The 72,089-nt window shown below is 36.1% G+C and overlaps 5 protein-coding genes and 1 long non-coding RNA gene across 13 annotated transcripts; 2 read left to right on the forward strand and 4 right to left on the reverse strand.

Moving 5' to 3' along the window:
• Window positions 1-281: 281 nt before the first annotated feature.
• On the reverse strand, window positions 282-4,017 carry LOC127503861 (uncharacterized). The gene is made up of 2 exons (XR_007927234.1): window positions 921-4,017; window positions 282-815 (listed from the first exon to the last, which is right to left on the reverse strand). It is a non-coding gene; the product is annotated as an uncharacterized LOC127503861 (long non-coding RNA).
• Window positions 4,018-6,635: 2,618 nt separating this feature from the next.
• On the reverse strand, window positions 6,636-22,137 carry LOC127503926 (GTPase IMAP family member 4-like). 4 transcript variants are annotated; one of them, XM_051878155.1, is made up of 12 exons: window positions 21,840-22,137; window positions 21,682-21,705; window positions 21,125-21,151; window positions 20,825-20,923; window positions 17,302-18,165; window positions 16,785-16,935; window positions 14,921-15,052; window positions 14,640-14,687; window positions 11,471-13,369; window positions 10,039-11,254; window positions 7,228-7,368; window positions 6,636-7,074 (listed from the first exon to the last, which is right to left on the reverse strand). In XM_051878155.1, exons 1-6 carry the CDS (start codon window positions 21,862-21,864, stop codon window positions 16,793-16,795), a joined length of 1,182 nt encoding a protein of 393 aa, XP_051734115.1. In that variant the 5' UTR covers window positions 21,865-22,137; the 3' UTR covers window positions 6,636-7,074; window positions 7,228-7,368; window positions 10,039-11,254; window positions 11,471-13,369; window positions 14,640-14,687; window positions 14,921-15,052; window positions 16,785-16,792. The 4 variants fall into 4 exon arrangements, with proteins under 4 accessions (XP_051734115.1, XP_051734113.1, XP_051734114.1 ...); XM_051878153.1 differs by having other exon boundaries at window positions 16,810-16,935; window positions 21,840-22,130; XM_051878154.1 differs by having other exon boundaries at window positions 6,636-7,127; window positions 16,810-16,935; window positions 21,840-22,130.
• Window positions 22,138-28,219: 6,082 nt separating this feature from the next.
• Window positions 28,220-43,818, reverse strand: LOC127503925 (putative leucine-rich repeat-containing protein DDB_G0290503). Of its 5 annotated transcripts, none has more exons than XR_007927255.1 (5): window positions 30,178-36,131; window positions 29,972-30,059; window positions 29,828-29,872; window positions 28,762-28,836; window positions 28,220-28,483 (listed from the first exon to the last, which is right to left on the reverse strand). XR_007927255.1 is itself a non-coding variant. In XM_051878152.1 (5 exons), coding segments are annotated over exons 1-4 (2,712 nt in total). In that variant the 5' UTR covers window positions 43,713-43,818; the 3' UTR covers window positions 28,220-29,420; window positions 29,828-29,871. The 5 variants fall into 5 exon arrangements, 3 of the variants coding, with proteins under 3 accessions (XP_051734112.1, XP_051734111.1, XP_051734110.1); XR_007927254.1 differs by having other exon boundaries at window positions 28,762-29,420; XM_051878152.1 differs by adding an exon at window positions 43,694-43,818 and having other exon boundaries at window positions 28,220-29,420; window positions 30,178-32,781.
• A 10,056-nt stretch (window positions 43,819-53,874) lies between these two features.
• On the forward strand, window positions 53,875-54,819 carry LOC127504292 (olfactory receptor 14A16-like). Its single transcript, XM_051878851.1, has one exon. It carries the CDS (start codon window positions 53,875-53,877, stop codon window positions 54,817-54,819), a length of 945 nt encoding a protein of 314 aa, XP_051734811.1.
• Window positions 54,820-58,059: 3,240 nt separating this feature from the next.
• On the forward strand, window positions 58,060-59,004 carry LOC127504293 (olfactory receptor 1509-like). Its single transcript, XM_051878852.1, has one exon. It carries the CDS (start codon window positions 58,060-58,062, stop codon window positions 59,002-59,004), a length of 945 nt encoding a protein of 314 aa, XP_051734812.1.
• A 459-nt stretch (window positions 59,005-59,463) lies between these two features.
• On the reverse strand, window positions 59,464-65,051 carry LOC127503928 (rootletin). The gene is made up of 4 exons (XM_051878157.1): window positions 64,838-65,051; window positions 63,355-64,620; window positions 62,954-63,033; window positions 59,464-60,287 (listed from the first exon to the last, which is right to left on the reverse strand). Exons 1-3 carry the CDS (start codon window positions 64,860-64,862, stop codon window positions 62,996-62,998), a joined length of 1,329 nt encoding a protein of 442 aa, XP_051734117.1. The 5' UTR covers window positions 64,863-65,051; the 3' UTR covers window positions 59,464-60,287; window positions 62,954-62,995.
• Between the last annotated feature and the right edge of the window lie 7,038 nt (window positions 65,052-72,089).

Genomic DNA, 72,089 nt, shown 5'->3' on the forward strand with positions numbered 1-72,089 from the left:
CATAACATTGAGTGGAACATCTTGCTAGACTGAAGCTGACAGAATTAGAGGACATGCGATAGTAAAGGGCTGAACAGTGCTTTGCTGTCACTGCCGCTTAATTGTGTATTGAATCAGTATGGCTAATGTTTTGAATATTTTCATTGAATGTAAGTGAGCTATGCTTCTGATTGTAATTTTGGCTGCCCCAGTAATGGTTCATACCAATGACAATACATGTGCAGCTAGTAAACCGGCTCATTCAGAGGCATGCATTCATTGCATGGATGGAGCAAGAAATGAGAGAAAATATTATTTTATTAGTATTCTATATTGTGATAGGCTATGTCAATTAGTATTGCATTATAAACACACTCAAATTATAAAAAAACCCAAGACAGCTTGAAAAACACATACATTGTCACAATCATGCAAGGTAAAAACATGCAAGATAAAACATTTAAACCGTGGGCATGATTTACTACTTTGTTCCCTCGATTTACTAAAACGTGCGCGCAATCTACTATTTCGAGCCGCACGGCTCCAAATCCGTTCTGCACAGTAGAGAGGAGAATGGTCATGCAGGCAGGGGTCAGAGTCCAGGGCAATCAAATCCGAATCGTGAGACGAGAATCAATGTCAGACAGACAGGATGGTCAGGCGAGGGGCAAACAGAGCCAACAGGGAAATCCCAACTCATGATCAGAATCAGGCAGGCGTTCATGGCAACAATGCAGTCCAGAGAGGCGAACGGTAACCCAGGGAAATCCAAACTCCAGCCACAGGTAACAGTTTAAATGGTCAGCAGCAACAGTATAGTCTTCGACCAGTGGGATCTGGAGAGGAACAGGGAATTGCAACACAAACAGAGAAATTAATGAGATTATGAAATTATATGAACTTCTGTCATCATATGCATCAATCAAAATGTGAATCAATACCATCATTCTTCGTCTGTTCTTGGCTGTTGTGTTGCAAAGAACTCACTGCTCCAGCCTTCGTTGCCCTTTTGTCCAGTTCCTCCACTCTTTTATCCAGTTCCTGCTCCCTTTTGTCCAGTTCCTCCACTCTTTTATCCAGTTCCTGCTCCCTTTTGTCCAGTTCCTCCGCTCTTTTATCCAGGTCCTTCTCCCTTTTGTTCCATTCCACCGATCTATTATCCAGTTCCTTCTCTCTTTTGTCCTGTTCCACCGATCTTTTATCCAGTTCATTCTCCCTTTTGTTCCGTTCCACCGATCTTTTATCCAGTGCCTTCTCCCTTTTGTCCCGTTCCACCAATCTTTTATCCAGTGCCTTCTCCCTTTTGTCCAGTTCCTCCGCTCTTTTATCCAGTTCCTTCTCCCTTTTGTCCAGTTCCTCCGCTCTTTTATCCAGGTCCTTCTCCCTTTGGTCCTGTTTCGCTTTTCCTGACTGTATGATGTGACATTAAGATTGTATTTTTACAAGCTTTTTTTTTTTAAAAACTTGGCTTCTCATGGATTCTTTTACATTTTCATTAATTAGAGTGGTGGAACTATAACGTCACTTTGTAGGCCAATTGGCAGTTAGCATCTCACTGGTTCCCTCAATAAAAACCCAATAGGATTTTCCTATAGGCTTTTGGATTATCGCAAAAAATAAGCTCTGTGATCAACAAAAGTTTATAGTTATGCTGGGTACACACCACAAGATAATCGGGCTGATTTTGGGTCGATTTCTCCCCTTCCGACAATCTTAGGTAATGTCCCGATTATCTTGATGGTTCTACAGATTATCTTATCAGATTTTCCTGTGGTGTGAGGTGTGTTAAGAGTGAATCCGCTCTGAAGAACTTCGGAGGTGCCCTGATCGTGAATCGTAAATATCCAACATGTTGAATATTTACGATCAGAAATCCTGATGTGTGGGGGGAACCCTGAGGACAAACGCACAATTTCTTCCTGCAACGTCCGTCATGTTTATTCTGAAGTCTCGAGAGATTATGCGAGATTTCCCGTGTTCACAGTCGGGACTCTGGTTGAAAATCTTTTGGTGTGTGGTGTGCTGTCTTTGTCACATCATGGCACACCACACACTATAGGAGCAAAACGGTTAAATCTAGGATTTTTTTGGTCCTCATGTTTGTGGTCTCTCACATTTTGAAAATCTTCTAAGATTTTAAAAATCTGTTAGTGTGTACCCAGCATTACACGTTTTGTCAATCAAGAACACAACTTTTAAGACTTTTGAAGCCTAAATGCAGTCACCAGACGCAAAAAGGTAAAGGTAGGCTATAAACTAACTACACCACGGTACCATGATTTCAACTTCACCACCACTAAGCCTCTGCCAACTCTTTTATACTTTATCTAAAAACATTTTACCAATAAAGTTTAAACTAGAATTGTTTGTAAGAGCGCAATAAGCATAACTAGGCTATAAAAGCGGACTGAGGTTACCTGTTCAGCGTGATGATGTTTAATGTCCCCGAATGCCTCTGTAGTCCCTTTTAGCCACTTGTTAGCAACCGTCTTTTTCAAGACATGTAACAGCATAAAGAAATCTCATAGAATAAAATGCGAAAGTATCTTGAGTTTGTGTTAACCACGGACCTTATTTCAGCCATTTAACCAAAACCCCATTAAAAAAACACTAGACATGGTACTCACGTCTAGTTTAATTTCGGTTTCGTGTCGGGATTTGTGAGCGCCTGCCTGGTTGGTTGTTATTGGCCAGGTGCTCTTGTGCGTGAACACGCAGTCTGTGAGTTCTCATAGTTGCTTGTTCATGTCTTGTTTTGTATAAGCACATGGCTGGTGATTTGTTTTCACTGGCCATGTGCGTGTGTTTTTGTCATGTTTGGTGTGAGCACATGGCTTGTCATGTGTTTCTTTGTGCCATATGCTCTCATGTCTATTGTCTTGACCCCGTCCATCTTGCTACCTGATTATTGGTTTATTTGCCCCACCTGTCCTCCCTTCTTACCTGCCTTGTTTGCTCTCCTATTTATTCTCCTTGTGTTTGCAGTCCTGTGCTGGATCGTTCGTTGAATGTTACCTTGTGTGTTGCTTCCCAGTCAAGTCTAGTGCCTCGGGGTAGTTTTGTTTGTTTTTGTTTTATTTTTATATATTAAATAAAACCCATCCTTACTGCAATTGAGTCCTCACTCCATTCATCATCACCAAACCTTAGCAGCCTATTACACAACATTTGTATGAATTGAAAACATGCTATTATTTGATTAATATGGTATGATTCATGTAATTCATAACGGAATATGACGAGACAAGAAACATTTAGCATTTTTGACATATTAGACATAATAAATAAGTAGGCTATAATAAATAAAAATATCAGTATTCTTTAAAAAATAAGTTGAAATTATGCAAACTGATGACTTTTACGATCCGCTCACAGCTTATCTGCCCATCAAATCCTCCATAGGCCAGCAAACCAATGATTACGTTCCATAACAAAAGCGCGAAGGCGCAAAAGCTGCTGTAGACCAGCTTACCTGGAAGTCTCCATAACTGGCAGATTTTATGAAAATGACCGTTGTTTAGCAAATGAATAAATTACGCACCATGAACAGCTTGGGAATGCAGAGCATTCGCAGCTTATATGGACCGCACGCCACTGTTCTTTCTTGTCATATTGCACTTTTAACATCAAGCACGTGCCGCTCTTTATTACTCATTCATCCATGTTCCTAATCGCTCTAACGTGTCAATAACTCCTGCCTACTAAAAGCTTCACGGGTATATTTGCATATCGTGATATATAAAGGATATGTTTTAAAGGTTAAATCGATTCTCACTTTATATCATTACCACGGTATAGCCATCATATCACCCAGTCCTAGATAGCAGATTTGCAAAACACATTTGACTAGCTAGGTTGACAAAACCAACAACCTATTAACTATAAAGATTGACTGGCTAATGCTTTATTCCTTCATGTTAATTGAAGGCAAATCTGAACGATGTTCTGTTTTTACCTTAATAAACCCTGCTGAAAAAACAGCATATGCTGGTAAGGTAGGTATTGAAGCTGGTTTGAGCTGGTTTATGCTGGTCAACTGCTTGTCCTATGCTGGTCCTGGATCAGCATTGGACCAGCATAGGACCAGCATAAACCAGCTCAAACCAACATACCAGCTTCAAAACCTACCTTACCAGCATATGCTGGTTTTTTTCAACAGGGAACAAGTAGAATCAACCGTGGCATCCTCACTTTAACTTATTCCACAAAATTCGCTCACCCAATGCAGATAAAATTGGTTGTAAATTCACTCTTTAGTGCTTAATCCAGTTCTGTACACACACAGTCCAGTAATTACTGAACCTTTGATGTTATTTCTATTGTAATGAACCAGTTAAGCTAACAGGTATGCTCCTCATTGTCATCCTGTCACTCCAGCTTTGGAAACACAGCTTCAAATTCTGTCAGACGTTTAAATTCTGTTCTGTTGTTTTTTTGTTTGTTTGTTTGTTTGTTTGTTTTTACTCTATTCCTCACTTGGCATCATGTTTTAACTGTTCTGAAACACTCCAATTATGTTGTCAAAGTGTTTTGCCTTTATGCATTTTCATTGTGTAAGTTTTTAAAATAATTTGTCATGATGATCTCTGACATTTTTTTTTTTACACAGATAGAGCATCTGCTAAATGAACAAATGTAAATATGTAAATGCAAAGAACCAAATTGAAAGAAGTAGAATTAGGCTATATCAAAAAAACAATTGCATTATAATGTCAATTACTTATTAAGATCATAAGCTACATAATTATGTTAGCTGTCAAACGTTTAAAATAAAAATATATATGACTTACTCTTCCCCCCATTTTCTTCTGGGCGTTGTTTCCGCCAAATCTGTAACAAACCGCATTTGAAGAAAGCATGAATGAGACGTCGAGAATCACGATATGAATATGCAACAACAAAGGACACTTGGGCATTTGGAGATTTTCTATCCTGTAAAATAAAAGCTCTGATCATTAGAGAAGTCTGTCAAACATAAATGACAATTTACAGACTAAATCAACTAACACAACACATTCACTTTCATAAAGAAACAAATAATTCCGCTTACCTGCTTAATTGTGCTGTGAACAAAACCGGGATAAGAAGAACAAAATGGTTATTTTGAAAGATTAATCCAAGCCGAAACAAACGTCAGCATCTGTTTTCATCTTTTAAAGTGTAAGTTAGGAATGCTGTTTCTGACTCACCAGGATTGCGAGAAATTGCCTGGATATATGGTTATCCTATGAAAACTATACGCTTAAGTTAATTTAATTGATGTTAATTCAGTGCAAACGCTCTCAGTGCGGTCGGCTGAAGCAGATATACGGTGAACGACGCGAGGCGTTGGTAAAGACGGTCGAATCACAGATCGTTTGTGATGATTAGGGATGGAGTGGTCATCGGAAACGGGAGTACCGGTACTTTCTCGGTGGGCCTCCCCCTCCCTCCTCCTGCTTCCTATGGCCAGTCAGTCCTTCCCTGAAATAGGGAGACCATATACTTTTCAAAAAAAGAGGACGGGGGGTGGGTTGTTAGTGCCTAAATACTTGACAAATGCGTTCACAACCATGCAACTACGTTATTGAATTTTAATACATAAAGTAATACATCCTTTCCATTCAACTTTTGGCCCTCAACGGTAGAATAATAACAAATAATAACTATTTCAGTCAAAAATAATTTCAGTACTCCTTGCACATTCCCTAAGATCAGATCTTTCCCAGCAGTCCTTGATTACCAATCAAGTAGGCATGAAAGTCTTTGCAAGACGTGTTTAAAGTTGTTTTGTGTACACAGAAGACCCTGCTATGTTTCCATTGCTGCGACCTTGTTAAATAATGCCATACTCGAAATTAATTGACCCTTCGCCGGGAGTTTGATTGACAAGCGATCTAACCAATCATAACGCCGAATCCGCCATTTTGTCCGACAAAGCAGTCAGGAGTTAGAAGATTAACCTCGGTGGACTTGAACTTGAAAAATGGTGTGTACTGACATCAAAAGCGTTTGAAACAACATTACTTCTCATGTTCATTCATGTTTATTTGATGCTATGAATTAACTAGTAGGAAGAGATGGTCGGTTTGCGAGCCGCTTTACCTGAGGCGCTACAGCGATCTGTCATGACACAAAACGATTTTTATTGTTCAAATTTCTTTCAAAAATTACACAATTTGAAAGCTGGGACTTTGTTTAATATCATAACTAACCTCTGTCTTGTCAGTGTCCTCTTTGCGCCGCGATTTACTTTACTGCATCATAATTAACCATGCTGTACTGTCAATTGGCAACTGTGTCAAAATTATCCCACGCATTCCGGAGGGTAAAATACGCGTTTTTTGGCAGGGCTTCCCTGGTAAAATTTGCATTCCAGAAGCTAAACATCACGTTATTTGGGGTCGATTCAACCCGTGCACATGAAAAACAACCTGCGGCAACAGTGTAAAAGAAGCCCAATTCTGCGGAAAACCATGGACTTGGCAACACTGGAACTGGAGCCTCTAACGGCAGCTGCAGTGACGCAATGACTTTATCAATCAGCGACTGGCTCTTTTACTTAGGAGGCGGGACTTATTCCGCCATATTCCGCATTGCAGTTTCTCCCATTCATAACTAATAGGAGTGAACCGTCTTTCTATATCTATAGTCTTTGCTAAAGCACAACACACAAGTGGCTTCTTAATGAAAAGGTTTATTAATATAATCAAAATGGCTTCAGGAAGGGAACATGCTCAAAATAAAAAACAAAACCAAACTAACTTAGATGCTAATTCTTACATAGAAAAGAAAATAGAAATGAACAACACAGTCTTACCTCCCTCACTGCTCATACAGGAGAAAAAGAAGTGCAAAAGAAAGAGCATCTGTCCCTACAATGATTCCTGTTATCAACAAACTTTGGAAATACAGCTGTCTGTTATCATCGCGTTCTAGAGATTCTTTCAGGAGATACACAACAGTTTCAGATTTTCATACAATTCAGTCACTATCATCTGAGTCAGGAGTAGAGAGATCCAGAAAAGTGCTGCTCCTCGGAAACTTCTTTCCTTATGTAAATGTGGAATATATTGGAATATAGTAGCAACCAGTGGAAAAAGAAGGAGAAACGGTCTGGAAAACAGGGACAGGTCCATTTCATTGTCATGGATAAAGTACATGCTATCCTGTCATGAGAATATTTAAACAATAATTACTGTTTAGAATGTAACAGTAAAGAGAAAAAAATCATACTTTTGCATCACCACAACTTATAGTAATACTTACTGTTGGGTGGATCTTGCATGCTGTTCTGTCTCACAGGATTCAGTGCTTCACGTTTAAGTGATCTGCTGGACTGTGAATCTATTGGTTTGCTTTCCACCTCACATTCTCTTCCACTCAGAGTTTTGACTTTGTTTTCAGAAACTAGATAAAAACACAATCACATCTGAGTTAACATACAGAATTTACAGGTCACCTGGTGTATGTAAAAGTCGATCATTCTTTAAAGATGGCGTGGTATGTTTGGACAGAAGATGAGACAGAGTTCTGTATTAAACTCATGAAAGACAAAAGAATTATGGGAATACCGGATTCTAAACAACAAAGAAATTCCATAATTTATTAAGACCTTGAAGCAGATAGGAGGGAGAAATACCCAGAAACACCGCTGCTCCCAAGTATGAGGGGCTTTCCTAGCCATTAATGCTTGGATAACATGCCTACATCTCCTTTGATTAAAAATAATGGCTGCAGTGGCTGCAATATACTTCAATTAAATTCAATTAAATTCACATTTATTTGTATAGCGCTTTTCACAATACATATCGTTTCAAAGCAGCTTTACAGAGAATGCATGTCAACATTACAATTTGGAGAATGCAGTTAGCTAATAATGTAATATACTTGAAACTACTAGCATCCAATGTCATGATTTTGGAAAGACTTATCACGAGAGAATAAATTTATGTTTTAGTCGCAACATCAAGTTAATAGAAATACTGTAGTTCATTTCGCAATTGACATCGAAAAATCTGTAATATAATTTGCACAAACCTGTAGGCCTAATGGAAACTCGGCTAATGGTTTAATTAAACTCATACCTTGTCAATGTGTTTCATTTAGTGGAATGAAAAATGGTGATACCAGAATTTAATCAGTACTTAAAATGTAGTTATGGGGAAACTTTGAATCAATTTTACAGCTTGACAACACATGCTGGTCAAGCCACAGTGCACAGCCCAAACATAATAACGCCTTTCACAAACCAATTGAAAATGTTATCACAAAATTTTAACATATGTAATCTACATATCATTAAATGCAATTACAAACCCGATTCCAAAAAAGTTGGGACACTGTACAAATTGTGAATAAAAAACAAATGCAATAATTTACAAATCTCATAAACTTATATTTTATTCACAATAGAATATAGATAACATATCAAATGTTGAAAGTGAGACATTTTGAAATTTCATGCCAAATATTGGCTCATTTTGGATTTCATGAGAGCTACACATTCCAAAAAAGTTGGGAGCAATAAGAGGCCGGAAAAGTTAAATGTACATATAAGGAACAGCTGGAGGACCAATTTGCAACTTATTAGGTCAATTGGCAACATGATTGGGTATAAAAAGAGCCTCTCAGAGTGGCAGTGTCTCTCAGAAGTCAAGATGGGCAGAGGATCACCAATTCCCCCAATGCTGCGGCGAAAAATAGTGGAGCAATATCAGAAAGGAGTTTCTCAGAGAAAAATTGCAAAGAGTTTGAAGTTTTCATCATCTACAGTGCATAATATCATCCAAAGATTCAGAGAATCTGGAACAATCTCTGTGCGTAAGGGTCAAGGCCAGAAAACCATACTGGATGTCCGTGATCTTCGGGCCCTTAGACGGCACTGCATCACATACAGGAATGCTACTGTAATGGAAATCACAACATGGGCTTAGGAATACTTCCAGAAAACATTGTCAGTGAACACAATCCACCGTGCCATTCGCCGTTGCCGGCTAAAACTCTATAGGTCAAAAAAGAAGCCATATCTAAACATGATCCAGAAGCACAGGCGTTTTCTCTGGGCCAAGGCTCATTTAAAATGGACTGTGGCAAAGTGGAAAACTGTTCTGTGGTCAGACGAATCAAAATTTGAAGTTCTTTTTGGAAAACTGGGACGCCATGTCATCCGGACTAAAGAGGACAAGGACAACCCAAGTTGTTATCAGCGCTCAGTTCAGAAGCCTGCATCTCTGATGGTATGGGGTTGCATGAGTGCCTGTGGCATGGGCAGCTTACACATCTGGAAAGGCACCATCAATGCTGAAAGGTATATCCAAGTTCTAGAACAACATATGCTCCCATCCAGACGTCGTCTCTTTCAGGGAAGACCTTGCATTTTCCAACATGACAATGCCAGACCACATACTGCATCAATTACAACATCTTGGCTGCGTAGAAGAAGGATCCGGGTAATGAAATGGCCAGCCTGCAGTCCAGATCTTTCACCCATAGAAAACATTTGGAGCATCATAAAGAGGAAGATGCGACAAAGAAGACCTAAGACAGTTGAGCAACTAGAAGCCTGTATTAGACAACATTCCTATTCCTACACTTGAGCAACTTGTCTCCTCAGTCCCCAGACGTTTGCAGACTGTTATAAAAAGAAGAGGGGATGCCACACAGTGGTAAACATGGCCTTGTCCCAACTTTTTTTGAGATATGTTGATGCCATGAAATTTAAAATCAACTTATTTTTCCCTTAAAATGATACATTTTCTCAGTTTAAACATTTGATATGTCATCTATGTTGTATTCTGAATAAAACATTGACATTTGAAACTTCCACATCATTGCATTCCTTTTTTATTCACAATTTGTACAGTGTCCCAACTTTTTTGGAATCAGCTTTGTAGTGAAGGGCTTGTATAATTTGTCTTATTTTGACGTTTGCTGAAATCATGTGACTTGATAAGGAGCTTGGTACAACATTCGAAACACTGATTCGAAACAAAAGATTAGTAAAGGTTTTGAAGCTTCATGATGCAGTATTTCAAAAGCATCCATCACTACCAGATAACGAATGCTTTAAATACTTACCACTAGGGGGAGTAACTGCTGTTGAGATATGAATGCCATGCTGTGATTCAGCGACTGTCTGCAGCAATTTTCTCTTTCTCTCATCCAGTTCCTCTTCTTGTGCTGAGGCCTGTACTTCTTTTTGCTCCTGTAATCTGTTGTTCTCTGTGAGCAGTAATTCTTCTATGTCCTTTGATTCTCTTGGATTCTTTTTCTCGTTGCCTTTGAGTTGCTCCAGTTCTCTTTGTAGCTTCTCATAGTCAGACTTCATCTGACTCTCTCTTTCATTGGAGGCGGTCAGTTCTGCATTGACCCATCTCTTATGATCCCTAAGGTCAAACAACTCTTCTTTTAGTTCATAGTTTTTCTCTTTGAGAGCATCAATCTGTTGACTTAACTGATACTCTCTGCCTATGGAAGCATCCAAGTCTTTCCTTAACTGATCCAATTTTTCACGCAGATCTTGTAATTCTCTCATTTTCGGAATTCTGTTTTTCCATTTCTGTAATTTTAGTTCTTAGTTTTTCCTCTGCTGTTTTCATTTCTGCCAAATCTCCTCTCAGTATACTCTCCCTCTCCTCATATGTAGCATCAAATTCTTTCTTAAAATAAGCTTCGGCTTTGTCTAGCAACTCAAGATCCTTTGTAAAAAAGCTCCCTTTTCTCTGTTTCATCATTGTCCCAGTAGCATCATGGAACAGCTTTAGGACATTGTCCTCATTGTCCTTTAAAATGTGGGGCTTTGTTCTGCACTTTCTGACACAATGGTTCCTGTCTATATCGCTGTTACTGTATTCATGCATAAATAACACCATACTGTAGTCTAACACCTCCTGCCCAAACACTTCACAGAGAGCTCGTAGGAGATAATGCTCTTTACCAGAGTTATACACATCTCCAAGCACTAACAGAAATGCATGAGGCCCAGGAAAGACCAGTGTGTAACAAAACTCTATGTCACTTTTCATAGATCTGACACTATTGCTGAAGGAGAGGTACGTTTTCAAGTTTTCCAGCCAATAAGTAGGTGTTTTTACTACAGAGACATGTCGTCCGCTGACACAAGCCTCTCTAAACTCACATGTCCTATCATGTTTAGTGGTATTTAATCTATTTGTTGACCTAAGAATCGTATCACAAGCTTTATTCATCACTTTCTCATCGCTTCCAAGCACCATGAATCTAAGTCTTTTAATGAAGTCTGTGGGTTGTTTTGCTTCATCTGAAAATGTTTCATCTGTTACAAAGAGAATGAAACCAGGTAAAGTTTTAATGCATTTGCGATCTGTAAATATAATCTAAAATCTGCATCAGTGGTGAAATCTCTGATGCCTCAATAGACCGATATCCGATAATCAGTTTTCAGAAACTCAAAAATCTAAATAAAATTTAATCTTCATTTTACCTTGTCAGAAAATGCATATATGTGCACAAGCCAAAACGAAAGTGTTACCTCTCTTTTGTAGTCTTTGTGCCATGTTGAATATTGAAATGATTCTCATAAAAAGTCTGATAAGGCTATTAATAAGTTAATTTTAGTTAAATAAATTAAAAAAAAAACTGAAAGAGCAAAATGAACAGTCTTCCATCCAGCTGCTATTAAGACAAAAGTTATGAAAATTAAACCGAGCTCAGACTGCAGACTGAAACAACACTTGAGCAAAGGATGTGGTTTGGAGCAAACATACAGACTTCAAACCCAGAAGAAGCAGGAAGCATTATTGTGTGGCATCAAGAGAGTTTCATTCACTTATTACTTTTAATTTTATATTATTTCTCTGTTGCTGTTTAATCTTACATTATATACCTTGTTGTCTTAAGTAAGTTGTGAATGTCTCCTTCTCAAGGTTTTTAATGGGACAGGATGATGTTGTGATTGTAAAGCAGTAATTTTTCATTTCTTTTACTTTGGTATAATAGTGGAAATCAGGGTTGCCAAGTCTGCATTTTCCCTGCGGAACTGGGCCAATTTTATACTGTTTCCTCAGGTTGATTTTTCCCAGATTAAAGATTTGACATACAGCATAAACTATATTTGACTGAAATGCTTGTATTGAAATATTTTATATTCTACCAATGATAAAACTGCTGATCTAGCCTGGACTGAATGTTAATATTAAATATTTACAGATACAAGACTTACATTTTTATCGTGTGGACGGAGAGTGTTTTGAAATGAAAACGCCGTTTTCAAATCTATCCGGATTATTGTAGACGTAGCCTTAACTGGGCCATTGGTATGTGATTCAGCACATTAACAAATTATGGAAATTGTGGAAGCAGCAGCAGGCCACCGGGGCAGGATGTGTCTTATCGCCTCCGTCTGTTAACAGGCCTTCGGATGGGAGACCAGGGATCCACTGGGGGGATCTCTACGTACCTTGGCTGCCCCACTATCGAGGGTAGTGGGTGGAAGAGGCACCAGATCGGTTACATGGATTTTCCTAAACATGGATTTCCAACTACCGGTTAGAGATGGATTACGGTAATAAAATGTATATGAATCCCATCATCTTGGATTAGGGTTTCCACAACTCAAAAATCCCAGATTAGCCCCTAGTTCCAACCGTTGCTCTGGAAAGGCTTTTTTTTTTTTCCTGTTGTCTTGACAGAAAGAGTTATTAAGATTTTATTGTCAAAAATATTATTTATAGTGAAACTAATACTTGTGACTGTGATTTGATTATTGTGGTGTCATCACAGGTAACATCATTCAGAGAGAGAGAGAGAGAGAGAGAAGCAAGGAAAAGAGGGACGATCAGACAGACAGGCAGGATAGTGGATAGTATGTAGACAGACAGATTATGAGATCAAACACATGATCCTTAACCTTCTGTTTATACATGATATTCATCTTATTAACTGATATTATCTTCTAAAATGCCATGTACTGTTGAATTTGTTTATTTTTACATTGTAAAAATGCTCAAATATAGATTTCTAAAATGCTTTATTGTAAAGCACAATGTTATAATCCATGTCATCCTGTAAACGTCATGTTTTACGTAAAACGTAAATATGAAAGTAGAAACACTATTATAAATTAACAAGATATAAATAATTACTGTGTAGTCTATCAACAAAGAAAATACTGAATTAATGTAGCTACAAATGTCAATACTGACATTTACTGCTTAGTGTGACAGTTCTCTGTTGATTCTGTGTGAGGAGATGAACTTTAACCACAGTGTTTTCCAGAAGTTAGTGACAGAGCCAGACTGAGTACTGTTGGCATAACATTCATGGGTTTGTCGTCTAAGGCAGACGCAAACCAGCTGTCAGATGGGAACTTTCTAAACTCCTGATACTGAGATTTCATCTGTTGTGCAGTCATAATTTCTAAAGATGCAGCCTGGATAGGAAGAAAATGATCATCACATTAAATTTCAATGGATAATAAAAATGGTATTAGTTTTAACAAAGAAGAAAGGTAGGTTTATAGGGTTGGTTCACCCAAGGATGAAAATTCTGTCATTAATTACTCACCCTCATCTTGTTCCACACTCGTAAGAATTTCATTCATCTTCAGAACACAAATTAAGATATTTTTGATGAAATCCGATGGCTCAGTGAGGCCTCTGTTGAGAGCAAGACAACTTAGCTAAATACCCAGAAAGCTACTAAAGACATATTTAAAACAGTTCATGTGACTATAGTGGTTCAACCTTAATGTTATGAAATGACAAGAATACTTTTTGTGCGCCAAAAAAAACAAAGTAATGACTTTTTAAGCTTCACGAAGCTTCGAAGCTTTACGAATGTTTTGTTTCGAATCAGTGGTTCGGAGCACTGCCAAAGTCACGTGAACCATTGAAATTTCTAAACGTTCTGAACCACTTGTGACGTAATGAGCCTCATTTACTAAAATCACCTGACTTTGGCAGTTTAAGATCGTTTGATACACGCTCCGAACCACTGATTCGAAACAAAAGATTCGTTAAGCTTCGAAGCTTCATGAAGCAGTGTTTTGAAATCGCCCCTCACTAGATACTGTTGAATAAAGTCGTTATTTTGTTTTTTTGGTGCACAAAAAGTATTCTTGTTGCTTCATAACATTAAGGTTGAACCACTGCAGTCATATGAACTGTTTTAAATATATATTTTAGTACCTTTCTGGGCATCTGAAAATCTAAGTTAACTTGCTGGCAATGGAGGCCTCACTGAGCCATCGGATTTTATCAAAAATATCTTAATTTGTGTTCTGAAGATGAACGAAGGTCTTATGGGTGTGGAACAACATGAGGGTGAGGAATTAATGACATTATTTTCATTTTTGAGTGAACTAACCCTTTAACTAAACAGACTTTAAATCAACTGTTTACATTGTGTTTTCAGTAAAGTTGTTTAAAAGTTTTTTCTTTGTTTGTTTGTTTGTTTGTTTGTTTTGTCCATGGGTCCATCAGCTTGTTTTATAAAGTTTGTGGGGACAAGTTTTGAGATGGCACATAAATAATAATAATAATGCTTCATGTAACATAATTAATATTCATCACGGACAATAAAAAGGGAGTGTTTGTCTGAGAGCTTTGTGCAGAACTGTTTTCAACTTATAACCAAAACAGCTAGATTACTACAAATACTGATGAACCAAATAAAAACTTTTTTTGATCCTCAAAACTCACCTCAGTCCATTCAGAGAACAAGCCATGGTCCATCTTCACTTTTAGACACTAAAAACACAAATCTGTATTTATGTGCCAGTTCTTTTAAATTATTTCATGATTTTAATAGAGTTTAGAATTTGTACTTAAATTGTTTGCCTAATTAGATTTATTGGTGATATAGTATAAACAAACTGGTAACAGCTTTTTGAAACATAACATGTACTGTATATGTAAATAAATTACTCACATTAACATTCATCTTTAAATGAGACAAACATGGTTAATGATAGAATTCTTACTGTTGGGCGGATCAGTTTCCTTGCTGCCCCGTCTCACTGGTTTCAGACCTTTAAAATACTGTGATCCACTGGATTGTGAATCTTCCTCTCTGGTGTCAATCTCTCCTTCTCTTTCATCTTTGTGCTCTGACACTTAAAAAAAATAAGATATAAATCATAGTTTTGTGTGGTGAGTGCATAAATCCATTGAAATTAAACAGGCCCATGTTCACTATTTTAGACACTAAGAACAGAGAATTTTGTTTTCTTTTAAATATTTCAAAATTTCATTAATAATAGAAATAGGCTTAGAAGATTTTCTGCTTAAATTGTTTGCTTGATTAGCTTTATTAGTGATATAAACTGTTACACAGTTTAAACAAATTGGCAGCTTTTTGAAATAATAAAGGCCATTCTACAGAATTGGTCAGAGTTGGAAACATCTTGAAAAAATGTCTTTTTCGAAATATTTTGTATGTATGCAAATTGTATAATATCCAAGGTACACATTTCTAGTAATTGTACAGTTAATTTTCATATTGTATTTTCAGAAAGTTTTGGAATATTTTTCCTCTCCCCAGATTTGTCACTACTGTAACACAATAATAAATAATTTATTCAGAAGAGTTACACTGACCTATTAAGATTTTGTTTACATCTACCTCGTAAATATAGTTTTTGCTATTTTTTTAAAAAGGTAAATGAATAACAATTACAATTTTAACAGTATTTCAAGTGTAATTTATGAGATTTGTTGTATTTTGAATCCAATCTTTCTTTGTAAAAGGCATAACGTTAATCATACTGATTTCAACGTTATGGATTCATTAGTTTGAATAAACATTGAACCAAACACTATAATAACATCTTAGTTAATTCAATATACTTTATTTTTGACAAAACATCCATGTTTCGGTCGTGACTGCACATTCTCGGTAGTGACAGTAATGTGTCGGTAGTGATCACATCACATTACAGAATTTTAACTCACATACTAAAACACTAATAAACATATTAAAATAATAATGATTTGCATAACTGTACAAAAATTTTGTTTGTTTCCTCCAAATAAATGATTATGTGTTCCTTTTTGTCACTACCAAAACAATGATGACATGTTTCGGTCGTGACTGTTTCGGTAATGACAATTTTAGATACTTTTGAGCCTAGCTGCTAATGCTAATCAGCACATGGTTAGCTAGCACAGTTCTGAACAGTTGTACACACATATAAACTAAATTTAATGGAATAACACCCCCAAAAAGTTTGCTTAATTGCAGAAAAAAGGTGTTTGGTAGTGACGTTCCTTAAAGTTCCACACAGATTTTCAGACTTTTGAACACATTTAACTCAAAATGATGGTATCTATGTACTATGAACTTTCCTGATCAAAAATGTAGAAGTGTTTTAAATCAGTCTCAGCCAATGAACTAAAACATACACTGTTTCGGTAGTGACATATAAATACGGGACACATTTTTAAAAAAAAAAGTTTCATGATTTAAAAATAAACTATAAAATAAATGTTTTTTTTTAACTTTACTTTTAAAAAAAAAAAAAATCAAAAATATATTTTTAAAATCAACAATGGAAAAAAATGCAAAAATTATTTCAATATAATTTTCACAAGTTTTAGGCGTTAGGGTTCGGGACAGCCACCTCCCAATTGAAAGTACCCAATAAATAATGATTTATATATATTAATCTTACTGATATTTTAATATTATTGTGGGATTCAATAGATAATAGAAGAATCTTAGTAAACATCTAAAATTTGAATACTTAAATGCTTTTTAAATGTGTTTTTTTGGTTGTGGGACAGCAGTTTGCACCAATTCTGTAGAATGGCCCATATACATAATTGCACTAAAACAAGTTTACTCACATTAAAGTTTAATGACAATTCTTACTGTTGGGTGGATTAATATCCTTGCTGTCCCGTTTCACTGTTTTCAGACCTTCAAACTTTTGTAATCCACTTGCTTGTAAATCTTCCTCTCTGGCCTCAATCTCTTCTTCACTTTCATCTTTGTGCACTTAAAAAAAAAAAAAAAAAATACAAAAATAAGAATATGAACCATAGTGCTTACATGATCTGACATTTAAGGGAGGCTGCATCCAATTAGTACTAATGAGCACCACATTTTCCATGCAGATAGTGTGTCATAAATGTTACCTGACAGTCAAGAAAGACAAAGTTACCAAGCAATAACACAGAAGTCTTTGCATATTCAGTTTTGCCAACCTTGTGCCTAGACTTTTGCACAAACATTCAAATTTCTTTTAGTCCAGTGACTTTGTGTGACATATTCCATAGCACTGCACTTAAATCATGACCCACTGTTCATCAGGTGTTCTTAAACTGACTGTGTTAAAACTCTCCAGTGTGACTAGATACTTACCTTCCTGTCTTTGTGCTGTCCTTGGCTGTCGTCTTGTTAGCAGGGCTTGCTCGGCTCCTGCTTCAGTCAGTTTTTGTTCTAGTGCTTTGCGCTTGTGGCTCTCCTCTTGCAGCATTGCATCTTTCAGGCGAACTTCTGTTTTAAGGTCTCTAATTTTCTTCTGTTGATTTTGCACTGTCTTGTTCATCTCTGTCAATTTTCTCAATAGTTCACTCTCCTTTTTCTCATATTCAGTCTTTAATTCATTTTGAAGATGAACTGAACATTTTTTAAAGAACTCAAAATGATTTGTAAAAAATTCACATTTTTTACTCCGTATCATTCTCTCCACTTCTACAAATAAACCCGCTACACTTTGCCTTGTGCTGTATAATATATAGTGCCTGTTACCACATGTCTTAACACAAAGATTATCTTTTGGAGAATTATGAGGACATGCATTAATGAACAGCACCATACTGTAGTCTAAAGCCTTCTGACCAAACACTTCTCTGACTGCATCTAAAAGTAAATGCTCTTTATTGCTCTGGCCATCAATGACTAAGAGAAAGGCATGTGGCCCAGGAAAGACCAGTGATTCACTGAACTCCATTTCCTTTTTCAATTCTTTGACTGCATTTTTGAAAAACCAGAATGATTTCAAGCGTTCCAACCAGTTAACTGGAGTTATCACTACAGACACATGGCGATCCTGAACATGATCCTCTCTTAACTCACATATTCCAGGACCGCTCCTCATACATCTTTGCCCTAATATGAATTCAGGAACTTTATTCATTAGACTATTATCACTTCCAAGCACTATGAATCTCATGTTTTTAATGGAGTCAGTGGTATGTCCTGCTGCTTCTGTAAATGTTCCATCTGTTAATAAGGATAAAAGTGAGTCAGATTACAAATGGAAAAATCACACTCTCAAAATACAATTATAAAACTGAACATTTTAATCTTGAATGCTGATAAATAGGCTACAGATTAATTCAGTATTCCAACTTTAGTAAAATACACAATAACAGCTATGACAAAAACTTTTGTTCACCACATTTATCACAGAATTGTTTTTTTTCTTCTTCTAAATAATGACTTGTCCTGAGCAATGGTGTATAAGATTGCCTTTTGGGCAATCTATGTTTTCTGCATAATTATGCTTGTTTTTCATCTCTCTTTTATTTAATGTCCATGTTTATAAGCTCAGAAAAAAAGAAACTTCCTCTCACTTTCAACTGCTTTTATTTACATGTGGTTTGGCATTAGAAATGACGATCATCTGTCCTTCCTGTCTTCCTGTAGCACTGTCTTTGGAGTCTTACATTACAGACACTGCTGTTCATTGCTCTGTTCACATCTGCAGTCCTCATCCGTCCTGCAGCAGGACTATGGCATGTTCACAAAAGATGAACAGAGACCCTGGGCATCTTTCTCCTGCTGTTTTTCAGTCAGTAGAATGATCTCTTTAATGTCCTAACCAGAGGTTTCGGTGACTGAATATTTTCCGTCTGACTTAAGTTTTTTTTTAGCCATGACAGAAAAATCTGAAGGCCGTCCATCATTTTGACAGATTACACTGAGGGTGATCTATATTGTAACTTGTAACTGTAATTCCCACCCCTATCCAGTTGGTGGCACTCCAGTGTGGCAGCAGAGCATGGGTTGAAGCCCTGGGTATTCTTCGTTTTTCATGCGTACACTAGTGTACACGCACAGTTCCGGTCTGTTCTGTTTATGCCTTGGAAAGTATACTTCATTTGAGTAATCTCTCGCCATGAGTTACAACCCATGTAAATATCTTTGTATTCTTTCCTGCTAGAGTGAGGCTACTTTCTAACCTCTTCGCAATCTCTCATCTATCTAGGCCTCCATTGTCGCTGTAGCCTGCATGCGTTCCGGTCTGTTCTGTTTATGTGGTTTTTCTTTGACTACCTTGTGAATCGATGCTCCCAGGGCACGGTTGCCACCTTGTGGATAAACTAATTACTGCAAAAAAAAAAATTAAATTTGCATTTGTGACCTGCGCATACAAGTACGCATTGTTATAAAAATCTGGCGGTGTGTGTACAGTACGCGCGTACACTGTACACTGACCCCCATGTACGCATAAAAAGTGAACTATATTTTGGGCTTTAGTATACAGAACAAAATTAAAACTGCCACAAGAAGTCGTCTGTCTGAGACCAAGACGCAAAATCTAAAGATAACTGCCTCTGCATCAGTCTCTCCAATTGATGCATGTGATTATGCACAGATGAGTTTAAGTTCATGTGGACCAGGAGGAAGATTTGAGTTCAGGCAGATACAGAGCATTGATTGAGTTCAGTTCAGTTCTTTTTTACGTTTTGTTGCTTTTGTATTTTGTAATATATTGCGTTGTTCATATTTGCCTGCACAAAAGGTCATGTTTTAGTGGCCTCCACAGTCTCTGCAGGGGAAAAACAAACATTCATCTGCTTCGTGTGGTGTTGACGCACAGACTCCGTTTATCTCTTTGTAAATAAATGCATAATGTATCCTATATGATTGTCCTCTAAGTTCATGATTAAAAATGAAAATGTGAATGAAAACAAAAGCTATTAAAAGTCTTATGATTAAAATATGAAAATTAAAATAAAGGGTAGAAATAGATTATGATAGAATTTTTATGACCCTGTCCGTCTGTTGGTCCCCCTATGCTCGATCACGTTTGGGGCTCGGTACGGGTGCACCGCCCTAATATAGCAGCGCCATCTTTAACGGGAATGAAAGCGAGGCTGTGAGGGATAAACATACAACTCTTCATTGGGTTGTACTGTTATTTAATGTGTTTTTGGATTGTTCTGCTGATGAAACACTGCAAAACACTGCCGCTTATATACGTTCATGATTCTTCGAGTTTTTCCGGCGATGAGGGGGAAGGGTGTGGAATCATGCACAGAAATCAGCAACAACAAGAATATTTGTTTTTGTGATGTTGCTGTTTTCTAAATTTGCTTAATTTTAAGTAAATATGTTTTAAAATCATAAGATGTGATTTTACTAAGTATTAACTGTCCATACATTGCATTTTAAAAAGAATATGTTGAGGCTGTTGTTGGTGAATAGAATATTGTTTTGGAATATAATTTTTCTTTGTATCTGTCAAAATATTATCCTACAATACATGTGACATCAAAAAAGGATTAGCACAAAAGTAATCTAAATGTGATCCAAAAGTAGTCAGATTACGTTACCAAAAATGTGTAATCTAAGAGATTATATTACTGATTACAAATTTTGTCATGTAATTTGTAATCAGTAACTGATTACAATTCATAAGTAATCAACCCAGCTCTGACAATAGCCTACACAAGTAGGTATTAAAATGTTTATCTTTTATAACACTTAACTCATTAATTCACCATAAACCTAAAGTAACAGAAAACCAGAAAATTTGACCAAAAATTGACCACTTTAATTCACTATAGGCCAACTTTAATTAACAAAATGGGCTTCTTTTAAGTATAGCCTATAGCACAAATTATTGTTCATAATTCAATAAATAAACACATACATTGTGTTCCACAAGTTGTTGAAGGATTTTCCTGGTTGTCCGCCACTGTCGACGGCCCTGCATGTGCTGTATGTGTATTATCTGCATCATCATATTCTCCTGTGTGAGTGAAAATGCTTGCAGTTATGACATATTCATGTTGACCTGACATTTCAAGAGTTTAGAATTATGAGTTGTTCTTAATGTCCTCTTAGTCTGCTTAAAAGAGCTTTGGATGCTTAAAACATATTCGATACCAGGGGTTAAATAGAAAAAAAAAAAAAAAAAATTAAGAGAAAACGTATAAGCCAAATATCTTACCATTACTTTCATCTAAGAGAGGAGTTTCTGTAAGAAGCACAAGAGACAAAGAGTGGTATCAAAACAAGATGGATAAACTAAAATAACATCTAACGATTTTATTATATAGAGTTGAATCTAAGATTAATAATATGATTGCTTATGCTTATGTCTGAAGTGTCTTACATCTACAGTGATTCAAATACAAGGGTGTATAGTAATGAAGTAATTATACTACTTAATTACTATACTTTTATTCAGAATTTGTACTTTACTTCTGAGACTGAATACTTTTACCTTTTACATTTAGAAAGTAATGCAGGAGACAATGACTTTGAAAAGTTAATATGAAAAGCTCCAGGAATCTCGATTCCATCAGTCAATTTATAAATAAAGCTTACTTTAAAACTTATAAGCACAATTAAACGTGATTTATATTCCATTTTTACTGAAGTAGGCTATGTTTTGACTAGATATTTGACTTTGAATTTAGTCCGTTTTTGGCCCAGTAGCCTAAATCTTAACTATTGTTTATCTGTATTTTACACTACTGATTTAATAACCTTAATTTAACTTACTCGTTTCAAAATCGTCACCGCGTGCTGTAAAACACAAAATAGATAGGCTATGTTAGGTGCGTAATTAATATAAGCATTGCCAAAAGCAATTGAATTGAACTGATGAATTCACCGTCCACAAAGACATAAAGTGAGTCCAGAATGTTAAGTTTACTAACCTTTAGGGTCGCGTCTCCGAGCCATACTGCAGAGAATGAACAAAATATAAAATGAAACATCAAAAATGCCCAGTTATTAGGAAGACCGTCAACACAAACGCATATTGAGCTTGAAGCAAACTTCCGCAAAACTCTGGTTTCGAAAGTGAAAGAGGCTATGTTTTTATTCCTAACTCAGGGTGATATACACCTTCAGGCAACTCCTGAATTCATGTTTCCCTTGTATCAGGATTTTGAGTGATACATTTGGGCTACACATATAAAATCAAAGCGTATAGGTCTATGTTATTGTAGCAATAGCCTAACTGCATTGCATTTTAACATCCAAAGAGCAGCACTTACAGTATGAGTATGCGAGTACTCTGCATAAAATACTGAAATCAACAAACAGCTCTAATTATTTCCAGAAAGACTTTGCCAGAATATTTTTGGTCTGTTGTGGTCTATAGACGTGTTTTGTAAAGTGGAGGCCTGTATATTCACAAAGTGTCCTGATGGTGAATAAATAAGGGAATTTACATTTTTGACTAAAGCATCCCTTATAATAATGACATAATCTTCCAAAAAGTTACATAATTTTGCTGATAAACAGCAACTCAAACATCTATAATTACAAACCCGATTCCAAAAAAGTTGGGACACTGTACAAATTGTGAATAAAAAAGGAATGCAATAATTTACAAATCTCATAAACTTATATTTTATTCACAATAGAATATAGATAACATATCAAATGTTGAAAGTGAGACATTTTGAAATGTCATGCCAAATATTGGCTCATTTTGGATTTCATGAGAGCTACACATTCCAAAAAAGTTGGGACAGGTAGCAATAAGAGACCGGAAAAGTTAAATGTACATATAAGGAACAGCTGGAGGACCAATTTGCAACTTATTAGGTCAATTGGCAACATGATTGGGTATAAAAAGAGCCTCTCAGAGTGGCAGTGTCTCTCAGAAGTCAAGATGGGCAGAGGATCACCAATTAAAATAGTGGAGCAATATCAGAAAGGAGTTTCTCAGAGAAAAATTGCAAAGAGTTTGAAGTTATCATCATCTACAGTGCATAATATCATCCAAAGATTCAGAGAATCTGGAACAATCTCTGTGCGTAAGGGTCAAGGCCGGAAAACCATACTGGATGCCCGTGATCTTCAGGCCCTTAGACGGCACTGCATCACATACAGGAATGCTACTGTAATGGAAATCACAACATGGGCTCAGGAATACTTCCAGAAAACATTGTCGGTGAACACAATCCACCGTGCCATTCGCCGTTGCCGGCTAAAACTCTATAGGTCAAAAAAGAAGCCATATCTAAACATGATCCAGAAGCGCAGGCGTTTTCTCTGGGCCAAGGCTCATTTAAAATGGACTGTGGCAAAGTGGAAAACTGTTCTGTGGTCAGACGAATCAAAATTTGAAGTTCTTTTTGGAAAACTGGGACGCCATGTTATCCGGACTAAAGAGGACAAGGACAACCCAAGTTGTTATCAGCGCTCAGTTCAGAAGCCTGCATCTCTGATGGTATGGGGTTGCATGAGTGCCTGTGGCATGGGCAGCTTACACATCTGGAAAGGCACCATCAATGCTGAAAGGTATATCCAAGTTCTAGAACAACATATGCTCCCATCCAGACGTCGTCTCTTTCAGGGAAGACCTTGCATTTTCCAACATGACAATGCCAGACCACATACTGCATCAATTACAACATCATGGCTGCGTAGAAGAAGGATCCGGGTACTGAAATGGCCAGTCCAGATCTTTCACCCATAGAAAACATTTGGCGCATCATAAAGAGGAAGATGCGACAAAGAAGACCTAAGACAGTTGAGCAACTAGAAGCCTGTATTAGACAAGAATGGGACAACATTCCTATTCCTAAACTTGAGCAACTTGTTTCCTCAGTCCCCAGACGTTTGCAGACTGTTATAAAAAGAAGAGGGGATGCCACACAGTGGTAAACATGGCCTTGTCCCAACGTTTTTGAAATGTGTTGATGCCATGAACTTATTTTTCCCTTAAAATGATACATTTTCTCAGTTTAAACATTTGATATGTCATCTATGTTGTATTATGAATAAAATATTGAAATTTGAAACTTCCACATCATTGCATTCCTTTTTTATTCACAATTTGGACAGTGTCCCAACTTTTTTGGAATTGGGTTTGTATTAGCAATAGACTTGATGAATTCTGTGACTTTTGTGTTATCAGCTGGTTTGTGTAAAAGTACTATAGCCTATAATAAATACACATATTTGAATATATTATTTTATCTTTCAGCTTTTGATAAAAATAAATGGACAGAAAAAACAGACTACAATCAGACAGGCAATACTACAAGGCCCCATTAGAATGCCCATAGGGGAAAAAAAAAAAGAACATTACTGGTGTGCATCGGTCACCGTGATTTTGCTAAGTAAAACATGTTCCTGGATCAACATATTTTGTTGATCCTGGAACAACATTCCTATCTGAAAATTTAGTCCTAACCTTTTCCCAACCCCTAAACCGAACCCTACCCATAACTTATCCCTAAAATCAGAGGGAAATGATAGTTGAATAACACTGTTGTGGAAGCACCTAACCCAGGTTGTAAGCCTAAACTTGACATAAATGGTAAACTTCAAATCTCAATGGTCCCTCAAATCTGATTGGTTGATTGGAATGTTGTTCCAGGATCAACAAAGATGTTGTACTTGGTGAAATCACGTTCACCAGTGTGGCATCTTGAGACAAAACAAGTTTCTCAGTTTAAACAGCTCAAACATGCATTTTAGTCTGGGACTTAAAGGGATAGTTCACCCAAAAATGAAAATCATCCCATGATTTACTCATCCTCAAGCCATCCTAGGCGTATCTACTTTCAGACGAACACAATCGGAGATATATTTAAAAATATTCTTAGTCCTCCAAGGTTTCAAATGGTTGTTAAAAATTATGCACCCATCCATAAAAAAAGCAATCCATACAACTCCAGGGGATTAATAAAGGCCTTCAGAAGCAAAACGATGCGTTTTTGTAAGAAAAATATCCATATTTAAAACTTTATAAATTCAAATAATTATAGCCTCCGGTGGACGATCGTATGCAGAATGCGTCGAAAAAAGCTTTTATGTATTGGTACACTATTATTACATGAGCAAAACAGAAAAAAATGGCTGACTGCACATTGAATCCAAAAAAGACTGAAGAGGTCTAGAAAGTACAAAATTTATCTTATAAACTGCATGGTGCAATAAAGTGCAAAGTGCAGGTGAATTAAAAACAAAAGAGCATGAGCAGACATTTCAGCAGATTGCTATCCTCAGTGCTCAATAAGCAACAAACAATCACCCTTTTTCTAGAAATTAACAAGCAATTCAAAGCAATCAGCTGAATCCAATTGTCACAATCCTCAATTAACACAAATATCAATCAATAATTATGAGTGTCACTGCAAGAGATTCTAGAAATTAACAAACATGGCACAAACTGTGTAAAATATACATTCAAAGTAATAAAGGAAAAAATAAATAAATAACTACTTTTGTAAGACTATTGTTACCAGCTACTATAGGCCATCCTGGTGGATAAACAAGCTTTTATATACCTTGGGTAGAATGTAGAAAACTGGCCTACTTGGAGAACGATTGAGCAGGTATTGCATCTCTTTATCAGAAATCAATAGATGAGCATGTGCTTCCTAAAGAAACATCTCAATCTCCCTCTGAAAATGGGCAGTTGGATCTGATGGTAAAACTCGATAATAGGAGGTATTTTCTAATTGACGTTGAGCTCTCCTGATTATAGAGAGCTCGAGGCAGAATCCCCAATCTACCTCCTTTATCTGCAGGTTTAATTACAATATCTTTATTTCAGCACAGTTTGTTAAGAGCCTCTTTTTGAGAAAGTGTCAAATTTGACTTTTTGTTCTCAGATGAAGATGACTGCTCAAATAAATTAGTCACATCCCTTTCCACTAGCCTACAATATGTATCAATAGATGAATTAGATACAGATGGACAATCCACCAGGATTAACAAGTGGCTTGATACTGCACTTGAGAAAGTACGTAGTTTACAGGAACAGGAAGAAAGTAATTGATTGCAAACAAAAGTAAGAAAAGTTATTTGTGTGTTTTTAAATCTACATTTAGCCCATTGAGTAATGATATTAGGAGGATTATTAAGAGTCACTGGCACATCATTCACATCATTAAAACAACTTTAGCTCGATAATAATTTTCCTATTGTCACTGTGAAGCTGCTTTGAAACAGTATGTATTGTGAAAAGCGCTATATAAATGAAGATGACTTGACTTGATCCTCAGTTATTGAATGTATTTAATGATCCACCACTCTTTGTTTCTTCTAGGAGTTCTAGTCTGAGGGATAAGCTTGTTCATGCAGACACTCATGTCTCTTCTCCGACCACCCTAGTTGATGCCCAGGGTAATTTTCCATGCTACAGGTGTACTTCTTGCACAAAATATGTCAAATGTCAATCATTTATACGAAAAAAAACATACAAGATCAAACAACTTGTTAACTTGCAAGAGTACATATGTGATTTATATTATCATTTGTTCATGTTCTCTGTTATATGTTGGTAAAACCACACGTGCTTTAGACACTAGAATGATTGAACATACAAGTGCAATTCGTAGACGGGATGATACGTCTCCTATTTATCGTCACTTCAATCTTGCTAAACATTCTTTGTCTAACATGAAGTTCCTGGCCATCGAGAGGATTTTACCTCATAGAAGAAGCGAAGATAGAGACAAGAAATTTTTGCAAAGGGAGACCCTTTTTTTTTTTTTTTTTTTTTTCATTACTTTGAATGTATATTTTACACAGTTTGTGCCATTTCTAGACTCTCTTGCAGTGACACTTGTGATAATTGATTGATATGTGTGTTAATTGATGATTGTGACAATTGGAAATCAGCTGATGGTTTTGAATTGCTTGTCTTTCTAGAAAGAGGGTGATTGTTTGTTGTATATTGAGCACTGAGGATGGCAATCTGCTGAAATGTCTGCTCATGCTCTTTTGTTTTTAATTCACCTGCACTTTATTGCACCATGCAATTTATAAAATAAATTTTGTACTTTCTAGACCTCTTCAGTCTTTTTTGGATTCAGTGTGCAGTCAGCCATTTTTTCCTGTTTTGCTCAAGTATTTTCTTGGTTCTATGCACCTGCGGTCTGTTGCACAAAGCCGGTTTCAGTTTCTACCCAGGTAAGTTCAAGATTAGTTTGAACAAACTCTGGTTTTTCGGGCTTTCGGGCTTAGCGGGGTTCATTGCTATGGTAACTTATGCTACACGCCTAACCTGCTCCGGAGCAGGTTTTATTCTGAGTTAGAGATCGCAAACCCAAACTTGACCAATCAGCTGTGAGTAAAGTGACATGTATCTGATGCAATAAAGCCACTCCCCCTGTATCTCTCTCTCTCCAAATTAAATCAGTTTATAGTGAAAAGATTTTAGAGACAAAATTGCTGTTAATTATTCATTATATTTATATTAAATAAAATAAAATTTATGAATAATTCATGACACATTCATATAATTAGGCCTATTATATTAATTGACAATATTGAACTTTGCTTTTAAATTAAAATATAATACATGCATAATATATAAAGCTTTTAAACAGATTAAGTTTACATGTATTCTTTTGAGCTCTTTGTGAAACTATATTATTTGGTCTATTTGTTTGATTCACATGCATTGATATAGTCAGATAATTTTATATATTTTATATATATTCCTGCTTTGTAAATGTTTATTTTCATATTTTTTATAACGATCTCTTCATCTTCGGAAGAGACATGAATTGCGCGGCTCTCTTGCGAGAAGTGAATCAAACTGACGTTCTCCTTGTTCCGTGTGAATGGCTGTTTGCCGCACGTGTCAGACTTTCAGGTGCACGCGCTTTGCAAACTCTGGATTAAACCTTGACAGAGAAGGTTTATACCGAGCGTTGTGCAACAGTTGATCCTGATCTAAACCAGGTTGGATTTATCAACTCCAAACCTACTCTGAAACTTTGAGAGTTTGTTCAACTAGCTTCATGCAACAGGCCACTGAAGGAAAAGGAAGCGCAACAGTTTCCTCTGATCTACACTATTATTACAAAAAGCTATGCAGTGTATGTTCTCGCTAAATTGCTCCCAAAAGTAAGATTGTTGATCATAATAATAGAATAAGTACCCCTTAATTCTAAAATATTTACAGTATAAATAATGTTAATTTTCCTGGTTGTTGCCCCTTTATTCCCCAAACTTTACATATTGTTCCCTTATACCTACATGTACATACTAAAGGAGTTTAGGCTTTAAGGGATAGCTGGCTTGAGTCCAGCAGGTATGTTGACAAGAATACAGAGTCCAGTACAGTTCCATATGACCACTTTTATTGATCCATTGGAGCAGACAGAACAAAGATGAGCAGGGAGCACATCATATGAGGGTGTGGGTGTGGTGTCTAAACAAAAACAGAAATACAAACACTTAAATCAAAACCAGCCACACACAAATTAACAATCAAAAATACTATATATAAAACCCAAAAGAAACAAACTTACATTGCTCATGAATATGCACACACATTACAAGCATCAGGCAGCTCCAAAGACACTCAGTTTATCATGCATCACTGCAGGCATTTATAAATCAGGACTCATTAGTATATGGCTTCAGTGATTGGCTAATTAACAGAGGGCGTATACTAGTCAGTGAGCAACTAATTAGGGAGGAGCAAGGATCGAACAAGAAAGGTTGGGGCATATTAAGAAAATAAACAAAATAATTTTATGAAACAGTGACAAAAAATAAACTTCCAAATAAAGACAAAATAATCTTTAATACAATAGGTACACTGTAATTAAAGGTATAATTAAAGGAAAGGTACACTGTACATTTCTTTTTACTTACGGACTACTTTCCGGGCTGTAATCTAAAGCATTTCCCATCTTTCTACACACATGCTGTCAGACGCCACAACATCATCTACCGAGAGGAAGTGACACAAAAATTAAATTGTTATGAACATCATAGAGGTTTGTGCAGATATGAAACTTGGTCTTCATCACATCATTCCTGTTTCCAAGTGACTGAAGCACAACACACAAGTGAAAAGGTTTATTAATATAATCAAAATGGCTTCAGGAAGGGAGCATGCTCAAAATAAAAAACAAAACCAACTAACTTAGATGCTAATTCTTACCTAGAAAAGAAAATAGAAATGAACAACACAGTCTTACCTTCCTCACTGCTCATACACAGGAGAAAAAGAAATGCAAAAGAAAGAGCATCCGTCCCCTACAATGATTCCTGTTATCAACAAACTTTGGAAATACAGCTGTCTGTTATCATCACGTTCTAGAGATTCTTTCAGGAGATACACAACAGTTTCAGATTTTCATACAATTCAGTCACTATCATCTGAGTCAGGAGAAGAGAGATCCAGAAAAGTGCTGCTCCTCGGAAACTGGAATATACTGGAATATATTAACAACCAAAGGAAAAGGAAGGAGAAAAGGTCTGGAAAACGGACACATTCACGCCGTTGATCGGGTTGAGTACATGCTATCCTGTCATGAGAACATTTAAATAATAATTACTATTTAGAACGTAACAGTGAAGAGAAAAAAAAAATCATACTTTCGCATCACCACAACTTTAATAGCAGAGATCAGTTCCAGTCACTAGAGAACTGCACTGAACTTCTGTTCCACAGAAGAACGTCAGGCCACGTTCACACTGCAGCTAAATTCGGTCATCAGTTTATCTTAATCCTGTTCTGTTCACACACAGTTCAGTAAATTACAGCTGAATTCTACAATCGAATTAACTCCTGAAAAATTCAGGTATAGTGACAACCACATTTACAAGAATTATACTCAGTGTGTATGTGGCCATAAGAGGTTTGGAAAGACAAAATGTGTAAATGATGACAATTTCATTTTTAATAGAAACCCTGAAAAATCCTTAAACTCACCTCAATCACATCCCATCCAGAGATTATATAGTCATCAATGTTGACCTTATATGGAAAAATAATATTTTAAGGCCAACATCTTTTAAATATATTAGATGAAATAAAAATAGTCACAGCATTTTATATTTCAAACAGATTTCTTACTATCGGGTGTTTCGTCTCACAGGTTTCTGGATCCCAAGAGATCCACTGGTTTGTGAATCATCTCTGCTCTTCAGCTCTCCTTCACGTTCTGTGTTTGAGGACAATATTTCACTACACAAACCTCTAATGGTAATACATCTTCTTAACTCAGTAAATTGATAATAAAGACTGCCAAGTGACAGTAGAGATATGTTGATAATACTCACCAGCAGGAGGAGGATCTGCTGTGGTCTGATGATGTTCTCTGGATCTCACATCTCTCTGTGTCACTTCTCTCTCTCTGATCTCCAGCTCCTTCTGTCTTTCATCCAGTTCTCTCTCTCTTTCATTTAGCTCATTTTCTTTGGTTTGTACTTCTTCCTCTCTCTGTATTATATTACTTTCTGACTGTAACTTTGTAAGCAGAAACGCTTCCTTAACTTTTGCTTCAGTTAGATTATTTTGTAGTTGTTTTTCCTTCTCATTGAGCTGTTCCACTTTTCTTTGACATTTCTCTTTGTCTTTCTCTTTATCTTTGTAAATGATCAGCTCTTCATTCAGTTGCTTCTCATGATGAATGGAAGTGCAGAACTCTTCCCTCATCTGATTCTCTTTCCGTTTTGAATCTTTCAACTCTTTGCTTAACTGATTCTCTTTCTCTTTTGAATCATTCAACTCTTTGCTTAACTGATTCTCTTTCTCCTTTGAATCATTCAACTCTTTGCTTAACTGATTCTCTTTCTCCTTTGAATCATTCAACTCTTTGCTTAACTGATTCTCTTTCTCTTTTGAATCATTCAACTCTTTGCTTAACTGATTCTCTTTCTCTTTTGAATCATTCAACTCTTTGCTTAACTGACTCTCTTTCTCTTTTGAATCATTCAACTCTTTGCTTAACTGATTCTCTTTCTCTTTTGAATCATTCAACTCTTTGCTTAACTGATTCTCTTTCTTTTTGGAATCATTCAACTCTTTGCTTAACTGATTCTCTTTATCTTTAGAATCATTCAACTCTTTGCTTAACTGATTCTCTTTCTCTTTTGAATCATTCAACTCTTTGCTTAACTGATTCTCTTTCTCTTTTGAATCATTCAACTCTTTGCTTAACTGACTCTCTTTCTCTTTTGAATCATTCAACTCTTTGCTTAACTGATTCTCTTTCTCTTTTGAATCATTCAACTCTTTGCTTAACTGATTCTCTTTCTTTTTGGAATCATTCAACTCTTTGCTTAACTGATTCTCTTTATCTTTAGAATCATTCAACTCTTTGCTTAACTGATTCTCTCTGCCTTTTGAATCATTCAACTCTTTGCTTAACTGATTCTCTCTGTCTTTAAAATCATTCAACTCTTTTTTTAACTGATTCTCTCTGCCTTTTGAATCATTCAACTCTCTGCTTAACTGATTCTCTTTCTCTTTTGAATCATTCAACTCTTTGCTTAACAGTTCTTTAAAAACATCAAACGCTTTTTTAAACGGATTCCCTTTGATTGGGAAATCATCCAACACTTTTTTAAACGGATTCCCTTTGATTGGGAAATCATCCAACACTTTTTTAAACTGATTCTCCCTGACTTGGAAATCATTTAACTCTTTTTTAAACTGATTCTCCCTGACTTGTAAATCATCCAACTCTTCTTTAAACTTATTCTCTCTTACTTGGAAATCATCCAACTCTTTTTTAAACTGATTCTCCCTGACTTGGAAATCATTCCACACTTTTACAAACTGATTCTCCCTGAATTGGAAATCATCCAGTGCTTTTTTAAACTGATTCTCTCTGACTTGGAAATCATTCCACACTTTTTCAAACTGATTCTCCCTGAATTGGAAATCATCCAGTGCTTTTTTAAACTGATTCTCTCTGACTTGGAAATCATTCCACACTTTTTCAAACTGATTCTCCCTGAATTGGAAATCATTCAACTCTTCTTTAAACTTATTCTCTCTTACTTGGAAATCATCCAACTCTTTTTTAAACTGATTCTCCCTGACTTGGAAATCATTCCACACTTTTACAAACTGATTCTCCCTGAATTGGAAATCATCCAGTGCTTTTTTAAACTGATTCTCTCTGCCTTTTGAATCATTCAAGTCTTTGAATAACAGATTCACTTTCTTTTTTGAATCATTCAACTCAATGCTTAACTGATCCTCTCTGCCTTTAGAATCATTCAACTCTTTTCTTAGTTTATTTTCCTTTTCCTTGTACTCTTCCTGAAAATAATTGCTAGCTTTTCTGAAACACTCCAGATGTGTTGTGAAAAAACTGCTGTCTTTACTCTCTGTCATTGACTCTATTTTTACAAACAATTCATTAACACTCTCGTTGATGTTCTCTAAAATGTGGTATCTGCCTCCACACATCTTCACACATGAGTTCTGTTCTGGATCATTGTCAGGAGTATCATCTATAAATAACACCATACAGTAGTCTAAGACCTCCTTCCCGAACACATCACTGAGAGCTCGTAAAAGATAATCCTCTCTACCAGAGTTTTTCACGTCTGTCTGTACGACCAGAAATGCATGAGGCCCAGGAAACAACATAGACTCGTGTGACTCCATTTCATCTCTGATAGCTTTGACTCGCCTGCTGAAAAACAGGAATGATTTCAAGTGTTCTAGCCATGCGAATGGAGTTTTTAATACAGAAACCTTTCGTCCACAAATATGAGCCTTCCTGGGCTCCAATATTCCAAATTTAAATACATCCCTGTTCTGTCTTTCCCCAAGGATTGTGGCACATGCTTCATCCAGAAGAGCATCATCACCTCCAAGCACCATCAATCTTAACTTCTCATTGGAGCCTGTGGACGGTTCACCTTCATCTGTGAACGATCCAATTGTTAAGTGAATAAAGTCAGAGAACAAATGCATAAATGTGCAGCCAAAGAAAATCAGACACAAATGTTTTAAAAAATAATGCAAAATACCTAAAGGAAAATCAGCAATAGCTGAAGATATAACTAAAAAAATGGTGTAGAAACAATTTTCACCAAGAAATAGTAAATAGCTACTGAAAGTAGAAAACCTGAAATAGTATTTTCTTGTAAAACATACCCCAATAATCTTTGTTTTATTTATAACTCCAAAAAAATAACTTTTAAATGAACACAAAAACAAAACTGTACACAAAATAGATATCTATGCTTTTACTTGCTTGAGGTTTATTGGGCTTTTTGCACTGCCCTTATGAAAAAGAAGTTTATTCAAGTGTGCTATTAGTATACAGTATTCAGTCTACTTTTTATGTACTTCACAGAATTATAAAATGACTCTTAAAGTGCCCCTATTATGGATTTTTGTAAATGACCTTTCATGTAGTGTGTAACATAGCTCTAAGTGATTGAAAACATCCTGCAAAGTTTTAAATCTGAAAGTGCACCGTATATAAAGTTATTGTCTCTCAAAAGTAAGAGTCGACTCTTTAATTAAACGAGTTGTTTGTAGAAACGAATCCGTTTCGTTGTGACGTCACAATGAAACATTAGCATATTCCCCACCCATTTATTGCGCGCGCAGACGCCAGGGAAAATTCATTTTTTCAACAATACCACAGCAGTACAATCTTTTGTTGTGTTCCCATCATTTTACTGACGACTGCATCTCAAACCTCGAGGAGTTTAACGCAGGATTCACAAAACGGTTGGTCTTAAAATATTTGGACCAGCTTGCTCCTCTGAATCTCAACCTGTAAGTATGATTAATAATTGATGTTTATATTTTCTAGCAATCGTTTAAAATTCATAGTTTTGTATGTTATGTTGTGTAACGTACACCCTAGTCTGTATGTCTCCTGCTAACCAGCTAACTCACGTCTGTATTTCTGTTATTCAGATGTGGGTCCAATATTGTCTAAATATGTGTCGATTAATGCAGCTTGTCTTATTACTTGGAGTAATGATCAAGGATGGAGGACTTTTGTTTACAAAGTGTAATGCATTATCAGCTATTCACGTTTGTGCTCGGCTAACGTGTGAGTTTACAACATAACTGTGGGCCCAGTTCGCTTACATAACTGTAAAACAAACTGTTTTTTTCCTCTGCATTTTTATTATTACAGTAGAGTGGAGCTCTATCTGTATTGTAATAGGATGTTAAGATGCTAGTTGAAGTTTTCTCTCTGTAAACTGTAAACACTCATTGTAATGTCAAACAATGATATAGCCCATTTTTATTTTGTTAATGGTTCTGACAAAAAAGTGTGTACACACCTGGCCTAAATGTTTATCTTCTGTTAGAGGTTTTCAGCTTCGCTTGGCATTCTGATACAGTTCCCACAGGTGCACCTACATAAAGTTTAACAGTGACGCTGCTATCACGTCTTAAAATAACACAAACTAAGGTGACACTTATAGAAAATCGGATTGCGAATCAGTTTCTGGTTGATCGACTACTTCAGACATTTCATTGTCGGACTCGGGCTCGAATTGATATGGTAAAATCGATCTTTTCTGTCCATACATTGTATACAATGTCTTGCGAATTGATAGCTGTCATTCAGTCATGGCAATGGGCGTGCAGTGCACGCAGTTGACCAATCACAAAGGATTGGGCCATCTGACCAATCAGAGCAGTGTAGGCTCATGAAAAGGAGGGGTTTAGAGAGACTGATTCTTCAAACTGCTTCTAACGAATCGTTTACCAATTATTGAGAACTGAGGTGAAATTAAATGTATATTATGAGAAAACAAAAGTGTTTTTTGACCTTGCATGCATGTAAACCTGTTGTAGGAGACTCCCAAAACAATATTAGGAACATTTAAAAAGGCACATAGGGGCACTTTAAGTATACTTGCCTTGTACTAACAGACGTATTTGGCCTATACTTGAACTCAGTCTTTTGATCGAGATATACTTAAAAGTATAATTAAGCATTCTAAGTTGGCTTGAAGTTGTGTTTACTCTTTTGACATTTAATTTGTTGGAATGGAATTCCATTAGGATATTCATTATGTGTTTTCCCTGTATGTTTCCTCTGCTTCTGTAAAGTGACCTGCAGGATCTTTCTCTTCATTAACTTCCCTTCCCTTTTTCATCATTTTTGCTCTAACTGCTGTTCTGGTGATTTTATTGGATGTAAAGTCAGCTGCTGTCTAAATATGACACTTAACTCTGTTATTTTGTTAGTCTTTGACACCTCTTTAGTCACACTACAATTATATTTACTTGTGGACAGGGGAGGCTAGAAATGTTCAAACGGGTGGGCCTTTAGAAAAACTGGGTGGGCCAATCGTATAATAGCATCGAGTATGAAAACTGCATTATCAGAAATTATCCATTATCCAAATTATCAGAAAAAAACGCAGCTAAGGTTTAAGTTCAAAGTTACAAAACAGCAAATAAGAAATAACCTACATGAATGATTTAATTTATATATGACTATATTGTCACTATATTATTAACATTTTACCAAAACCAAGCTCAAATGGAGGTTTCTGACCAGCGAATTTCGGAGAATGTCAGAGTAAAATGCTTTGTCCGTCATTAACTGCCGCATCTGAGGCAGTAAGTGAGTTATGTTTTTATCAACTTACAGGTTATAAAGTAATAGCCTATTTATAAATGCAGCTTTGTGTATAGCGGTAACCATGGAAACGCTATATCACTGCTGTTCCATAAGCGCCACCTACTGTTAGAGAGTTAATTTGCATTTTCATTCAGTCCGTCTGCTGATTTTGTTTTGTGCAAGTGTCTTATGTCACATAATTTCACAAAGCTAAAGTCAGACCACGCTGTTTTTGCGTTTAATCTTGAAATTATACAATGATTTAAATTAAAAACAACTGCTCATGCTCATGTGCATAACATCTTTGTTGGGATTGTGATAAAAATGCAGTGTTTGCATCTAATACCAAAGAGCTACACATATGTTTTTGAACATATAAACAACAAATAAATTTGCTTTAAAAAAAAATCTGCAACCAGTATCAGAATCGGCCAATTTGCTTCTAAAAAATTGGAATTGGCCATGAAAAATCAAAATAGGTGCATCGCTAATAAAAAATATTAAATAAAGCATTATTTTAAAAATCAAATAGTATTTTCACTGTAGAAACAAATTGCAGTTTTAAAGAGCAGTGTACTAGTTTTCTTGCAAATTAATTTATTGTTTATATGTTTAAAGGGCTAGTTCACCCAAAAATGAAAATAATGTCATTTATTACTCACCCTCGTGCCGTTCCACACCTGTAAGACCTTCGTTAATCTTCGGAACACAAATTAAGATATTTTTGTTGAAATCCGATGGCTCCGTGAGGCCTCCATAGCCAGCAATGACGTTTCCTCTCTCAAGATCTATTAATGTACTAAAAACATATTTAAATCAGTTCATGTGAGTACAGTGGTTCAATATTAATATTATAAAGCGACGAGAATATTTTTGGTGCGCCAAAAAACAAAATAATGACTTATATAGTGATGGCCAATTTCAAAACACTGCTTCATGAAGCTTCGGAGCGTTATGAATCTTTTGTGTCGAATCATGATTCGGATCGCGTGTCAAACTGCTGAAATCACGTGACTTTGGCGCTCCGAACCGCTGATTCGACACAAAAGATTCATAATGCTCCGAAGCTTCATGAAGCAGTGTTTTGAAATCGGCCATCACTATATAAGTCGCTTTATAATATTAATATTGAACCACTGTACTCACATTAATTAGTACATTAATGGATCTTGAGAGAGGAAATGTCATCGCTGGCTATGCAGGCCTCACTGAGTCATCGGATTTCAACAAAAATATCTTGATTTGCATTCCGAAGATTAACTAAGGTCTTACGGGTGTGGAACGGCATGAGGGTGAGTAATAAATGGCATTATTTTCATTTTTGGGTGAACTAAGCCTTTAATATTAATGCAACTATCAACACACTAAGGTTTTTTTTAAAAAAGGTAATTCAGCCTGCACATGGTCAATTTTTTTCCAATCTGGCCCTCACCCTAAAATGAGTTTGACACCCCAGACTTAGAGTGATATTGGTTTAAAAAATATTATCAGTTAAGGGTAAAAAGGCCACATAGTAGGTGGTGTAAAGGTAATTTGTTAGAAAAGATTTCTATTTTGAATAAATTCTGTTATTTGTAACATTTTTAAATCAAAGATTTTAAATCAATCGACTGAAAAACACATTGAAGACTGGAATGATGATTCTGGAAATTCAGCTTTGCATCACAGAAATAAATTATATTTTAAAGTATCTTCAAATAGAAAACCATTATTTTAAATTGTAATAATATTTTTTAAATTTATATTGCTGTTTTTGATTAGATAAATGCAGGTTTGATGAGCATAAGAGACTTATTTCATAATGCCACATAAGCTAATAATTATCAAAAATGGTAATACAGGTGCTGGTCATATAATTAGAATATCATCAAAAAGTTGATTTATTTCACTAATTCCATTCAAAAAGTGAAACTTGTATATTATATTCATTTATTACACACAGACTGATATATTTCAAATGTTTCTTTTAATTTTGATGATTATAACTGACAACTAAGGAAAATCCCAAATTCAGTATCTCAGAAAATTAGAATATTACTTAAGACCAATACAAAGAAAGGATTTTTAGAAATCTTGGCCAACTGAAAAGTATGAACATGAAAAGTATGAGCATGTACAGCACTCAATACTTAGTTGGGGCTCCTTTTGCCTGAATTACTGCAGCAATGCGGCGTGGCATGGAGTCGATCAGTCTGTGGCACTGCTCAGGTGTTATAAGAGCCCAGGTTGCTCTGATAGTGGCCTTCAGCTCTTCTGCATTGTTGGGTCTGGCATATCGCATCTTCCTCTTCACAATACCCCATAGATTTTCTATGGGGTTAAGGTCAGGCGAGTTTGCTGGCCAATTAAGAACAGGGATACCATGGTCCTTAAACCAGGTACTGGTAGCTTTGGCACTGTGTGCAGGTGCCAAGTCCTGTTGGAAAATGAAATCTGCATCTCCATAAAGTTGGTCAGCAGCAGGAAGCATGAAGTGCTCTAAAATTTCCTGGTATACGGCTGCGTTGACCTTGGACCTCAGAAAACACAGTGGACCAACACCAACAGACGACATGGTACCCCAAACCATCACTGACTGTGGAAACTTTACACTGGACCTCAAGCAATGTGGATTGTGTGCCTTTCCTCTCTTCCTCCAGACTCTGGGACCCTGATTTCCAAAGGAAATGCAAAACTTACTTTCATCAGAGAACATAACTTTGGACCACTCAGCAGCAGTCCAGTCCTTTTTGTCTTTAGCCCAGGCGAGACGCTTCTGACGCTGTCTGTTGTTCAAGAGTGGCTTGACACAAGGAATGCGACAGCTGAAACCCATGTCTTGCATACGTCTGTGCGTAGTGGTTCTTGAAGCACTGACTCCAGCTGCAGTCCACTCTTTGTGAATCTCCCCCACATTTTTGAATGGGTTTTGTTTCACAATCCTCTCCAGGGTGCGGTTATCCCTATTGCTTGTACAGTTTTTTCTACCACATCTTTTCCTTCCCTTCCCCTCTATTAATGTGCTTGGACACAGAGCTCTGTGAACAGCCAGCCTCTTTTGCAATGACCTTTTGTGTCTTGCCCTCCTTGTGCAAGGTGTCAATGGTCGTCTTTTGGACAACTGTCAAGTCAGCAGTCTTCCCCATGATTGTGTAGCCTACAGAACTAGACTGAGAGACCATTAAAGGCCTTTGCAGGTGTTTTGAGTTAATTAGCTGATTAGAGTGTGGCACCAAGTGTCTTCAATATTGAATCTTTTCACAATATTCTAATTTTCTGAGATACTGAATTTGGGATTTTCCTTAGTTGTCAGTTATAATCATCAAAATTAAAAGAAATAAACATTTGAAATATATCAGTCTGTGTGTAATGAATGAATATAATATACAAGTTTCACTTTTTGAATGGAATCAGTGAAATAAATCAACTTTTTGATGATATTCTAATTATATGACCAGCACCTGTATAATAAAGTCCTTTCACGTCACCATTTCGCCAGCCTACACTTCACATAATAGGCCTGTAGGTGGCACTTTGGCTTCATTAACTAACTTCAAGAACATCCCAATCGAGTGAAGGGATTTGTGGAAACTGTGGTTCCTAATTATTGTGATCCAACATTTGCCTTTATGTTTATGAAAGTTTATGAAAGTATCACTCCACAATACAACAGCAAAATATATAAGTATAGTATTTTTATGTTACATTAATCAGTGTCTAGCACACCTTCCTAAGGAAAGGATATGGACCAGAAGACATTGCGATTACTAAATGATATTTAGACAGACTTAAAGAAGTTCCAGATCTATACTTGTGCTCTTATTATTTAAGTTATTTTGCCATTAATGTAAATAAACATGTGCAAACAATATACTTGCTCTTGTGAATTTATTTTGATGTTAATTACATTTACGAGCTGTTTCTTTAATACCGTGCGGTTTATATGCATGTTGATGCTGATTGGACTGACATTTTTGACACACCCACCAAACAAGAGAAAACGGCTGTTTCTCAATTCCAAGAACGTAGAGAATGGACTTGCGTTCTCGTGGAGTCCGGTCTTGCCAGGCGACCTTGAAAGAACGAACTCGGAAGAACGCGAGGAACACAGAACTCATCCTTGTGAGAATTGAGATGTGCTGCGATCTTGACCGTGTCAGCATATTAGAAGTAGCGGCAAATGCACAATAAATGCAACATAACATCACAAACAAATGTTATAACCTATTAAAAGGCTTCTATCATATTATTATAGACATTTTCATAAAATTTTATATATTTTTTATTTTACCGCGTGTATTTATGAAAATGAGTAGCCTTTGTGTTACCTATGATTTGTCAATGTCAAGATAATTTTTTATATGTCAATAAAAATACTGCAGGCTTTCTTCAGGTTATCACTTCATTAAAATTAAGCAAAGCAAACGGACAAATATTCACGAGCCGTCACTTTGCGAGCTTGTAGCGGGAATCTCATAAGTGAACTAGAACTTTAAAGCTTGCAGGCTTCCTTATGTCAACCGCCCGCAGCGTCTTCTGGGAATTTTAACGGTTCGATTACCTCAAGTCTGCATTCGATCAAAGAGTATAAAACCCAAGAGGCGACACTCTAACTTTTTGGGCAACAGCCACTAGATGACGCTCCGGTAGCGCGGCCGCCATTATGGGGTGAAAATATAACTGGCCCATAGAATCCTTCACATCTTACGCACCCAAAATCGGCAAATTTCACTGCCAAATCAGAAGCGCAATAGAACAGTTTTTTTTTTAAATTAAGTCACCAGTAAATTGTATGGCTCCTACAGTAAACGTTGTATTGTCTTATATATGTTTTATTTTACCAGTTGTGGAATCCAACCATTCAACCATCTGAGGTAATGTAGTTAGCCTACTTTATTGAGTATTTCCATTTTATGCAACTTTATACATTTATTAATAGTAAATTAATAATTAATAAATTTAAGATCATCATGTTTGCAGCTAACAATATATTTCAGACATAGTATCACTCCACTAGGTCTGAATTGAAATAGGCTATATTGTACGTTTTAATGGATCACGCTACAAACATAATGATCTTATAATGATATTGCTGTGTCTGTTATCGCATAATTCCCACTTTTGGACACTTTTGCTTTAACGGACATTAGACAAAACTGTAAAATCAAGCTGTTATATTCATGTATTTATTGTCCAACATTCCCAATTTTTCTGATGCATATCCTTAATTTAATTTCATATGTTGGTATTAATTCAGTGTTTATAAGCCTAATGCTAGACCTAATACTAGATCTTTTAAAGAATTTTAACCCGACTGGCTTACTTCCGGTCTGGAACGGCGTTCCTTCTCTGATGACGTCAGTTTGACGGCTTGGGTTGAAAACGCTTAAACCACTCCCCTCCAACCGTTAGTCTGCTATTATGAGGGAGAGATGGAGAGGAGGAGCGCTAAGATAAAACCCGGCCCTCTATTCAATATTCCGTTTCACTTGGAAATACGTCACAACACTGGAGAAAAGTCGTTTGCAACTTCCGGTTCATGGGGACATAAATATACAGTAATAGTCATGAAATATTTTGAATGGGACTCGAGTGGTCTCGGGAATGAGTCCGAGTCCTAATATGTTCGAGTACGAGTCAATTCCGAGTCAATATGCACACGAGTCCATGACAAGACCAAGACCGTTACAATATGGTCTCAAGACCGAGTCAGAGTCTCGAGTAGCCTACTACAACACTGTTATAAAGTTTACTGTAGCTATGCGTTCACTCAGTTTTTTCTGACATTTGGCCAGAATCTCATTTTATTATGAAGCACAGGCTATTTAAAGTCCCCGTGAACCGGAAGTTGCAAACGACTTTTCTCCAGTGTTGTGACGTATTTCCAAGCGAAACGGAATATTGAATAGAGGGCAGGGTTTTACTTTAGCGCTCATCCTCTCCATCTCTCGATCATAGCAGACTAACGGTTGGAGGGGAGCGGTTTAAGCGTTTTCAAGCGTCAAACTGACGTCATCAGAGAAGGAACGCCATTCCAGACCGGAAGTAACTTTTCAGATTTTGATGAAAGATTACCGCGACAATTTTTTTTTCTGTGTATTAACTTGCACGGATTAATTGTTCACCACAAGACTAGTAATATGCACTAACAAAGTAAATAGGGTCAATTTTGATTTCATGCCGACTTTAAGCGGCTATTTAAGACAGTGACTCGATGACAAATGCTACACCAAGACACTCTTCTCCGCTCCTCAAACACATACAACATAGTTTTTGTATATAGTGTTTCTTGAGTAAAGAAAGCACTGTACAAACAGTTCTTTATTTACCCTAATATTGTAAACAAGCAGAGACCTCTCTCCAAACAGCGTGCGGCACTTCTTTTACGACAGAGGCGTATGAGTTATGAGGTTTGACTGACAGTTTGAAGAGCCAATAGAGTTACGAGGTTTACAAGCTTTTTTAAATAATTTTCACTTTTCAAAATCCACAGAGAGACGTAATGGATGACCACTAAGATTTATGAAAAGATAATAAATAGAAATGACGAAATTTGGAGATACGATGTTTCAACGATATGAATTAATGTTTAGAATCTTTTAACTATAACGATACACTATAAATGTTTGTACTTGCCTTTGTATGGCCTTCTGTAATATTACTCTGAGACGACGGGGATTCTGGTTAAACACTGGGCTGATCTCATCATAATAGTGTTTCTTGCAGTAGTAGCTACATATCCAAATACATATCCAAATTAGGCTTTTAAAGTATCGACTGATTAATATTTGCTTCACAATTTTTAAATTTAACTCCACATTGGTTTCACAAACGCGCAAATCTACCATTACATCCTGGGCGGGACTAACAGAAACTGGCGAATCAAACTTTTCATTTTGACAAGCGTGTGAAATGCACCTATGGGGAGAGGGGAAACTACGAAACCACCTGTAATTGACCATGAAAAACTGCATTTAATGATTATTTTAACTAAATAAATAAAGTTATAGTGTGATAAGATGTTTATTATAATCATTATCGCTTATTAAATTATTTCATGCATCTTTTTGGAAAATGACCAACTATTTATTGGGTGGGCCACAATTCAAAGTGGGTGGGCCTAGGCCCACCCGGGCCCACCCGTAGCTTCGCCTCTGCTTGTGGACAAACAAACATTTTGGAATGCATCTTTTCATGTTTCAAATTATATAGAGTCAATACTATAAAAATACTATTTGGAAACAAATTAAGTTTTTAAAAAAAGAAAGAAAAAAAAAACTTTAAAAGGATCGCCAAATTAGGCTACTTATCATTGTTCAACAGAGGACCTGTAAAAAGGAAATAATATAGTGTGACAACTGCCTGCTTTCAACATTTAACCCTTGAACATTGATCGTGTGTACATGGAAACAGTGTGTTCATGCAACAATGAATCAGTAAATTAAAGTTTGTTTTAACTCACGCATTTCAGTTTCGTCTCTCTTTCCCATGAAATACAGAATGAACAAGTTTTGTTAATTAATTTCATACTTTCGTTAGTCTTTAAATAGGCCATTAATGTCCTGGAATTATTATGATCGACAAAGTTGTCTCTATGCAGGACACGTTTCGATCCAAATTAGCGTAACTTGTGCGCACATTTTGAATACTGCATAAAACATTTGCGAATAAAGCACTGTTTCCATCCAGCGAGTCAAAGAGAACCAAATCGTCCCTTCCTGATACACTGGCACTAAATATCAGTAGAGGCCACTGTATATAATAATTTTCATATATAATAAATGATTTGCAGACGAAACGCAATAAACGCTGTCATGATATCTTACATTCAGATGCCTGGTGTTTGTGAACGCAATCGTGTGAGACGCTTTGGGAGGGAATTATACCTAACTACTTTAACGACAGACTTTGGTCAGGCTTTACAGAATGACGAAAACATCATTTCAGATGCTGTGCAATGAGATCCGTCCGCTGGTTTGCCCAGTTATGCCGTTATGCACATCAAGGAATTTATTCAGTAAAACTGTTTCCATCGTAGTTTTTGCGCATGTTTTCGTGTCGCATAAAAAATTATCCTACTCATTTGAGCGCATAATTTTTTATGCACATTTTTAGAACTCATGCGCATCTTGGCGTTTTCATCCAGCATTTTTATGCGATATCACAAAATGCTCATAAAAAATAGGTGGATGGAAACATCTAAAAGCGAGATCAAAAGTGAGACAAAATATTCTAGAAGCTGAGTTACTGACCTCTGCGTCTCCACGCCATACTGTAGAGAATAAACAAAATATGAAATTAAGCAACAAAATGTCATGTGACTAGAAAAACTCAAAATGAACTCATTTCGGGTCCCAGGCGATCTATTTCAAAAGTGAAAGTGACAAAACCTTACTGGAAAAAACAGCTACACCCACTCAAGCTGTTTTCAGGGTTTTCCAAACTGGGGTTCGCGAACCTCTGGTTCAGGAGGGAATTGCAGGAGGTTCGTAAGTTATTAAATTAAATTATAATTAAATAATTAAAAATCAAATAGGTTAAATAATATTCAAATAAAAATCTAAATAAAACTTCCTAACAAAAAATTATATTTTATTTCTTTAATCTGCATGTCATGTGACCATTCAGTTACAGAACTAAACGTGTCTGCTCAATTCAGCATGGGCTGAACGAGTTGCAGCACAGATCTGCAGCAGGAGTCAAGATTTCACCTCACTTCGCCCATTTCGCCTCACCTTTGACTGACAAGATGATGGAGGGCGATTTGGTTTCAAAGCGAAATGTATTTAGGCGAGTTTGTCATTGTACTGTTTCGTTGTTGTGTTTTTCATTATAATAATGAACCCATCATTAAAATGCGTTCATGGGCGTTCATAACGGTGCGTGAGTGACTTGTACACTTTTTATTGTCACATTTTGTAATATTTGCCTTGATTTATTATTGTAATATGGATATGTAACATTATTTTCTCATTCTAATTTTGTGAGGAGGCACTGCCTCCCTTGCCTCCTCGGAGGAAACGCCCCTGAAATAACACGAGGGTTTTCAAACTTTTTTGTCAGCCGAACACCTTTGACCAAATAATTTACTTGAAGTACCCCCTGGGATTTGAAGTAGGCTATATATTTCAATAATTTAATGGCATATTTGCATGTTTACTTCAAAACATTGATTATTTATCCTTTTTAAAGATTTTATCAGTAGTATTTTACATAGCTATTGTTATTACACATAGGTGAGGACATTTTCCTACCTGTTAATCGACGTGTGACAACACCGGCGGGGGCTTTTAAATCGCTAATTCAAAAGCGAAAGTAAAATGCTCACGGCGCGCCAGTGGGATCGTTTTTCTAAAGGAACACTGTCCAACAGCGACACCCACAGGTAAAGTTACAGCGGGAGTCCGCGTCTGTCATGCCTCCCTTGAGCTCATAGAGAATGAACAGAGCCTCTAAAGCGTGCGGTGGGTTTTGTGAGGGGTAATAGAGAATGAATGGGGGAAAGTCATGTGAGAAGAGGCAGTGCCTCCATATAGGATATGAACGGTAATGATTGGATTCATTGGATTTATACGTGCGCGTTCAGTCAGAATGAAAAAAAATGATGGCGTCAATGGGAAGACTAAATTAAAAACTAAGTAAACAGATCACCCACTTAGATATTACGTCAGAATCAAACTTGAAAAGACCTGAAAACATGATGACTGCAGGGGTTTTAGTGAGCAATCAGCGTGGTGAAATTAAAGATAGGCTACATCTTCGTGTCTGTGACAGAGTGTTTACCGAGCATGACTGATGATCCGAAATAAGTTGACTATTAAAATGAACAGCTGAAAATCAATACACAAATAAAATAAATTGTTTAACCCTCTATGGTGTGTTGCCTCAAGGCAACATAGTCTATTTTAGTTTGTTTTAATAAAATGAGACTTTTAAATTAACTTTTAAAAAATAAATTAATTCAAAATTAATAAAAATGTTTATTGATATTGTTATAGTGTCCAATTTTAAGCAGGAAAAACACCACAAATAATTTGTGGCCGGACAATTTCATGTTCATGATCACCCTGGTGTGCTAAAAAAAATGTAAATATGAATGGGAATATACTTCAGAGATATTTTACTCATAAAAATTCTAGGGGTGCCAATAATTGTGGCCAACATGTTTTGGAGAAAAACATTTATTCCATAATGTGAATTCTTTTCCTTCAATGAAAGGTTAGGATTTTACTAATTTGATGAATTAAAGATCAAAAGGATAAACAATGCAGATTTATTTTTACAGTCATCTTTGATCATATTTACCAAGGGTGCCAATAATTCTGACCACAACTGTACCTGTTTTAATGCTGCCATCTAGTGGTTACAATATGAACTAACTCTTAAGATCATTTAAACTGCCTCATGGTTTCGTTATACCTTTGATAAACTATTTGGAGAAACATGAAATGAAAATTAAATGTTACAAGAATTAATTACCTGCATCATATTTTAAGATGATTTTGCTTCTATTTCAAACTGATTTCTCGATCCTCAGAATAACATTAATGTGTTTCTATAGGTTATGACAATAGTTTTGGACCTAGACGGTGCCATTTATTTTATTATTTTTTTCAGCACGTGAACTTTTTGATATTGTGTATGAGTAAATGCTGTACACGTGTAGTTTTAGTTCAATCTTAATAACTCTGATTTGCAAACTATGACTTTGTCTCTAATTTTCACACATTCACGCGTTTAATCGATGTCTGATTACAGCAATCAACCCTCATCAATATTCTGCTTCTCTCTGAACTGAATTGAAGGATTAATACAGTGTTGGAATTATAGAGCCTCATTTCTGACAATAACACTTTTGAGAAGATCATGACTAAAATACCATAAAGAAATAATTGTACTGGACAGTAGGATATTAACAGTTGACTCTTCTGTTTTGTTTTTAATTTGCCCTTTAATTGAATTATGGGAATTTAATGATTTGAGACCCAATGGAAGTGAATGAAGACAAACAGCATCCGTTTCAAAAACCTCATCATTTCTCAAATAAAGAAGGAATTTCACAGACGAAAAAAGAATTTCATGCAAAAAATGTGTAAAGAGTTTCATAAAGGAAACATTAATGTAAGAAATCACACAGACCATCTATTCTGTTTCATTTCAGAGTTCAATTCAATTCACACTGAGAATCGCTATAGCTGCCTGAATTTTGTCATGTTGTGTGAAATGTGTAGATCTTTTTTTCTTTTTAAAGGAATTCATACAATACTTACAAATAATTTCAATCCATCTTTATTGATTAAGTTAAATATGACAGGATAATCATTTGAAAAGATGCATTTCAAAGTTACATGCATTTGTCCATTTAAAATATTTAAATTACAAATTAATAATGTCCTGATTTTGAAAAGAATGCTTATTAATCCTGTAAAGCCTGCATGACATATGAAATAATAATCAGAAATATATCTGAGAATATGGAGCTCATACTCAGGGAGGAGAAAACACCCACATTTTATTCAGTATTCAGAGGCCCAAACTGATCAAAAATATGCAATTTAGTGCAGTTGTTGATATTTATATGGCCAAAAAGTAAGATGAAATTCTGACAGGCTTAAGCCTTGTCTGTGTCTCTTAAGATGATATTGCTTCATTTTATGATCGAAGCACAGGTAGTTTTTATTTTTTGAGGCAAAACATATAATATGTAATGGTGATTGAAGGATGGTACAACAAACGTTCCTCAAAAGCCTGATTTGATACTCACATTGATTGACATACAACATGATTTTTGATAATTAACATTGATTTTTGATGTATAGATTAAACCTAGAGTATCTTGTTTTATTTAGGAAACACCACAACATTCATATTTGTTTGTCCACTCATCATGTCATGGTGCATGTATAACATTCTGCTAACTTTGTTGACTTGAAGTCAACATGAAATGAAAATTCACCTATTTTCTAAATGCATGCTATAGATCTAATTGTGAACAATTCATAATGTAAAAATAATGTTGTTTTGATCACATCAGTGTTTGTATGCATTAGTTAGTATGGTCTTTCAGTGTGTTTTTATTATTTTTTTCTTTTGCGCTGTCCATTGGGCTCCGTTTGTTGACCTTGTACTTCAGACTCTTCAGTGGTTTCTTTAAATTGCCTCCCTGGGAATTTGTGTGTTTTGAGAAATAATGACCCCTAATTAACATGTTTATCAAATTCGTCTTCGTTTTCTCAAAGGCATTAAACATGATCACAGATGTTTGTGAGCAACTGTTGCTGGCCATTTTAATCAGCCATTAAGTCATTTTCTACTGTATTACACACATTCAACATTTCTTTATTAACAAATGGAATCCTTTTCAGCCTTGTAGCCTTGTGACACAATTTCACTTTTAAATGTGGATGTCACCTCTGAAACATTGCAGTATGTACGGGGCTGTTGGTGCTTTTAGCAGTGTGAAAAACAAAACTTTTATTCAAATACTGAATAGATAGCCCGACAGCACACAAAGAGCGTTCCCTTTATAATCACTTAAAAGTAATCATATAAAGTAAACATTATTAAAGTAATCATATTATAATCAATGACGTTATCTACACTGCACAATAAATCTCTTATTTACATCGTGTCTACACTTTGTTATATTGAGAGGATTTGCGAGCATGCAGAACTGTTTGACCATTGAGTGGATTCTGATTAACTTAAACACTTCTGATCGAGAAATCAATAGATATGCCTGTGATTGGCTACACTGCTCAAAGCTGCAAAACACAAAGTAAACCTTTCATTTGAGTGTAATGGCATAGAATAAATTTTCATTCACATCACAGTGATTTCAGGAGGAAACACTTGCATTCATGTGGAGAAATAGCCAAATCAACACAATATATTGAAGATCTTAATTATTAAAAAATCTAAAAGTTGCAAGTTATATATATATATATATATATATATATATATATAATCACATCCAAAATAAAAGTTTACATAATAAATGTGTGTGTAGTGTACATTCATTATGTATATATAAATACACACACATTTTCTTCTCCATTTCTGGCACTTGATGGAATGTGGGTTCCTTGCCACTGTCGCTTTGGTTTGTTTAGTTGGGGTTTAAAAGATGCTTAATATTCAGTAATATTTTCGATTTGACTGCAATGACACTATTGGATGAGAATAAAAACTTGAACTGAATTAAGCTGGATGATGACACCACTGAAGAGCTGCTTTATAGCTTATTCAACTTCATTTCATCGACTTATTTTGCAACATCTGTCATTGAACTGATTGAAACTGACTTGAGCTGAATAATGACACTATTATCTTCTGTAGAACGTCTTTATTTGAATTTATCTCATATTTGATGAAGTTTGCATGATCCTTATTTTCCTGTTTATCACTGTGAAGCTGCTTTTAAACAATCTGTATTTTGTAAAGTGTTACATAAATAAAGGTGACTTGACTTATTGACTATTGACATTATAGTAAAGGAATAGAACTATGAAATGAATGTGCATATGATTTAATCAGAAAATGTTGTTTTTTTTTAATATTTTAATTTGATTACAGACTTTGTATCTCGGAGACAGAAGATACCGGGGACTTTTTTCCCAAGATGAAAATCAGCAAAGCAGCAGAAGTCTCCATTTGCTCTCCATTTTATATATTGTTGTCCAGGTAAATTAGGAAAATCACAATTGAAAATCAGGTTTTTTTTAATGAAAGCTGCATATAGAACTCTTAATGCCAGATTCTGCAGTATGTTGGTTTCTGAAAGGAAATGAGAGAAGAAAATATGGTTTCAGAGAGGAAATGTGAAGAAAAAGTGAAGAAAATGTCTCCCTTAAATCCAAAATTAGCAAAATATTAGCAAAAGTTTCTAAAAAATTATAATGAGGATGGTCAGAGATTGTGGCTTGACTCTCATCACTAGGACTGTGGTTGGTCCATGGCTCTCACATCTGGGACCAGTCAGAGAAATGATGGCCCAAGGGGGACAATTATAAAACCCATGATAGTTAATGACCTCTGGATCGCTTTATTCTCCTCTCAGGCCAGTTTAATACCTGGTAAACAATGTCTAATGGTGTGAGACAAACAACTTGTGATGTTTGTGGAAATTATCCCTCTTTACAAAGTATGTATTACATAATTATTTGAATAACTTTATAGTTGTAGACCAAAGACTTTTCAAGATAATTGTGCTCAGCCTCATGATTTTATATAGAGCTTATGCCACCACATTATTAAAGTGTTTAGAATGTAAATTCAAAATCATTCCATGTGATTTATATTTAATATCTAATGAAAGCCTTCGTCCACTGCAGTGCCACAGGCCCTGTTTACACCTGGTATTTTAATCTGTCTCTTTTGTCCACTTTCAAACACTTCCATCCTGATTTCTTCAAGGGATGATTTCACGCAAAAGGAGACTGCGGAAAAACATACAGAGAGCCTCAGCTTTCCTTTCTGCTCTGACAGCCGCAAGACCACGCCAAACGCTGTGAGTGCGTATTAGAAATAAGGAATGGTGCAAAAACGTTGTGCTTAGTACATTTTTCAAACCAAACTTGGGTCTTCTGCTGACAAAGTTTAAATCCCATCTGGCTAGCATGATTCCCATAATGTTTAAGCATTAAGTCAGTAGGCGAAGAGTAGGCGTCTTTTGTGGCTGTTCAAACACATTCGACAACATGAGAGTTTACACTATGAAAGCAATCCGTTCGAATGCGTTTTCGACTTCCTCTGGATGTGGTCGAAAGTAGACAAGCTCAAAACAATTTAGACCTCGTTTACACCTGTACTTCGTCCACTTGTGATCCAATAGACCAAAATGCATCTTAATGCCAGGTGTAAACAGGGCCTAAGTCATGACATATTGCTACTGGGGTACCTCAGGGCTCGGTGCTTGGACCACTTCTCTTCTTCATCTACATGTCATCATTAGGATCTGCTTGTGGTCTCAGCCAACCTAACACTTCATCAAAATTTCTCCATTCAGCTAGGTTCATTAACCATAACTCCTTCCAGGACAGCCAGGAACCTTAGAGTTGTGATTGATGATCAGTTAAACATTCACTGTCTCTGCACCTCTATACCTAAACTCACTACTTCAGACTTATTTGCCCTTCAGAAGCTTGCGTTCTGCAAGTGAGTGCCGTCTTGTAGTGCCATCCCAAAGAGTCACACAATCGCTTTCACTGACCTTTACCTTGTCTGCTCCCTGCTATTCCCTCCCTGAGTCTTTAGACATTTTCAAGAAATGGCTAAAGACGCATTTTTTTCATCAACACTTATAATGACCCATCATTACTAGCACTTACTCTTCTATTCTAATTCTAATTCTATTTTTTTTTTCTAATTCTAACTAGGACTAGTCACAGCACTTACATATTGTTGCTCTTTTGTTGATTTGATTGCTTCAATTGTTCTCATTTGTAAGTCGCCTTGGATAAAAATGTCTGCTAAATTATTAAATGTAGATGTAGAAAGAACAATGTGAAAGAACAGCGCAAAAAATCTTGAGTAGTAATTAGGCTAATGGTGATGGGAGAAGCAAGGCTTTTCCAAACATCTAATTAATTGAATCATTTGCTTTGCAAAATGATTCACTGTTTTGAACAGCTGCTAGTTAAAGCCATCCTCATTCAAAGTTTTTTTTTTAGATATGAAAAGCAATAATATGTGCCTACTTTTTCATATTTGTAGTTGTTTCTGGCAACATGATCACACAGGAAATCAGCTTGTTAGATTCAAATGTTTTTACACTTTGGATCCAATGTCAGAGGAGCGCCACCATATGGTGACTGTTCATGGCCCGAAAGAAAAAACTTTTACACCACATGTGAGATACTACATTCGCTCACAAGTAAAGGAAATAGCGCTGATTTGGATTCTGAGTTTGGAGTACATAGAGTGCTGCAGGAATGAGTAACAATTTGGGTTGTTTTCAACCCACGGGCTGGGTAAATATAGGACAGAACATGTTGGGTTAATTTTACCCAGCAAATTGTGTTGTTTATTTAACCCAGCATAATGGGTTGATTTATTTTTACTATAAAACTAGCCTTTTCTTTTTCTTTACTTCATACATTAATTAATGTTTACGGATTAACTATTTTTTAAGTACTTCACACAACCACTGGTTTGCATGATAATTCCTTTATTTTCATCATATTTTATAGTATAGCATATTTTATATAATTTTTAATACATATTGCCTACATTTAAGCTCGTTTAACAAATATTAATAGTAAAAATGAAACATTTAGAAGTAATTCAAGTGTAATCGACCAGTCTCTGTTGTCCTGTTTCCACCGTAAGGGCGCTGGATCTCGTGCCGGAGATGACTCGCATTCGGCGGGGGAACTGCAAACTTCAGACCGCCGCCTGCGTTTCACTCGTAGCTGAAAAATGCTGTGATTGACATAACCTGTCCATAAATAATCAGTGTACAGTTCTGAGAACATATTTTAACATCCTACGTATTTATATTCTGTACCTTTTTGGATAAAATCATAACATTTTATGCAAGGCATCAGGCGTTTCCATCAAGCGAAAAAAAACGTCATGACACTCATTTAGGTGACTCACATCGTGCCCCTGTATGTCGATATACAGAACAATAACGAATTTTTAGATAAAATAAAATGTTCACAAATCTGTAATATACCGAAGACATGACGGGGCTGCACTGCTCTCTCCTGAAGAGGGTGCAAAAAGCCTGCGATAAATAACTCAACCCCTGGGTTGTTACGTCTGACCCAGGATCTGGGTAACACAAAAACTACCCAAACACTGGGCTGTTACGTCTGACCCAGGATCTGGGTGACACAAAAACTACCCAAACACTGGGTTGTTACGTCTGACCCAGGATCTGGGTGACACAAAAACTACCCAAACACTGGGTTGTTACGTCTGAGCCAGGATCTGGGGTGACCACAAAAACTACCCAAACACTGGGTTGTTACGTCTGAGCCAGGATCTGGGTGACACAAAAACTACCCAAACACTGGGTTGTTACGTCTGAGCCAGGATCTGGGTAACACAAAAACTACCCAAACACTGGGTTGTTACGTCTGAGCCAGGATCTGGGTGACACAAAAACTACCCAAACACTGGGTTGTTACGTCTGACCCAGGATCTGGGTAACACAAAAACTACCCAAACACTGGGTTGTTACGTCTGACCCAGGATCTGGGTAACACAAAAACTACCCAAACACTGGGTTATTACGTCTGACCCAGGATCTGGGTGACACAAAAACTACCCAAACACTGGGTTGTTCGTCTGAGCCAGGATCTGGGTACACAAAAACTACCCAAACACTGGGTTGTTCCCTCTGACCCCAGGGAATCTGGGTGACACAAAAACTACCCAAACACTGGGTTATTACGTCTGACCCAGGATCTGGGTGACACAAAAAACTACCCCAAACACTGGGTTGTTACGTCTGATCCAGGATCTGGGTGACACCAAAACTACCCAAACACTGGGTTGTACGTCTGACCCAGGATCTGGGTGACACAAAAACTACCCAAACCACTGGGGTTGTTACGTCTGACCAGGATCTGGGTGACACAAAAACTACCCAAACACTGGGTTGTTACGTCTGATCCAGGATCTGGGTAACACAAAATCTACCCAAACACTTGGTTATTACACCTGACCCAGGAGCTGGATAACACAAAAACTACCCAAACACTGGGTTATTACGTCTGACCCAGGATCTGGGTGACACAAAAACTACCCAAACACTGGGTTGTTACGTCTGACCCAGGATCTGGGTGACACAAAAACTACCCAAACACTGGGTTGTTACGTCTGATCCAGGATCTGGGTAACACAAAATCTACCCAAACACTTGGTTATTACACCTGACCCAGGAGCTGGATAACACAAAAACTACCCTAACACTGGAAAAATAACCCAAAAAATGACCCAAAAGGCTGAACCCAGGACTTGGGTAGAAAGAGTGTAGTTCCTTCGCCACATAATATGCAGATGAGTGAAACTAAATAATTCAAACTAAATCATATTCGATAATCATATTACAAATTCGACATGTTATTTGGCTTTGTTGACTTTTTTCAAGTTAAAAACAAGGATGGCAAAGTTTGCAAGGACCATAATTAATCCCAAGATGCTTTATGACATCTTCAAATGATTTCCCAACTGGAAAAAAAGATGTTATAAGACTTTCAGCTCTTCACATGCAGACACACAGCTCCAGATTTGTTGATCTGATTGTTTGCCCTTTTTCTTTTGTCTGATTTCCCACAGCCAACAATGGATACTGAAGCCTAATGAGTACATTGTAAATAAATGTAGCTATTTTAGCATATATTTATTAATATTGTCTTACGTGCATTGATTTTATTGCAGAAAATCATAGTTTTGTGTGATTTGAAGCAACATCCATAACCTGATGGATAACATGTCTTATCCTGTGATACTGACTCTCATGGTGCCCAAAGACTCTAAATCATACAGGCATATATACTTCACTTGTTTTCTTATCCTTTATCTGCTTATATTGTCAATTAATATACGTCTTGTTATGATCATTATCATGACGAAAACACTTCATGAACCGATGTACATATTCTTGTCTTATCTGTGTGTAAATGGGCTTTATGGAGCCACAGGATTCTACCCTAAAATTCTGTCTGATTTAATATTGGATTCATATGTGATCTCCTCTCTCATGTGTGCTCTGCAGATCTTTGTTATTTACAGCTCTTTACTGAGTGAGATTACAATATTAACAGTGATGTCTTATGATAGATATGTAGCCATATGCAAACCTTTAGACTATCATTCCAAAATAACTAAATTCACCTGTGTGAAATTAATTCTGTTTTCATGGATTCTTCCCAACGGCGTCTCAGCTACAGCAATCCTGTTATCATACTTGAGGCCATTTTGTAAATATCACATCGACAAATTATATTGTGACAACTGGTCAGTTGTAAAACTGTCTTGTACATCATCTGTTGTGAATAATATCTATGGATATATTTTTGGTGTTGTATTCGTTAGCTGTGCAGTTATTGTCATAGTGTCCTATGTTAAACTGATCTCTGCATGTAAAGCATCTTTAGAAAACAGAAGGAAATTCTGGCAAACGTGTCTGCCACACATGTTATCACTGATAAATTTCTCTTTTGCTTTGCTTTTTGATATAACGTATAGCAGATATGGTTCAAATGACATTCCAGAGAGTCTGCGTCATTTTCTGGCCTTAGAGTTAGTTATAGTCCCTCCTGTTTTTAATCCTGTAATGTATGGGTTAAATATTAGGACAGTGCGCAGAGTTTTTTTCTCATGTATTTCAGCAAGAGTGAATGTTTCAGAAGCTAAAAAGGCTTAAATCCTTGATAGTTACTTGATGTGCTCTACTGAAACAGACATGCAAAATGGTGTAATTTGTTTTATAAATTAATTACAACAAAATGTAAGAAAAACAAGCATGTACAAGCTGTCAACATTATTTTTATGAACATCATTAGCTTGCGTTCTGCAAGTGAGTGCCGTCTTGTAGTGCCATCCCAAAGAGTCACAAAATCGCTTTCACTGACCTTTACCTTGTCTGCTCCCTGCTATTCCCTCCCTGAGTCTTTAGACATTTTCAAGAAATGGCTAAAGACGCATTTTTTTCATCAACACTTATAATGACCCATCATTACTAGCACTTACTCTTCTATTCTAATTCTAATTCTATTTTTTTCTACTTCTAACTAGGACTAGTCACAGCACTTACATATTGTTGCTCTTTTGTTGATTTGATTGCTTCAATTGTTCTCATTTGTAAGTCACTTTGGATAAAAATGTCTGCTAAATTATTAAATGTAAATGTAGACAGGACAATGTGAAAGAACAGCGCAAAAAATCTTGAGTAGTAATTAGGCTAATGGTGATGGGAGAAGCAAGGCTTTTCCAAACATCTAATTAATTGAACCAATTGCTTTGCAAAATGATTCACTGTTTTGAACAGCTGCTAGTTAAAGCCATCCTCATTCAAAGTTTTTTTTTAGATATGAAAAGCAATAATATGTGCCTACTTTTTCATATTTGTAGTTGTTTCTGGCAACATGATCACACAGGAAATCAGCTTGTTAGATTCTAATGTTTTCACACTTTGGATCCAATGTCAGAGGAGCGCCACCATATGGTGACTGTTCATGGCCCGAAAAAAAAAACTTTTACACCACATGTGAGATACTACATTCGCTCACAAGTAAAGGAAATAGCGCTGATTTGGATTCTGAGTTTGGAGTACATAGAGTGCTGCAGGAATGAGTAACAATTTGGGTTGTTTTCAACCCAAGGGCTGGGTAAATATAGGACAGATCATGTTGGGTTAATTTTACCCAGCAAATTGGGTTGTTGATTCATTTTTACTATAAAACTAGCCTTTTCTTTTTTTTACTTCATACATTTATTAATGTTTACGGATGAACTATTTTTAAGTACTCCACAAAACCACTGGTTTGCATGATAATTCCTTTATTTTCGATCATATTTTATAGTATAGCATATTTTATATCATTTTTAATACATATTGCCTACATTTAACATCGTTTAACAAATATTAGAAGTAAAAATTAAACATTTAGAAGTAATTCAAGTGTAATCGACCAGTCACTGTTGTCCTGTTTCCACCGTAACGGCGCTGGATCTCGTACCGGAGATGACTCGCGTTCGGCGGGGGAACTGCTAACTTCAGACCGCCGCCTGCGTTTCACTCATAGCTGAAAAATGCTGTGATTGACATAACCTGTCCATAAATAATCAGTGTACAGTTCTGAGAACATATTTTAACATCCTACGTATTTATATTCTGTACCTTTTTGGATAAAATCATAACATTTTATGCAAGGCATCAGGCGTTTCCATCAAGCGAAAAAAAACGTCATGACACTCATTTAGGTGACTCACATCGTGCCCCTGTATGTCGATATACAGAACAATAACGAATTTTTAGATAAAATAAAATGTTCACAAATCTGTAATATACCGAAGACATGACGGGGCTGCACTGCTCTCTCCTGAAGAGGGTGCAAAAAGCCTGCGATAAATAACTCAACCCCTGGGTTATTACGTCTGACCCAGGATCTGGGTGACACAAAAACTACCCAAACACTGGGTTGTTACATCTGACCCGGGATCTGGGTGACACAAAAACTACCCAAACACTGTGTTGTTACGTCTGAGACCAGGATCTGGGTGACACAAAAACTACCCAAACACTGGGTTGTTACGTCTGAGCCAGGATCTGGGTAACACAAAAACTACCCAAACACTGGGTTGTTACGTCTGAGCCAGGATCTGGGTAACACAAAATCTACCCAAACACTGGGTTGTTACGTCTGAGCCAGGATCTGGGTAACACAAAATCTACCCAAACACTGGGTTGTTACGTCTGAGCCAGGATCTGGGTAACACAAAATCTACCCAAACACTGGGTTGTTACGTCTGAGCCAGGATCTGGGTAACACAAAAACTACCCAAACACTGGGTTGTTACGTCTGACCCAGGATCTGGGTAACACAAAAACTACCCAAACACTGGGTTGTTACATCTGACCCGGGATCTGGGTGACACAAAAACTACCCAAACACTGTGTTGTTACGTCTGAGACCAGGATCTGGGTGACACAAAAACTACCCAAACACTGGGTTGTTACGTCTGAGCCAGGATCTGGGTAACACAAAAACTACCCAAACACTGGGTTGTTACGTCTGAGCCAGGATCTGGGTAACACAAAATCTACCCAAACACTGGGTTGTTACGTCTGAGCCAGGATCTGGGTAACACAAAATCTACCCAAACACTGGGTTGTTACGTCTGAGCCAGGATCTGGGTAACACAAAATCTACCCAAACACTGGGTTGTTACGTCTGAGCCAGGATCTGGGTAACACAAAAACTACCCAAACACTGGGTTGTTACGTCTGAGCCAGGATCTGGGTAACACAAAATCTACCCAAACACTGGGTTGTTACGTCTGAGCCAGGATCTGGGTAACACAAAATCTACCCAAACACTGGGTTGTTACGTCTGACCCAGGAGCTGGATAACACAAAAACTACCCTAACACTGGAAAAATAACCCAAAAAATGACCCAAAAGGCTGAACCCAGGACTTGGGTAGAAAGAGTGTAGTTCCTTCACCACTGAATATGCCAATGAGTGAAACTAAATGATTCAAACTAAATCATATTCGATAATCATATTCCAAATTCGACATGTTATTTGGCTTTGTTGACTTTTTTCAAGTTAAAAATAAGGATGGCAAAGTTTGCAAGGACCATAATTAATCCCAAGATGCTTTATGACATCCTCAAATGATTTCCCAACTGGAAAAGAAGATGTTATAAGACTTTCAGCTCTTCACATGCAGACACACAGCTCCAGATTTGTTGATCTGATTGTTTGCCCTTTTTCTTTTGTCTGATTTCCCACAGCCAACAATGGATACTGAAGCCTAATGAGTACATTGTAAATAAATGTAGCCATTTTAGCATATATTTATTAACATTGTCTTACGTGCATTGATTTTATTGCAGAAAATCATAGTTTTGTGTGATTTGAAGCAACATCCATAACCTGATGGATAACATGTCTTATCCTGTGATACTGACTCTCATGGTGCCCAAAGACTCTAAATCATACAGGCATATATACTTCACTTGTTTTCTTATCCTTTATCTGCTTATATTGTCAATTAATATACGTCTTGTTATGATCATTATCATGACGAAAACACTTCATGAACCGATGTACATATTCTTGTCTTATCTGTGTGTAAATGGGGTTTATGGAGCCACAGGATTCTACCCTAAAATTCTGTCTGATTTAATATTGGATTCATATGTGATCTCCTCTCTCATGTGTGCTCTGCAGATCTTTGTTATTTACAGCTCTTTACTGAGTGAGTTTACAATATTAACAGTGATGTCTTATGATAGATATGTAGCCATATGCAAACCTTTAGACTATCATTCCAAAATAACTATATTCACCTGTGTGAAATTAATTTTGTTTTCATGGATTCTTCCCAACGGCGTCTCAGCTACAGCAATCCTGTTATCATACTTGAGGCCATTTTGTAAATATCACATCGACAAATTATATTGTGACAACTGGTCAGTTGTAAAACTGTCTTGTACATCATCTGTTGTGAATAATATCTATGGATATATTTTTGGTGTTGTATTTGTTAGCTGTGCAGTTATTGTCATAGTGTCCTATGTTAAACTGATCTCTGCATGTAAAGCATCTTTAGAAAACAGAAGGAAATTCTGGCAAACGTGTCTGCCACACATGTTATCACTGATAAATTTCACTTTTGCTTTGCTGTTTGATATAACGTATAGCAGATATGGTTCAAATGACATTCCAGAGAGTCTGCGTCATTTTCTGGCCTTAGAGTTAGTTATAGTCCCTCCTGTTTTTAATCCTGTAATGTATGGGTTAAATATTAGGACAGTGCGCAGAGTTTTTTTCTCATGTATTTCAGCAAGAGTGAATGTTTCAGAAGCTAAAAAGGCTTAAATCCTTGATAGTTACTTGATGTGCTCTACTGAAACAGGCATGCAAAATAGTGTAATTTGGTTTATAAATTAATTACAACAAAATGTAAGAAAAACAAGCATGTACAAGCTGTCAACATTATTTTTATGAACATCATTAGGAATAGAATCATAAAACATTCCAGAAAAAATGAAGCATATTTTTCTTTATTTGCTTTCACTGCTCCCTTTTTTTTGTTTACATACTTTGTTGATTTAATGTTTGTCTAAATGACCAAACAAATATAATTAGAAAAGTCCTGGGAATTTTCTGAGACATGTATAGTTTAGTATGAAAAGAGCTGAATTATTGTCAGTATTTTAGGTTTTTCTATACTTTACTTCCTTTACATTTTACTTCTATTTTATTATTTTAATATTTTACTTAAAATTATACTGTTGTTTTACATGTACACCAATAATGTCATTATTGCCAATCAGACTAAACCCCTTACCATGCAACCCCCATTCTGGCAAGTGGGGCATAAATGACACACCCAAAATTAAAATGTTGCTGCTCATAAGTCATCCTGACCTGGATAGACACATAATCAACATATATTAAATACATAGACATGACAATATTGCTGAAATGATTTTATTATCTTATAACTTTTGTTAACATAAAAAGTCCAATACAACATAGAAGAGCCCAGCAACAAGACACTGCAGCAATATTACAACATTCATTTCAGACTAAAACACACACACTTTTGCCAATTTTTTGAGTAAAATGTCATCTAGCGCAGTTTTTAAAAATATATATAATACTGAATATGGCTAATAATACAATCCTATGAAGTGAATATGGGGAAAAAAACTGTGTGTGCAGAGTTAAAGGAGTTTCAACTCATTAGTCTTTAGAGTTACTAAATATTTTTATGGAGGACAAGAACTTTTACCCCAGTATCCACCTGTGAGGGTCATGTTGGGAAACACAGTTTGACTTCATAAAGAGGCCAGTATGCAATATGAAGACCCAGAGTCAAAGTTGAAATCAGTCGTCTGACAGAGAGTTTACTGAAGACAAAGTTCTCCACACTTTTATAGCTTATAAAATACAAGCCGGTCTAGATGCGTAAAACTGTTTTGGGTTAGACCTTCAGTCACCTCACATACACCAACTGCAGATATAATTAGCATTAATACCAGAATAGATGCAGTGGGTTTAAGATTTAAACTATGATTCCATATTCATTATGTAATACAAGAGGAGGGAACTGTAAATCACCCCTTCAGTCTGAACTTGTGATGATTTCACCAGCTCTGGAATCAGAAAAAAAAAAAAAAAACAATAGTTTGGTTCCAAAACGCGATAAACGCCATTTTCAAAAAATTGAGTTTCCGCCAAAATCAGTATTGTATCTGGTCGGTATTGAAAAGTCATTTATTAATTTTGCGCAAAATGCGATATCCGTCGCATATCCGTTATTCTGTCATGTTTTCTCCCTTTCTTTCCAAAACACGACAAACACTTGTTCCATGACACACGGTAAAATCAAGTTAAATCAACTCTGCTCAGAGTACATTTGGTCCCTCTCTAAGTAGTGTTAAAATAACACTGAAGCAGAGTTAAAGTTAATGAAATAATTAAGCAATTAATTAAGTGATGATTGAGCATTAGTGATGAACACCTGCTGTTAACAAGCAAAATCACTGAAGAAAAGAGAAACACAAGAACTACAACTGACTTCAGTCACAGCCTTAGATAAGCCTTAGATAAAAACTGAAGAAACTGAAGATAAAATCATTAAATCTCTGTAGATCTAATTAAACAACTCCACAAAATGCATTACCAGCTTCACATATTAACCAGACTAACCAGATTGACTTTATTTTTTTCATGCCTACAGAACTGAGAATTAACAGAGGGTTATTGGTCAAGAAAAGAAAAGTAAAGAAAAGAAAAGAAAAGAAAAGAAAAGAAAAGAAAAAAGACGCCACCATCAAGGAGAACAGTGTTTGCTTAAATTGGGCTCTTGACCCTTGACTTTCTATGTTAGATTTTTCTTTCCAACAATGTTGTTGGAAAGCAGTGAAGTCAGTGCTTTACAGTGAGCAGATATTTGCTGTTTTTATATGATGTAGTCATTGTGAGATTGCCTGATTGCATCCAAAGCAACTGATCATATGTTTTGTCATTTGTACATTTTGAAGAGAAAGTGCTGCAGTAAACAGATATATTGAATTTTAAAACCATGCAGTGCATAAAAAATTTAACTACAGAATCACTTAGACACACAGAGACATCAAGAATCAGCATATGAATCTCAACAATGGTGATAAAAAAAAATGCTTCACGCTGCGATGCATGCTGGAAATCACCATAGGACAAAACTCCCATCATGCACTGCAGTATGAATAATTATTGTCACCACCGTTGAGGATTGAATGCTATGTTTTCATGTATAAGCCTGAGCAGTAACAGTTTATTTTTAGTACTGAAGCATTCTGGTGGCATTTGTTTAATGGAATTTTTTTGTTGCTGCATTTTTGTAATAGCTGTCAAGAAACCAAAGAGAAAGAGACTTCTTTGTGATGCTAATTTGAAATGGCTCTCAAGCAGCAAATTTAAGCTGATCTGCTCCTTTAGTCTTTCGATTCAGCAATATACAAGTGTTTGCTATAAAACACTATTGCAATTGCTCGAACACAAATTATTTTAAAAACATAAAAGGGTCAAGAGCCCAACTAAAACAAACCCTGACCACTACGATGGTGGCATACATTTTTAATCAATAAAACAGCAACATCTAAACCTCTGTTAATTCTCAATAAGAACTTCTTTAGACTTGTGACAGAAATAAAATCAATCTGGTTAGTAATAAGTGAATCAGATCTTTTAATCAGATCTAGTGAGATTTAATGACTTCTATCTTCAGTTGATTTCAGTTAAATGGTTTTGGTTGAAGTCAGTTGTAGTTCTTGTGTTTCTCTTTTCTTCAGTGATTCTGCTTGTTAACAGCAGGTGTTCATCATTAATGTTTAATCATCACTTAATTAATAGCTTAATTATCTCATTAACTTTAACTCTGCTTCAGTGTTTTTTTAACACTATTCAGAGAGGGACCAAATGTACTCTGAGCAGAGTTGATTTAACTCTGGGGATTTTACTGTGCAGCATCAAACTTCTGTCACGGTCCTCAAAACTGATTTGTGGACAGTTTTTAAAAGCCGTTTTTGAAACAAATGTACTCTGTAAATGTGTTTATTTTAACCGTGCAGTGGCGCCAGATGCTCTTTAATCGGTAATGACAAACGGAGACATAATTCATTTATAACATTAACAAGATGACTCGTTGAGCTCATTTTGAGAGCGATGGCTGAATGTATTTTTAGTAAAATGCCTGTATATAAGATTAGTATTGGCCAAGTTCAGAGGCTGTCATAAATGTGAATCAACTTACTTTGTTGTGTATTTTCAATATGAAAAATAACTTTTATATTGATGGATTTATTGCATTTTGGGAAAAAAAAATCAGTTTTTATAATAAACCTTTTAAAATCAAAATGTAGATTTGAATTTTTAATGTGTTTATAACTAAAAGATGCTATGTGAAAGTTTGAAACAGAAAATAGTGGTTTTTCATCTTGCCACTTTCTTGGTACAGAAAACACCTCTTTACTCAAATTAATCAAAATGGAGTTATAGCGTTTTGGAATCAAACTCTTCAGTCTACTTTTACATATTTAATCATTTAGCTAAATGAGTTACACATTAGGTATTCATAAAATGGTTAAAATACAGGATAAAATTAAATGTATGGCATAATGGCATGTTTATTCATTGTCCAACCAAATGTGTTGCACTAATTTGAAATGTACATAAATGAGAGCACAGGTCAGTCAAACCAGAAACCATTATGATGAGCGACATGATCATTTGACGTTCATTGATCAGTAGATGAATCGATTGATCAGTTGTACTCAACCTTCACTGGAAACCTGGAAAATCCTTCAGTGCTTCAGTGCAATCAGGGAGTAGCTGGAGTTTTGAGCTCACTTTCAGACACTAATGGAAACAGACAGACAGGCAATTTAAGAGTCATATCTTTTTAAGGTTATAGTATGTCTTTTATTTTCAGGAACTAATTCAACCAACATTAGTTGTAACAGCAGCAGTGTTAGGAAACATTATGTTTAAATGTACATTATGACTATTACTTATGTGTATATAGCACAGAAAAGTGAATACATAGACTTTTTTGCCATTATTAGATGACATTAATAGTGGAGATTTGAAAGGGAAAAGGAAAATCATACATTGTATACAGTATGTTTATGAATGTTTGAACCGCATCACTGCCAGATAATGCATATTGAAAATACTTACCACTAGGGGGAGTAACTGCTGTTGAGATATGAATGCCATGCTGTGATTCAGCGACTGTCTGCAGCAATTTTCTCTTTCTCTCATCCAGTTCCTCTTCTTGTGCTGAGGCCTGTACTTCTTTTTGCGCCTGTAATCTGTTTCTCTCTGTGAGCAGTAATTCTTCTATGTCCTTTGATTCTCTTGGATTCTTTTTCTCGTTGCCTTTGAGTTGCTCCAGTTCTCTTTGTAGCTTCTCATAGTCAGACATCAGCTGACTCTCTCTTTCATTGGAGGCGGTCAGTTCTGCATTGACCCGTCTCTTATGATCCCTAAGGTCAAACAACTCTTCTTTTAGTTCATAGTTTTTCTCTTTGAGAGCATCAATCTGTTGACCTAACTGATTCTCTCTGCCTATGGAAGCATCCAAGTCTTTCCTTAACTGATTCTCTCTGGCTCTATGAGCATCCAGTTCTTCCCTTAACTGATCCAGTTCTTCACGCAGATCTTGTAATTCTTCCACATTTTCAGAATTCTGTTTTTCCATTTCTGTAATTTTAGTTCTTAGATTTTCCTCTGTTGTTTTCATTTCTGCCAAATCTCCTCTCAGTATACTCTCCCTCTCCTCATATGTAGCATCAAATTCTTTCTTAAAATAAGCTTCGGCTTTGTCTAGCAACTCAAGATCCTTTGTAAAAAAGCTCCCTTTTCTCTGTTTCATCATTGTCCCAGTAGCGTCATGGAACAGCTTTAGGACATTGTCCTCATTGTCCTTTAAAATGTGGGGCTTTGTTCTGCACTTTCTGACACAATGGTTCCTGTCTATATCGCTTTTACTGTATTCATGCATAAATAACACCATACTGTAGTCTAAGACCTCCTGCCCAAACACTTCACAGAGAGCTCGTAGGAGATAATGCTCTTTACCAGAGTTTTGCACATCTCCAAGCACTAACAGAAATGCATGAGGTCCAGGAAACACCATTGAGTAACAAAACTCCATGTCACTTTTCAAATCTCTGACTCTGCTCCTGAAGAAGAGGTACGTTTTCAAGTTTTCCAGCCAATAAGCGGGTGTTTTTACTACAGAGACATGTCGTCCGCTGACACAAGATTCTCTACACACACATGATCCACCACGTTTACTGGTATCCATTCTGTTGCCATCTGTTGACCTAAGAATGGTATCACAGGCTTCATTTATCAGAACCTCATCGCTTCCAAGGACAATGAATCTAAGTCTTTTAATGAAGTCTGTGGGTTGTTTTTCTTCATCTGATAATGTTTCATCTGTTACAAAGAGAATGAAAGTTTTAATGCATTTGTGGTCTAAAGATAACTGTAAATATAATCTAAAATCTGCATCAGTGGTGAAATCTCTGATACCTCAATAGACCGATATCCAATAACTAGTTTTCAGAAAGTCAAAAAAAAAATAAAATGTAATCTTCATTTTACCTTGTCAGAAAAATGCATATATGTGCACAAGTCAAAACGAAAGTGTTACCTCTCTTTTGTAGTCTTTGTGCCATGTTGAATATGGAAAAGATTTGGATACAATCCTGAAAAGCAAGTTAATTTTAGTTAAATAAAAAATTGAAAGAGCAAAATAAGCACTGTTCGATCCAGTAGCTATTCAAACAAATTAATAGAATCAAACCATCACTACAGACTGAAACAACACTTGAGCACAGGATGTGGTTTGGTTCAAGTGCACAGAAATCAAACCCAGAAGAAGCAGGAAGTATTATCATGTGGCTTTGTGAATTTAGAGTGACAAATTGTACCAGCCAACTTTGAGATCAAAATGCATACTTTGCAGATCTGCAAGATTGTGATGGAGAAGAGACGTTTCTGGCATAGACAAGATGGTCCAGCAGATTTTACAGTAGATCTCTCTTAAATGTGCCTTTAGTTAGTAAAGGATGATAATTACTGCTAAGGATGTCTGTGAAAGATGTGACCAGCAAATATTAGCAATTTAGAACAGTATTGCATCATCAGACACTTTAAAATGTATACTGTCACAAACCTTGAATCAGATGGTTTAAAAAAAGCAGAGAATCACACTAGAGTCTAGTCTAGGCTCTGTTTAAAACAATGTACTTACAATAATATATTAGAGTTATTAATAATATACTATTAAAAACAAAACACTTTTAATATCTTTATTGCTTGGTACAGTGAGTGTGCTCAGTTCCTTCAAAAATTTGCATGTACAAAAATGTACTAAAAAACAAAACTATAGTCTGTCTTAGACCGGCAGGAAGCGTTCAGTTGAATGTGGAATGTATCTAGACATTGTTCCCTCCCTACACTGATAATCTGAAATGATTTTTTTGAAGATGTAAATAAAACAAAGGTCACTGTAGTATGCTTTACAAGAAAACACTTCAGGTTTTTGGCTATAATGAAGAAAAAACAACACCTAGACAAATATCAATGTTTATTCCATATTAAACTTTACATTAAAAAAACTTTACAGATTTGCAATAAAACAACAACAAAACAATATTGCAATATTAGAATCAAACTGTAAATTATAAGCTTAGCTCAAGATCATAAAATATTTGTTTTTGAGACAATATAATTTGCCTCATAAACATTGTTCTTTAATCTCCACATATTGAATTGGTGTTATACATGCAGCAATACAAACAGTGCATGAGTCTATAAGTACAGAAAAAAAACATATTATTGTGCTACAAATATCAATGCATACTTGTGCATTACTATTGTCAAATCAAATCACACAAGTCAGTACTGAGTCTTTCAGTATATAATAATCTGCCAGCATGCCAGTGCATTTGTAAGGTAAAGCACATTGTATTGTGGGACACAGTATTCAGTGTAGTGTGGTTTATGTACACACTCTGGCGAATGTAGTAGGTCAGTGGTTCCCAAACCTGTCCTGGAGGACCCCCAGCCCTGCACATTTTGTATGTCTCCCTATTTCTGACACACCCATTTCAGGTCTTGCAGTGTCTACTAATGAGCACATGAGTTGAATCAGGTGTGATAGATGAGGGAGACATACAAAATATGCAGGGCTGGGGGTCCTCCAGGACAGGTTAGGGAACCACTGTAGTAGGTCATCCAAATGTTCAATGCATACAAAAAATTCAGTATACATAGTATACTGCAGAAATAGTAAGAGCATCTTACATCTATTGTTAAGGAGTGCTAATTGTTTCTGACCAGCACTATTTTGCATTAAGAAGAGAGTCTTGGACATTTACCTTCTGACTCACTGATCACTCATTAATCTGTTGAATACTGGTGAACTGAAATAAAACTTAACTTATAAAGACATATACAAGACCTAATTTGTGATGCGTAAAAATATTCCAGTAAATTTGGTAGGGCTAATCCTCCTTTGTCCTTTGCTAGCTGTAATGTTGCATATTTTATTCGAGGCTTTTTCCCTTCCCAGACAAATCTTGAAATCGTCCTGCCTCTATTCTTGAACTAAATTCCATAGGTAGAGTTGACCATCTCTCAATGTCACTTTGGATATTTTTATTAATGATATTATAATTTTTACAATAGAGTTCTAAATATTCTTTGGTCAGAATTACTCCCAGGTATTTAATACAACCCGAATTCCAGAAATGTTGGGACGTTTTTTAAATTTGAATAAAATGAAAACTAAAAGACTTTCAAATCACATGAGCCAATATTTTATTATTCACAATAGAGCATAGATAACATAACAAATGTTTAAACTGAGAAATTTTACAATTTTTATGCACAGAATGAGCTCATGTCAAATTTGATGCCTGCTACAGGTCTCAAAATAGTTGGGACGGGGGCATGTTTACCATGGTGTAGCATCTCCTCTTCTTTTCAAAACATGCTGGCTTTTGAACTGAACGCTGGAAGGTCTCCCTCCTCTTTAGCCCAGAGGACATTGCGTCCGTGATTTCCAGCAAGAATGTCAAATTTGGACTCGTCTGACCATAGAACACTTTTCCACTTTGAAACAGTTCATTTTAAATGAGCCTTGGCCCACAGGACATGACGGCGCTTCTGGACCATGTTCACATATGGCTTCCTTTTTGCATGATAGAGCTTTAGTTGGCATCTGCAGATGGCACGACGGATTGTGTTTATCGACAGTGGTTTCTGGAAGTATTCCTGGGCCCATTTAGTAATGTGATTGCTAGATGTTCTCCCAGCTGAATCTTTTCACAATTTCTTGCTTTTTCAGCCATTTGTTGTCCCCTGTGCCAACTTTTTTGAGACCTGTAGCAGGCATCAAATTTGAAATGAGCTCATTTAGTGGATAAAAGTGTAAAATTTCTCCCTTTAAACATTTTTTATGTTATCTATGTTCCATTGTGAATAAAATATTAGCTCATGTGATTTGAAAGTCTTTTAGTTTTCATTTTATTCAAATTTAAAAAACGTCCCAACATTTCCGGAATTTGGGTTGTATACTTAGCATCCCATTTTAGATTATATGTTTACCTGATTGATTGTGATGGGGAGAAATTAAATGATAGAACCTGAGTTTTTAAAACATTTATTTTATATCCAGATAGCTTCCCATACTCTACCAGTAGGTTCATAAGTAAAGGGAGAGTAGTTTCAGTCTCCCTAAGATAAATAATTACATCATCAGCAAACAAACCAATTACATGATGTTCTTCTCCAATTCTTATCCCACTCAAGTTCTCACTTTGCCTAATTGCTTGATCCAAAGGCTCAATGTAAAGAGCAAAAAGAGTAGGGCTCAAACAACAGCCCTGTCTCGTACCTCTATATAGGTTAAAAGTGGCCGTCAGATGTCCATTTACCTTAATTCTGGCTGTTGGTTTTGAATAAATTGTTCTAATACACTGTATTGAAATTTCACTAAAACCAAATCGTTGAAGCACCTGGTACAGGAAGGCCCTATTGATGCTATCAAATGCCTTTTCTGCATCAAGGTTCATAATAGTGGCACATTCATGGTTCTCTGTAATATTTTAATCATAATGTAACTTTATTGAAAGACTGATTTTTTTCAGTACATAAAATGTTAAACTTTGACAAAAAGTCATTTTTATTGTTATAATTGTGATTTCATAATATTTAGATATGAATCCAACTGAAAAAAAAAAAAAAAAAAAAAAAAAACTTGTGAAAAGATGTCTTTCAGTTAGTCAAATAGCAAATAGTGGAGCTCTGCAGCCATCTACTGGTAAAAGTGATAATTTTTTACTGTTAAAACTACATTTTCCAAAAGATGGGCAAAAATCTTACACTAAACCATGTCAGATTAAAACCTATTTAAAAAAATGATTTTTTAATTTATTTATATAAATTTTTAATTTATTTATATAAATTTCTCCAAAAACTAATGTGGAGGAAAAACATTAATAAACAGAGTAAAATTACATTTGCGAAAAAATATAAAAAAATTATTTTGTTACAAAATTACTACATTTTGTTGCCTGGGCCCCCCCAAACGAAGACTGTATAAGGGTTAAGAGTCTTATTAAATGATCTTAATAAGATTGGTTTCAATTCCTCTCTAAATATCTCGTACCATTCAGATGGGAAGCCATCACAGCCTGGGGATTTGTTTTTTAGCCCACTTACCTCTTTATCTATTTCCGCCATCATGATTGGTGCAGTGAGGAATTTGTTTTGTATTGTGCCAATTGTGGTATTGTGCCTTCCGTATTCAAATTACAACAGAAACTGAACTGGCGTCGCATCAGTTCCATAAGTTGTATATGGAAGACGGTCTGGTGGAAGCTAGATATTTTACTTCATAACTTGTTAAATATGGATTTTTTTTTTTTTTTTTTACACAACGCATCGCTCCGAGCCTCCTGTACCCATTCTGTGACGTCAAACAACTTCCCTGTGCAAAGGATCATGGGGGCCCGAAGTGTCCATCAGTTGTACCCTTTGAAATCCTTCTTTCAGAAGGGCCCTTTGAAGTGGCCAGTTTTGAGCACTTCGGTTTGGAGCGACCCTTCAATATGGCGGCCATGATTATTTTCACTCCAAAGTGCCCTTCAGAGGGTGATATATCCCGTTTGGAATGCACCGAGAGTGTTTGGACCCAGAAGCGCTGCAGCGTGACTTCAAACTTAACAACTGAAAAGGGAGCGAGGAGTTGAATCTGATCCACCCACACCGTGTAAACCCCAAAAGGGGAAAAAATCCAGAAAAAGGTGTCCAATTCGGCTATACTGGAAGCGATTAAAGCCCTGGGAACCAAGGTAGAAGTACAACACGAAGAAATAAGAATGCAAATGAAGCAACACAGTGCGATGATCACAAGCGATGCCAAATCCGTCCAAATTAATGTGCAGGAGTTAAGAATGCAAAGACAAAATAAGAATGATGGAATTGAAACACTGAATGAAGTCAACAATGATCTGAAAGTTCGGGTGTTGGATGAAGAAAGGTACATAAGGGGATGGTGTCTTCATATAAGGAGAACTCCAATGAACCATAAGAGAGTTCTTTCTGTTCAATTGTTCATGTTCACGTTAAAATCTGGCATCTCATTTTCTTCTTTAAATTGTAGGAGTTTAAAGGACTCTGTTAAGCGAAAGGCAATTTTCTTATTTTGCAAAAGTCAAAAATCTCATTGCTTTTTTTTTTTTTTTTAATGCAAGAAACACATTCGGAGTCAACAGATACTATTTTTTGGAAAAAACAGTGGAGGGATGATATGATATTTAGTCATGGTTCAAATTGGTCTGCAGGTGTCACTATATGCATGAATAAATGCCCAGGCAAAATTGTTACTCACAAGGCTGATGTAGATGGCCATTGGCTTGCAGTGGTCCCTACACTTAGACAATATATTTTAAATTTTAGTTAATATGTATGGGTATAACGTTCGCATCCAGAATAAGGAGCTGTTGGAGACAGTGTCAAATGTCATAAATGATCTCAAAACTAATTACCCTACAGAATTGATTTTAATTGGAGGTTATTTTAACATGACACTGGATGAATATATTTACTTACTTTACTTACTTACTAAACCATAATGACTTGTGTACATATATTAGAAAAAATAATTGCTGAATTTAAAGTAAAAATAATGCCAAGTGGTACTAAATGGGAATATTTAAAACATAAATATTAAAACATAAACAAAATATTCTATAACTTTTAGCAAAATTTTGATAAAAAAGAAACGTCAAAAAGAAGTCCAGTAATTTCAAGAAATTAATAAATGTTGTTGTGAAGCTAATATGTCAGATGAAGAGAGAGAAAAACTTATTAAGCTACACTCCACTTTAGATGAATTCTATATTAAAAAGGCAAAAGGGGCATACGTGAGATCCGGAGCGAAGTGGCTGGAAGAAGGGGAAAATAATAGTTCATACTTCATTAATTTGGAAAAAAGACGACAAGAAAACGACTCTACCCTGAGTGCAACTTTATGATTAACTTGCAGTTACATCATTGGATTAGGCTATTTCCTTTAACAGTAGGAATATGTGTTATTTTAAGTGGACATTACAAGAATTCAAAATAGTACAAATAATGATAATAATTTTGACATTATTGTAAACCTTGTGGAAGACAGTCTCTTGTTTGCTCTGTTAAAAATATAGTTAAAGTTCATATAGTTAAAGTTATTAATTAATATAAAACACTCTTTGAACCATTCAACATTATCAGTATATGGAGTGTGGCTCGTTTTATCATTCAAAATTTTACATTCAGAGTATAAACTTTGCAATATTAGAATCAACTGTACAAACATTCCACAAACATAAAAACATGTTAAAACACAGGCAGGCATGAATGAACCCTTTTTCATCTCCTCCAAAAATTATTTATTCCAGGATGCATTTCTGAACTAATGATTCCACCAAAATATGACATCTTTACAGAAATGCAAAAGAAATAAACAAATAGAACATTCTTGGTACGTCAAACACCATATGAGGCTGTTGGCAACAAATTAGTGTGTAAATACATCATGTCATACACTGTTGAGTGTATAGTGCAGAAAGATGACATTGACACCATAGTTGGATAAAAAAAAGTGCCTCAGAAAAGCTGGTTAGTTGTGAAAAAAGCTTGTTTGATATTTTAAATCTAATGCAATAATTTGTTGGCAATTGGCACGTAAGTGCATATAATGTAAACAACACGAACGTATAGTGAATCAAAAGTTACCCAAGGATAATGCAATGGTGTATTGTGTGCGTTTAAATACATTTGTTTAGTTGACCATCGATAGCTTGCAGAAGATTGCTACGCAAAAGCTGTGCGTGCTCGTGACTCCTTAGCTTCGCCCATGGCACGCCTCCAGGAGCTTAGCTGTTTTCGGAAATACTCGGTACAGCGTATCTATCTTTTATATATATGATAAAACTAAAGACTCTTCAGAGATATGAAGGATGCAATACTACTCTATACACCGCAAAATCCCCAGAGTTAAATCCACTCTGCTTAGAGTACATATGGTCCCTCTCTAAATAGTGTTAAAGTAACACTGAAACAGAGTTAAAGTCAGTTGTAGTTTTTGTGTTTCTCCTTTCTTCAGTGATTCTGCTTGTTAACAGCAGGTGTTCATCACTAATGCTCAATCATCACTTAATTAATCGCTTAACGTTTTTCATTAACGTTAAGTCTGCTTCAGTGTTACTTTAACACTATTTAGAGAGGGACCATATGTACTCTGTGCAGAGTTAATTTAACTCTGAGGATTTTGCTGTGTAGGTACTCAAGATTAACATGAGATTGACAGAAACTGTGTGTGTTATGTACTCTTTAATATAACATAAATG

Source organism: Ctenopharyngodon idella, chromosome 21 (genome assembly GCF_019924925.1).
Source record: "Ctenopharyngodon idella isolate HZGC_01 chromosome 21, HZGC01, whole genome shotgun sequence".
In the NCBI taxonomy this organism is placed as follows: Eukaryota; Metazoa; Chordata; class Actinopteri; order Cypriniformes; family Xenocyprididae; genus Ctenopharyngodon; species Ctenopharyngodon idella.

What these genes read in the sequence shown, in the direction of transcription:
- LOC127504292 (XM_051878851.1), top strand. Translation starts at nt 53,875, where the DNA reads ATGGATAACATGTCTTATCCTGTGATACTGACTCTCATGGTGCCCAAA.
- LOC127504293 (XM_051878852.1), top strand. Translation starts at nt 58,060, where the DNA reads ATGGATAACATGTCTTATCCTGTGATACTGACTCTCATGGTGCCCAAA.
- LOC127503928 (XM_051878157.1), bottom strand. Translation starts at nt 64,862, where the DNA reads ATGGCACAAAGACTACAAAAGAGAG. An exon ending in ACAAAGACTACAAAAGAGAG is followed by an intron (nt 64,621 to 64,837) that starts GTAACACTTTCG and finishes TCTTTGTAACAG; the next exon opens with ATGAAACATTATCAGATGAA. An exon ending in AGCAGTTACTCCCCCTAGTG is followed by an intron (nt 63,034 to 63,354) that starts GTAAGTATTTTC and finishes TGTTTCCATTAG; the next exon opens with TGTCTGAAAGTGAGCTCAAA.
- LOC127503926 (XM_051878153.1), bottom strand. Translation starts at nt 21,864, where the DNA reads ATGGCTCGGAGACGCGACCCTAAAG. An exon ending in CGGTGACGATTTTGAAACGA is followed by an intron (nt 21,152 to 21,681) that starts GTAAGTTAAATT and finishes TGCTTCTTACAG; the next exon opens with AAACTCCTCTCTTAGATGAA. An exon ending in GACAGCACAAAGACAGGAAG is followed by an intron (nt 16,936 to 17,301) that starts GTAAGTATCTAG and finishes TTTTTTTTTAAG; the next exon opens with TGCACAAAGATGAAAGTGAA.
- LOC127503925 (XM_051878151.1), bottom strand. Translation starts at nt 32,830, where the DNA reads ATGCATTTGTTCTCTGACTTTATTCACTTAACAATTGGATCGTTCACA. An exon ending in AGCAGATCCTCCTCCTGCTG is followed by an intron (nt 30,060 to 30,177) that starts GTGAGTATTATC and finishes CCTCAAACACAG; the next exon opens with AACGTGAAGGAGAGCTGAAG.